This window comes from Rosa chinensis, chromosome 3 (genome assembly GCF_002994745.2).
Source record: "Rosa chinensis cultivar Old Blush chromosome 3, RchiOBHm-V2, whole genome shotgun sequence".
In the NCBI taxonomy this organism is placed as follows: domain Eukaryota; kingdom Viridiplantae; phylum Streptophyta; class Magnoliopsida; order Rosales; family Rosaceae; genus Rosa; species Rosa chinensis.
In genome coordinates, this window is record NC_037090.1 from 41,775,517 (window position 1) to 41,833,637 (window position 58,121).

At 36.9% G+C, this 58,121-nt stretch overlaps 1 protein-coding gene and 3 long non-coding RNA genes across 5 annotated transcripts; 2 read left to right on the forward strand and 2 right to left on the reverse strand.

Moving 5' to 3' along the window:
* Positions 1 to 6,952: 6,952 nt before the first annotated feature.
* On the reverse strand, positions 6,953 to 7,464 carry LOC121052177. Its single transcript, XR_005808260.1, has 3 exons — positions 7,352 to 7,464; positions 7,116 to 7,240; positions 6,953 to 7,036 (listed from the first exon to the last, which is right to left on the reverse strand). It is a non-coding gene; the product is annotated as an uncharacterized LOC121052177 (long non-coding RNA).
* Positions 7,465 to 7,700: 236 nt separating this feature from the next.
* On the reverse strand, positions 7,701 to 9,738 carry LOC121052170. The gene is made up of 3 exons (XR_005808247.1): positions 9,645 to 9,738; positions 7,925 to 7,984; positions 7,701 to 7,819 (listed from the first exon to the last, which is right to left on the reverse strand). It is a non-coding gene; the product is annotated as an uncharacterized LOC121052170 (long non-coding RNA).
* A 24,761-nt stretch (positions 9,739 to 34,499) lies between these two features.
* Positions 34,500 to 46,572, forward strand: LOC112191885 (RAB11-binding protein RELCH homolog). Its single transcript, XM_024331363.2, has 20 exons — positions 34,500 to 34,904; positions 34,983 to 35,135; positions 35,788 to 35,960; positions 38,138 to 38,245; positions 39,784 to 39,954; positions 40,019 to 40,573; positions 40,835 to 40,909; positions 41,071 to 41,199; positions 41,289 to 41,363; positions 41,446 to 41,655; positions 41,873 to 42,025; positions 42,132 to 42,346; positions 42,474 to 42,591; positions 42,678 to 42,810; positions 42,882 to 43,077; positions 43,156 to 43,261; positions 43,348 to 43,488; positions 43,577 to 43,700; positions 43,849 to 43,962; positions 45,900 to 46,572. Exons 1-20 carry the CDS (start codon positions 34,706 to 34,708, stop codon positions 46,271 to 46,273), a joined length of 3,522 nt encoding a protein of 1,173 aa, XP_024187131.1. The 5' UTR covers positions 34,500 to 34,705; the 3' UTR covers positions 46,274 to 46,572.
* Positions 46,573 to 48,238: 1,666 nt separating this feature from the next.
* LOC112195354 lies at positions 48,239 to 51,452 on the forward strand. Of its 2 annotated transcripts, none has more exons than XR_005808829.1 (3): positions 48,239 to 48,817; positions 50,597 to 50,712; positions 51,009 to 51,452. It is a non-coding gene; the product is annotated as an uncharacterized LOC112195354 (long non-coding RNA). The 2 variants fall into 2 exon arrangements; XR_002934482.2 differs by having other exon boundaries at positions 50,611 to 50,712.
* Positions 51,453 to 58,121: the final 6,669 nt, after the last annotated feature.

Consider the following 58,121-nt stretch of genomic DNA (forward strand, 5'->3'; position numbering starts at 1 on the left):
CTAAGCATGCTTGTGAATTCTCATAACTAGCTCGAAGTCAGAAAACAAGCTTAAGGGATCGAAAACTACCTCACAAGCCGTGAACAGTAATCCCAACTGAGTTGATCGAAGTTTCACGTGAATCGATCCAAACAACCACCAAGGATCGATCAGCGAGCTTGTTCTGAACTCAACCCAAGAAAATCGAAGCCGTGCCGACGTCGGAACTGTGTTTTCCGGTCGGGTCCGATTTCTCCAGTCTGCACCGCCTTGAACTGCCACCGAGACGGAGAATCGCCGTAAGAGAACACCAGAGGGACGACCAGACGAAGGAGACGACCCTGCTGACCAAGTTTCACGGCCAGAGACCGCCGCAGTTGGCCGGAAAAGCCGGGTCGGGTCGGCCGGGTTCGGGTCGGGTCAGGCGGTTTTCTTCGATACTGAGGGAGCGGACGAGAGAGAAGAGAGAGAGGGAATGCAGTTTCCGGAAAAGGAAATGAGGAATAATGAAAAAAAATCTGATTTTTCCATTATATACTAAAACGGAAACTTTTTCCAATAGCCATAACTTCCTCATACGAACTCCGATTCTCGCGTTCCACATATCCACGAACTCGTATCGACACGCTCTACAACTTTCGTGAAGGAAGTTTTCGGAGAATCCCTACGAATAAAAAGTCAACCTTTGGCAACCCCCTAAAACCATATTCTTCAATTAATTATTCGCCCGAAACACTTCCGCTCCATCCACGAGCCACGAAACTGTCCAATAGTTATAAAATTAATTCCGGAAAATCCTCGGAAAATAATTGTGAATTTCCGGGGCATCACAAATAAGGGCCATGGATTACACTTTTTGATCTTCAAGGAAGCTTGGAGAACGTCAAGAGAACATAAGGCTTGGCCTTCAAGAACACGAATAGCCTTGGAGAAGTCCTAAAACTCTTCACGACAAGAGGCTTTTTCTGAATATTTGGAGAGGATTTTGGAGAGAAAAGAGCTAAGCTAATGAACTGAATTTCGAAGTGATAATTTTGGAGTAGAGAATGGCTACTATTTATAGTGGAATTCTCATCTCTTGTGATGCAATCATGGCCAATCAGCCTGAGGTGATTTCTACCTCCAAATTTGCTTGATTTTCTCATGACAAAGTCTTGATTTTTCTGATCTCTTTTCCCCTTAATGACTGGTTGTATATTCCTTGAATAGTGACCAGATACATCCCTTATTCATCTCCTTTAAATTGTACTAATATCTTCTTCCAATTGTGCACATAATGAACTTCTACAATCAAGAAAAATCAGATTTTAATTGGTGTCTATAATCAATAGGAAATAAGATAATCAAGAATAAATATTGATTATAAACACTCCCTTTTATCTCCTTAAATTCTTCCTGATTTTTCCGTTAAGTTTTCCTTGAAGTCATCACTCAAGAGTTCTTAATTTGATAGACTCCTAATGTGAAGACCCAAAATTCTCAGTTAAATATTTCGTAATTCGATATATGTTCAATTATATGATATATGAATTGTGGGCATGATTCGTATGTTGTTGTATGAGAAATTTAGTTTCGAATGAGTTTATTTTCGAAACAAACGTTATTTAGGGTGGGGTAACTAAAATTGACTTTTTGTATATACGGAATATGGGACAACTTCCTTCACGAAAGTTGTAGAGCTCGTCGATACAAGTTCGTGCATATGCGGAACTCAAGAATCAGAGTTCGTACGAAGAAGTTATCGCGTTTGGAAAAATTTCGATTTTGGGTATATATATCTAGCTATTTTTGGAAAATTCCAAAAATAGCTAGGGTTGGTAGCCACACAGTTTTCTCTCTCTCTCCCCCTCCCAAGCCCTAGCCGAAAATAGAGCAAGGAGTCTCCGGCTCTGTTCTCCCTCCTCCGGCCACCAAACCACCTCCCACGGCTTCGTCTTGACCTTGCGCAGCTACCAGTGGCAATCTTGAACTGTGGCACGGCTTGTAGCGGCGGCAGGAAGCTTGTTTCCATTTCCGGCCGTTTTGAGTGTGAAGTGAATATCTCGAGCTACCGGCCACCAAAACTCGATATTCTTGGCTCATTAGACTCGCCTAAACTTTCTGAACAAGCACCAAGAAGGCCCGGACCTGGGGAGATCGATTTCACGCTCGTCGGAGGCTTCACTGTTTTCTGCAAATTTTCGAGCCAAACCGGACTGTTTGAGGTATTTTCGATCACTTGCGTTCATTTTCTGACTTCGATCTAGTTATGAAAGTTTCTCAAAATGATTAAACGAAGAGGAAAAGCTCGGCCCCGACACCTTTGGCGGTGGTCGGCGGAGGATCTGTCCCTAACTCCGGCGGCCTTTTCCGGCCACCTCCGGGGATCCCAAGGGCAGTTTCTGGCCATTTTTATGTTCTACGTGTTCATACAATCATTTCGATATATAGCATGTGAATTTTGGATATCGTATGATTTAGTTATGAATTTTACGATTTCGTTTGATATCTACCGTTCGATTTGTGATCTGTGAAGATTCGAACCGTCCGATAGACTTATAGTTTTGATATAATGATTGTGGGACTGTCCCAAAGACTTTTTTTATGTTCTACGTGTTCATACAATCATTTCGATATATAGCATGTGAATTTTGGATATCGTATGATTTAGTTATGAATTTTACGATTTCGTTCGATTTCTACCGTTCGATTTGTGATCGGTGAAGATTCGGACCGTCCGATAGACTTATAGTTTTGATATAATGATCGTAGGACTGTCCCGAAGACTTTGTGTGGTCACAGGTGAAGATCCAACGTTGGATCTTTAGATAAGTGCGTTTTTGAATTGTACGCTAAGTTAATTATCGTATTTGGTTAGGTGATTGACGGTTTGAGTTGGTGGACGATTGTGAACTGTATTTTTAAGCTGTTGAGAAGATGCAGCGAGATTGGAGGTGAGTAAATCTCACATGGTTCATTTACGAACCGAATTTCCTTATTGCACAATTACTTGCTATGCATGAAAAATGGTTTTAAGGAATGAGTTTTAAAGTATATAAAAAAATGAATTTCTTGGTTTTTACTCCATGTGAACTATAGTTGGTATTAGTGGTCATTTTTGAGTGGATGATTACGTATATATATATTTACGTGATTACGTGATTATATATGGAATAGCGTGACATTGAGGTGTGTGTGGAATTGTGATAGCTTGTTATGATATGATATTGTTTGTGCAATTGCCATGATTAATTGTGATAATGATGATTGATGAATGTTTGTGATAAGCATGTTGACCTTGTGAGTTGAATAGAAAGTAGAGAATATAGGGTTTCGAGGACCAAATGGTCTAAGGTTCTTCGGTTTAATGATAACCGGAGTGTATGTGTTATGAGGACAGGGGAAGGGTCCAAAGTTCGACGGTTAAATGTTAACCGAAGTATATTGTTCTGAGGACAAGGAGGTCCAAAGTTCGAGGGTTATTAAGTTAACCTGGGAATATGTTGTTACTTAAACCTAGGCCAAGGTGACAGGTACGACGTAGTTAGAGCTTTAACGTGTTGTGGGATGGGACCAAAGTGGTGATATTTATGGTTAGGAGATTGTGGGAATGTATTTCTTGTTGTTTTCCTGTGAGTTGGTTTGACATTTTCTCTGTGGATGTTGAGATTGTTGGTTGTTTACTTGAGTTAAAAGAATTGTGGTTTAATAAATCAATCGTTCATTTCTTATTAACTCACGAGCTTTGCAAAAAGCTTACCGGGTTTTGTGTTGTTGCAATCCTCGTACACTATTCAAACGGTGTAGCAGATAATCCTGTAGGTGAGGACAATCAGGGTGGAGAGTGAGCTGAGTAGGGCAGCGGGGTTGACGTCAGCACTTGGTCTATTTTGATGTGTTTTATAGACTCTTTTGAGCGTAACTTTTATTTATGGTGGTATTGTAATATTTGACTCGAGAGATAGTTTGCTACGAGGTTTGTTTTATGTTTTGTGAGACGTTGGTTAAGAAAAAAATTCAAGACGTTATTTGCATTGTTTATTATTCATGTTTCGGATTTGAATTTGTTATTCAAAATTCGGGGTGTGACACCTAAATTCTCTCTTTAATAGGAAAGTTCAAAGAAAGTTCCCTAAAACAAAATAGGAAATATTTCCTAAAATGAAAGAGGAAAGTTTCTAAAATGACTTGTCCTTATTTTACTCACATTTATGCTCTTTTTCGCCTCTTTTCTCCATTTCAGTCCTTGAAGTACCTAAAAACAGAAAATATATTATAATTATTAATTTTAAGCGAATAACTTAACCAAATGAGGGAAAATACATATTAAAAACGTCACACTTTGTGCTCCTATCAATGGGTCGGTAACTCGTCCTGTACACAATTATATTCCGTAAACAACAATTCGACAAATAAATACGATTCTAAAACGAAACCCGAAAACCCCACGTAAACCAACATCTCCATTTCTTTCCGGATTCAAGCCAAACTTGACCACTAATATCAATCCGTCGATTAAAGTATTCCATAGCGGAAACAAGGGAAATCTGAAGGTCGGATTCCCACAAATCGACATCCGAAACTCCAAATTTTGGAAATTCACAATCAATGCCAAACTTCTCCAAAATTCACCAAAATCACATATTCAACCTCTACAACAATTATAGGATTTTACTAGCTAAAAATCGAAGCCAAAAACTTGCTTTACGCGGCTCTACGCGCACCTCTACGGGCCACCCACATTGGCGGCACGTGGCCCCACAAGCCGCCTGTCACCACCTCCGATGGTCACCAAATTTTATGTACTACATCACTTCAACATTTCTAACAACTTTCTCAACTGTGACAAAGTCAGAAAATACCTCTAAGTGGCCGAACAATTAAGTAACCCGATTGTTAGTGAAATTTTCCAATTATGATTTCTTCCTCCACGCTGCAAATAGCTACAAGAGGTTTGAAGAGCATGAAGAGTGGATCAAGGCGCTTCTATGGACCTGGGTTTATGACCGAAGATGGCCGGATTTGAGAGAAACGCGCGTTGACCACTTCTGCTACAGTAATTAACCGTAAGCTTCTAGTTGTTGGTTCTTCATTTTCCGGCCATGATGCAGTGAAATACCACTGTGGGTGTGGCCTGGAGGTGGAGACGAGTCGAACGGTGCCGGTTGGGTGTCGTTTGGTGGCTGGAGTGGAGAGAGAGCCGAAGTTGCAGAGGAGAGAGAGAGAGAGAGAGAGAGAGAGAGAGAGAGAGTTACCCGGCTACAGTAAAAAAAATTAAATTTATATTACTTACCATCTACAGTAACTTCGCATTTTGCTTATAACTTTCGCATACGAACTCCAATTTTTATGTACCACATATGCACGCGCTCGGTTTAACGTCCTCTACGACTTACATGAAGAACATTTTCTCAAATTTTGACCCAAACAAAAAGTCAACTTTTAGGGCCATTGAAATTATCGAAACAAGGTAAAAAGTGAAAGTAGTTGTCATTTACCTTTTAAATGACTAGTAAACGAGTAAATTGAGATACGTGACGTTACATTCGCTTCCTGGTCAAATGAGAATTTGTTAAATGTGGCTAGCAAATTGACAATTATAAATATTAAAAGTTGACATATATCACAAATTGACACACATGAAAAATTTAATTTAAATTATAAATATAAATATTTCTAAAAGGCAAGAGATCAGCTAGGGATTGAAATTAAAATACCATTTTATTATGGACAGAACGGGATCATCCTGTTCACTCAAAAATAATAATGACTAGCAAATGTGCCCGCGCTATGTTGCGGGTGCGGGTTTCTTTTTGTTTTATTTATTTATGAATAAATAAACAAACAATATAATGAGTTGATTATATATAAGCAAATTGTGTAGCGCTTTATAACATTATAAGCAAAAATTTGAACAGCAATAGTTTTTGTCGGTTTTTCCGCAGCAACCTATAAGTTCAACATATGCAGCTGATGAAAAACCAGATTGAGACTTCTTGTAAGATCTTAGTGGCTTCATGTTGCACCTGTTTATTAGTAAATGTGAGCATCACAGTTGGTCCACCACCATTAACTTGCTCCCTAACTTCATCACTTCCTCACTAATGTGATCTACTTTTTTATTGTTCTCATAAACTGTAGCATCCTGTAGAGGTAAGGATTTTGTAATGACTTCTCATAAATTGTAGTATTTGGCAGTCAAAAATTGATCCATCCAGGGCAGCTAGCTAATCAGTAGTGTTAGTTAGATATTGCTCGTTGACTTTGATGGATAAGTCTTTTAACTCTAGGAGATAGTACTATGTATGAAGATAGTAGGACCTGTAAAGATGAAATAATAAGTGAGTTGTTAATTGATTTGAGTGAAGATCGTGAAACAAAAATAAGAATACAGCAAAGTATTATTTCAAGGCCTTTCAATTAAAAGAAAACATAAATCAATTGAAAAAAAGAAGTCATTTACTTTGAGTATTCATAAATGGATGAAAATACGATTCGAAATCAATTGAAAGATAATGAAAACGTTTACTTTGTCTATTCATAAATGGATGAGAATACAATGCAGTAATCCAGTTTTGAATAGCTGGATATTCTTTAAATTTCTGCATTTGAATAAATGTATAGTTGATCATACAGATATTCAAAGAGATATTCATGATTTGAATAATTTTGATCAGATAGGATTTAGTACATAATAAAATATAGATATTAACCAAATGTTGTAAGAACTGAGTAGTCAAGTATAAAATCATCATAGAAAAGATGAGAGGGAAGAAAATGAAGATGTACTTTTATTCTTGATTTGCATTTTGGTGTTAGTCGTCTAGCTGGTGAAGGAAGCAGTTTTATTTTATCTCATTGTTTGGAAAACCTAAGAGTTTGTGCAGTTTAAAAGATTATTACTCAGATAGTTGAAAATAATAGTTAAAAAAGATGGAGAAGAGATGTATAAATGATGCAATTACTTAAGAATTTGGTTTTAATAAAATAACTTACTCAGCTGTGTATTCTTCTGCTCCTGGAATCGCTGGATTTAAGAAAATGCAGGTGTGATTTGTACCAGATGCTGTCATTTGTTCTGCAGATTGGAAAAGTGGTTAGTTATTTATAATTCTTAAATATAATAATATGATTGGTTTTTTTCAGTTAATGTGCACCTTGGAATTTCGTGATTCTTAAACTTGTTAATACAGCAAGGACTGGTGGTGGTAATGCCTGAATGGTTTCTATATCAAAGTCTCTGGCAACATCACCCCAGAGGGTGATTCTTAGGTCTTCCCTCCTGCATATTATAGGAATAAGAAGTTGGTTGTTAAGTTATGTTTATTTATTTTTTTATTTTTATTTTTTTGGGTTGGAAGAAAATGTATACAGTGAATGGTTTTATATGTACCTCAGGTTCTCCATGATGACCTCACACTTTGATTCCAGCTTGTTTGCATCTTTGACATGGACTTGATACTCTGGTATAACAGCCTTTATACAACCATAGATATCTTGAATTAAAGAAAAGAAAATATTGTTAGTGTGGTGTAAATTCTGATGTAATATACTGATGTATGAATTGGTTGTATAAGAATTGGGAACTTGCCTATAAGCACTACTTGGTTTTCATGTCTTGACTTGAATTGACTGAAGTCAAGAAGATTAAAGGCATATTCTGGAATTGGAGGTGAGGTGTGCTCCACGTATTCAAACTTTGTGGATTCATTGAAATACAACTCGATCTCATGATCGACAACTTTGTCCCAAAGTGGTTTTTTGTGGCGAACAATGAAATGTCATAGATCTTTCCTTCTTGCATTTTTTTGTCAACATGAAGGTAGTCACACTCTTTAATCATAGCATGAATTGTAGTTCCCTGTGTTTAATGAAATAAAAAGATGTGTAATAGAATTGCTGAGGAAAATACATTTTAGTTTTGAAATGTTTCAAGTAATGCTGAAATTATTTACGAAGAAAGTACCTCCTCATCGACCAAGACATAGTGAAGGCCATCATATATCTCGCTCTGAAATTTTTTGGCCTCCTGATGCGGCTAAAATAGCCTCACAATTTAACCCTGCAAAATGTAGTTGTCAGTATAGGATAAGCAGGGATCGTTCAGTCCGGGGATTGTAGGGTACACCTACACAAAAATGTCAATTAACAAATAAAAGAATAAAATGGGGGGTTTTGAATCTTGGTTCCTAATCTACTTAAAATAAAAACAAAACAAATAAAACTATATACAATGATCGACTTCCCTAACCTAGACCAATACCACTCGGAAATTACTAAGTGTAAAAACAGAAAATTCATTTCAACATGCTACAAAAATGTGCCCATCTTAAATGCCTAGATAAGAGCTCAAATGAAAAGCCTCAGCGGATCAATCCATTTATCTGATTCGTTCTAATGTAGGCATGGATCGGAAAAGTCCTTACCAAGCCTAATACTACTAATTTTCGAAAACACTCAGCGTAATTCTCTTAACTAGTAGTATTATCTAACCCTCGAATCAACTCACACGTGCAAATTAACCATTACACATAGAATTTAACACGTAATTTCCAGAATCATTTAATCATTAAAGCATGATTTTTACCACCCGTTAGAACCAATTACTACTTGTTTAACTCAGCGTCTTAACAAATAACAATTGCTCTTGGCAAATAAAGCAAACACACAAGAACTCTCACCGTTATTCTAGCATGCAAACTTATGAACCTAACTCTGAAAATGACCTAAACACGAAAAAGGGCACAAGATTATAACATGCATCATAAAAGAATTCTCGAATTTAACTCAATAATAAACTGAAAATCTCAAAAATATTAATAAAAATATTCTGAAAATCTCATGTCTCCAATTACACAACTTGCAAATTGAAACACACAAAACCGAAACAAAAAATATAAGTAGAGTCATAGTTACACTTTGAAGCTTTCCTCAGCGGCTTAGCAACAAGGTGATGAACTCGTCTCTGCTATGGTGGTGGAGCGTCCTTGACTCAGCGCCTTAGAGCTTTGTAGATTGATGGATGGATGGTGTCACGGTCTTGTAGGAGATGAAGGTTTGAGGAGTGAATTGGGCAGTCTTGGAATGGTTTTTGGCCAGGAAGTGATAGGCAATGAATTATCTTGGTCAAGAAGTGATCTTGGCTGGGAAGTGATGCAAATTATGTTCTGGATGTTGCCTATTTATAGGGGAGCATTGGTTGGCTTTTCCAGCTGAAACGTCTCCTTTATGGCCTTAAATCCTCTCATAATGGGGCAATTCCTTTAAATTCCAAGCTGAAACGTTTTTCTCTTATTTATTTTTCAGCTGAAACATCTTTCTCTTTTATTCCTCAACTGAAACGTCTTTTCTGCTTTATTTCCCTTCTTCATTGCTTGGTCAACCTGATTTAATAAAGGGCAGAAAATTAAATTCTTTTAGAGAAAATAAAAAGAATTAAAACAATTTAATTTCAGAAAAATACTCCCATAAATTCTATCTTAAGGCCCACAGATTTGCATGACGGTGAGGAATCCTGATCCAGCTAGGATTCTTCATGAATTTTTCGTTTTCTGCCTATTTCACTCCAAACACTCTACAAGACTCTTAAAATGACTCGATGACTCAAAACACGAAACTTAAGGGAGAAACAAGGCTAAAATGGGGCACATATTCAATAATATCGTCACACTTTTTTGTCCTATCACCTCCAGATTCTCAAAACACGAACTCTGATTTTGAAATTCAGCTGATAAGGTCTTATGTGACGAAGTAATGTACGTGCCATATCTTTTTGAACCTGGAAAACAGAACAATTTCATGCGAATAAGAAGCTTATTATCGGCCTTACTAGTAAGGCCCTAAACCCTAAAGGTTATTTGATGATTTGATAAAAGCAATTCGTATAAATCAAGTCCAAGTCTTACCAAGCCTTTCGTGATGTTGATTTGGAAAGATGAGTTTGATGTTGGCTTCGGATAGATATTGATAGAGGCTTCTCGAATGAGAATAGGGGCGCAGATCGTTCTTATATATCCAACAGTTCAGGGCAAAATTGTAATCCCAAATTCGATCCCTTTGGGATACTGTTTGTCTGATTGTGGAGTCTAGAATTCTCGCCATTCTTCGTGTACTTTCAACAATTCAACTGTATGGCATTTGGGATACTGTTTGTCTGATTGTGGAGTCTAGAATTCTCGCCATTCTTCATGTACTTTCAACTGTATGGCGCTATTCTAGCTTGAACATCAATTGGGTTGCTGATCTCAGATCAATATTCATGGGCAGATCTTCATTGATATCAATTGTTGGATTATTTTATTTATGAATATCGGATTAGAGGGAAAAATATAATAGCAAAGGTAAAGGCTATTTATTATAGCAAACATATGTTCATACGTATAGAAATAGATGATGTCAAATTTTATTGTATTTATAAATTTTGTAAGGGGGATGTATTGTAGTTGGATTTTAGTGGATTTTTTTTAAGTGATAGATTTCAATAGATTTTATAAGTTGTAGAAACTTTTATTGATTTGTAAAAACTTTTTGATAGATTTGTAAAATTTTTAAAATTTGTCAGGATTTTATATAAATAGATTCGTATAGACTTTTTCTTAGAATTTATGGATTTTGATGGAGTGTTTTTGTTGGCCCAAAACCAAAAGAGTGAAGGGAAAAAAAAACAGAAAAGGCAATTGAGACAAGAGGAGGAGAGTGAAAGCAGAGAGTGTGTAGTGTACCCAGCACCGAGCTCCCAAGCATGTGAAGGACCTGGGTTTATGGAATGTAATACGTGTATGTGCCTCTGCATGTGGATGGTGTGTTTGTTTTGGTAGTAAGATTGTGAAATCTGCATCTTTTTTTATACGAATTGTATTTCTATCAATTGTAGAAATTGGACTTTGGATGCTTACTAGTTCTCACTAAACATTTGAACACAGAAGCTCAGGGTCTAAATTGAATAAGGTAAGGAGCAGGGAACAAAGATGAGCTCCTGAGCTCAAAGTCCAAAGCACCTATGATCATTTTTCTTCATCTTAAGACCATCATGTATTCATTACATTTTAATACACTAGCATTGGCTGCAAACTCATTTTCCAATCGTTCTCAAAGGAAAAATTTATGCTAGTCAATATGGACAAAATTAGATAACCAAGAATGGTTTATACTATGGCTGCATTATGTTCAAAAAATACAACTTAAAAACAAAAAAATGTACTAGTAGCATTGTAAATCAGTTTTATAAACTACAAAAATATTAAAAAAATTAAAAATCCTGCATCTTCAAACAATCATGATTGTTCTGTTGCATTGTGATTGCCTTCAACAACGGGCGGAAGATTGGGTTCAGGATCTGTTGCAGGTCTTGCATCTCTCCACATATGATTAGCTATCTCCATTCTCCAATCATTAGCTTCCTCTCTTTGTTGGTCTTGGGTTTGAAATTCATCTTCTGGATCTTCTTCATGTTCAGAATATTCTATTTCTATGTTTAGTTTTTTATGTTCTGGTGTGAGACCAATAACATGGTATTGATTTACGTTTGGATTAATGATGCAAGTTGACTACACTAAGGAACAAGATTGTTTTGCAATCTAATATGAATGTGGCAAAAACCAAAGCAGCAACTATCAAAAAGCAATGCAGCAATTATCAAGTAAAAATGTGATGTGTTCAAATAAAAAAAGACTACTGCAACAATTATGGTTTATCATCTGGTACGCACATATAGAAAATATAGATAAAAAAAGAATTAAAATTGATGTACCATTCATCACTGACAGAATCATGTTGGATTTATTAGTTTTATATATCATAGTTCATCCTCTTTGGTGTACCTCTGTACCGCTAGTCTTATAGGTGAATCTTTCTGTATAACTGTAGGTATTGTAATATAGAGAAGCACCAGAACCATCTGAATTTATATATTCGTTGCTCAACTTATTGCAGCCAACATCACAATGCAGTGGAAAAGATTAAACTGCAAGAACATCCCACCAACCAAATTTTCACTAAAACAAACAACAAGAACATCATACATGTTTTCATAGCAACAAAAATTGATTATTCTCACAACATATTTCAAACCATTTACAGATTATATCATAGTAGTAGGAATTGATCCTTTCACAGCAACAACAACCGATTACTTTCACACCAACAAAAATACTACTGAAGTCAACCTAGGGCTTATGGTAGAATTCATAGATGATCAAAACTTGGATACATACAATAGCAATATGTTCAAGAGCAAAGAAAAAGATTGAAACGAGAGAAAGGAGGTCCAAATTTGAAGAAAAAAGAGAAAGAAGAGAAACCCTAGAAAAGAGGTTTCACGTACATACCAGACATAGAGCTGCTTTGGAAAAAAGAATTTTGTGGAAATCTTTGGTGGAGACCTTGGATTTGTTTGGAGCCTTGGTATTTATACCTGAGGCTCTACAATCCACAAGAGTCCACTATTTTATAAATTCTATAGAATTTGTAGATTTTTTGAATACCTTCAGATTTTTATGGAATTAAAATCTCCCTTTACAAATTCAAATTGAATACCCTAATACTTACAACAACTCTTTGGAAGTCTTATTAAATCATAATTGAACACCCACAGATTTTTCAAGTCCAAAAAAGTCTTTAAAATACCTTAGAAATCTAAATACAATACACCCCCCTAATACATCTTTATAAACTATATTCTTAGTATATTTATTTGGTATGTCATTATTGTTATTTATCAAAATTTTCAAACCACTTTTTGATGTAACTCTTGAAAGCGCTACATATAATTGTCCATGTGTAAAAACAGGTTCTGGCAAATATATACCAACTTGATTTAATGACTGACCTTGACTTTTATTGATAGTCATAACATAACATGGTCTTAATGGAAATTGTCGTCGTTCAAAAATAAATGGCCATTTGTTTTCAGATGCAGTCAGAACAATTGTAGGTATAAAAAAATTTTGACCTATATTGTTTCCTGTTAATATTTGTGCTTCTATCAGTCGATCAAATAGATTTGTTATTATTAATCTTGTACCATTGCATAGGCCAGACATTTGATTTAAATTTCTTAACAGCATGACAGGCATTCCAATTTTCAAAATTAATTCATGTGATGGTAATCCATTAAATTCAAGCTTGTTTAAGAACTCTATTGGATATAAAAGATCTATATTTTCATTACTTCCAGAATTGAAGAAAATGCTATCAGCACTTAAATAAGTTGTTTTAACACCTGGTAACAAATTAATAGCGTGATTATTTATCTCTTGAACGGTAATATTTCGAGGTGTAACAATTGCACGTTCTTTAGATAATTCAAATTATTGTAATTAATATTAAAATTTGGATAAGTTGCAAGAAAAATTTCTTCTATTGGATTTATGTAAGTACAAATAAGTATATCATCCGGAATTTCAACCCAAGATGTATCTCTATCATTTTCATCATTTATAGAACATATACGACCATCTCCTATTTTCAGCAACCAATTTGCAAAAGTCGACATATTAATTCTTTCTTCATCAGTTAAATTTTTTTTCGATAATCTCATATTTTCTGTTAAATGAAATATTTTAAATGATGACCAAAGATATGAACTATTTAATGAAATTTCAATTATTTGTTCTTTAGTTCCTCCTGGAATAACAGGTAAAATTTGTCTAAAATCTCTACCTAATAATATAGGTTTACCACCAAATGGTTTATTAGCTTCTATATCATTTGGATTACAGAGAATGTCACGTAAAGATTTATCTAATGCTTCAAAACAATATTTGTTAGCCATTGGAGCTTCATCCCAAATTATTAAATCTGTTTTGCTAAGCAATTTTGCAAGATGTGTACCTTTTTTATTGGACAGATTGATAAATTATTAATTGCCAAAGGAATTTTAAATCGAGAATGAGCAGTTCGACCATTCGGAAGTAATAATGAAGCAATTCCTGATGAAGCAACCGCTAAAACAATTTTTCCTTCAGATCTTAATTTATTTATTATTGTGTGCCATAAAAATGTTTTACCAGTTTCTCCATGACCGTGAACAAAAAACATATTAGATGTTTTTTCTTCAATTGCTTTGATAACTTCATCATAGACAATTTTCTGACATGCATTTAGTTGGGCTACTAAATTTGTATGTTCACGTTTTAATGAAAGACAATCATATTCTAATTCTTCTCTTAATAACCTGTTATTTAAGTCTAGTATTTTATCTGCATTAGGCATTGGTAATCGGTGATCTTTTAATGAACTTGATGATTTGTGCTAATTCGTATAATAATTGATTTTTTAATTTTGATTCAGAGAAAATCAAATTTGGATTTTGAACTTCAATTCTAGCATTATGTTAAATATCGTCAGACATATTTAACCAATATAAATCTAATAATCATTCAGGATCTGCGACATCACAAAACAAAATTATAGTAACAAAAAGCTGTCGAATTTCAGACGCTGTTCCAGCATGTAAAGAGTTATTTAATGCTTCAATCCATTATTTGTCATCGCCTAATAAACCTAAAACTCTGCAAGCTTCTTGATATGTATCATATGTAACACCATTAACTGTTTTTATTGCATCATAATTACGACAACCTTTTTGAATATTTAATAACATTCTCATATAATATAGTTCACCTAATACAGTTGTACATGTGCAATTCAACCAATAGTTTGATATTGTTTTCGAGGTGTCCAACGTTTATTTTTATTATCCCAAACAAATTTAGTTGGAAATTCTGGAGAAGTTAGTTCAGTTGCTTCTAAATAAATTGAATTTGCTTTAAACCAATGATAGGAGCATTTTAATGCGACGTTTTAATTGTTATTTCCTCATATTTACTTAGTTATTTCCTTAAATAAATCCTTCTTGTTTAGGAAAGTTTCCATATTTAGAAAGTTTCTATTTTTAGTAATTTTAATAAAAGTTTCTATTTTCTAGGTACCTTGGAATAAATGGAGCTGAAATGAAGAAATGGAGTTTTCCTGGTCCGACTAGGAATCCCAGTCAACACAGGAATCCTGATGAGGCTAGGAAACCTGAAGGCATTAGGAGACCACATGATGACATGGGAGATATTTTGGGAGATTAAATCTGATTTTTGCATGGAAAATCAAGGAGATTACGTGGAGAATATCAAGGGAGAATTTTAAGGAAGAAAAGATCAAAACAAGTCCAGATTCGTTCCTCAATTCCCTCAAGATACGTTGGCTGAAATTAAAGAATAAAATCTGCAATTTTAATGTGAAAATCAAGAGAAAATCAAGGGGAGGTCATTAAGGATAAAGCCATGGAGAGATTTAAGGGAGAAAATGTCCAAAATGAGTCCGGATACATTGTCTAGGTTCATGCCTAGATATTTGCCCGAAAATGGTGAATAAAATCATATTAAATCTTAGGAAAATCAGCAATAATATATTTGGAAAGATTATGGATTTATTTTGGAGCTTTTTGATTGGTTGAGTGACATGGCAGAGCTGACGTGGCATTAATTCATCGGTTGGAGCTGTGTGGTGCAACCAGAAAATTCCTTAGAAATTAAATGGACAAAATACTATTTACTCCCTATACGTATAGGATTTTGACGTTTCAGTCCCTGACGTTTCAATTTCACCTAAAAACTCCCAGAACTCTTCAATTTCACCTAATTGGTCCTTGCCGTCAACTTTCCGTCAAAAACTCAGTTATCTTACTGACGTGGCAGTCCTTCTACAGTAAAATGACTATTTTACCCTCACTGACCAAAAAAAATAAAATTCTCTATTTTTTTAACTTTCTTTTTTATGTTTTTTTAACTCTCTTTTCTCTATTTTTTAATTTGTTCTCTCTTTTTTTTTTTAACTCTCATTTCTCTCTCTTTTTTTTTTAACTCTTTCTTCTCTATTTTTTAGTTTGTTCTTTTTTTTCCAACTCTTTATTTTTTAACTCTTTTTCTCTTTTTTTTTTTAACTCTTATTTCTCTCTCTCTTTTTTAACTCTCTTTTCTTTATTTTTTTAATTTGTTCTTTAATTTTTTTCCTACTCTTTTTTCAACTCTTTTTTCTCTATTTTTTAATTTTTTTTTCCACCTCCCTTTCTTTGGCGCCAAAACTCTTCAAACATTTCTCTCTCAAGTTACCATCAGAAACAGCCAAAATGACCAAATCACTGCCTTGCGCAGGAAAACTCAAACATCTTATCCTCTTGGATTCTCTCTTGGCTCATCATCTCAGCAAACCAATACCATAGAAATGTTATTGACGTCAAGAGAAAGCTTCTGATATAGCTCCAATATCATGAAGCGGCAGGGATCTGAAGGGAAGAGAACCAGACCATTCTGGCGTCCAGGCGTGGCCATAAACTAGAGCTATGATCAGAGAAGGGAAAGAGATGGCCGAAGAGAAGAGAGGAGGAAGAGGAAGAAAAGGTAAAAAGAAAAGAGAAAGAAATATAAAAAAAAGTGAGAGAGAGAGAGAGAGAGAACAAATAAATAAAAAAGAGAAAAAAGAGTTAAAAAAAGAGTAGCAAAAAAAAAAGAGAACAAACAAAAAAAGAGAAAAGAGAGTAAAAAAAAAAAAGAAGAAAAGAGAGTTAAAAAAAAAAAAAGAGAACAAATTAAAAAAAATAGAGAAAAAAGAGTTAAAAAAAAAAGTAGGAAAACAAAGAACAAATTAAAAAATAGAGAAAAGAAAGTTAAAAAAAAAAGAACAAATTAAAAAATAGAGAAAAGAGAGTTTAAAAAATAGAGAAAATAGAGTTAAAAAAAAATTTATTTTTTTTGGTCAGTGAGGGTAAAATAGTCATTTTACTGAAGAAGGACTGCCACGTCAGCATGATAACAGAGTTTTTGACAGAAAGTTGACGGCAAGGACCAATTAGGTGAAATTGAAGAGTTCAGGGAGTTTTTAGATGAAATTGAAATGTTAGGGACTGAAACGTCGAAATCCTATTAGTATAGAGAGTAAACAGTATTTTGTCCAAATTAAATTCATGAAGCCTTGCCTTCCCCTATATAAACCCCCCTATGCTACACCACAAGACACACCTCTTCATTCATAAAATTCTCTCCATAACATCAAGCTTTCTCTCCATCATCTAGTTTCAAGTCTCTGTGTCTTCAAGCAAAGAGAAGAAGAGAAGAAGAAGCCATGAAGCCTCCTAGCCGCCATCATCCACCTTGTGTCGTGAAGCTTTGGAGCCTTGCTTTCAAGACCCAAGACTAACGTCTCAAGCTTTCCACCATTCATCCTTCATGGTGTAATTCTATCTTATTCCTTGTAACCTTTTTGGTTTTCTTTATTTTGATTTCGTATGAACTTGATTTCTAGTTGACATAAACGTTAAGGGCAAAGTTTAAAGCCCGTTTATATGTTTTGAAATAAATTTGTGATTTCTTTTTGTTGATTGATATGTTGCTTATGTGAGATTGTTTGATTGATTTTGGATTACAGAAGACTTTTATATGTATGTGTTCTTTAGTGGCCAACTTAGGATATATGCATGTAATTGGAGCTAATTTAAGTAGTAAAGGCTTTGGACAAAAGTCGAAATCAATTAAGGAGGATTGCAAATATGTGAACTTATTCATAAAAAATGGGAAATCGTTTGCTTTCTAACATTTCACATGGTCAACTTCTTTCTCATGACATAGAAGATCAACTATAGGAATTGTGATTGGATTTCCTGCATATGATTGTGGATTTGATCTTTGTTCCTTGCGTTCCACCCTTGTATATGTGTTTTTACCTTTCTTTTATTTTATTTATTTTAATTTTCAATTTTATAATCCTAAAACCCCCTAATTGTGTTTACTTGTATATATTTCTTTCTTTGTTTTATTTTTGTAAATAATACTTTTTATTTTTATTAATTTGTTTTTACAATGACAGTTGTACCCTCAATCCCCGGAATAGAACGATCCCTATTTACCATATACTAACGATGACATTTTCAGGGTTAAATTATATGCTTGCTTTTGAGCGTATCAACCAAGCGGTAAGCATAGTATCTTCGACTGATTTTACTCTTATTATTGATTCAATCGATTGATATTCATTGAAAATAATATTTTGTTCTGAAGGCATATGAATATCTAAATGTTGAACAGCAAGATGTCGAGAATAGATTGGATACTCAAATGATCTCCACACTGATTCATGAGGAGCTAAATATCGACAATTAAGATAAGTTGCAATTTCATTATTTAAATTTTCATTCAGTAAAACTCGAGCTCGATTTGGACCTTTATTAATGTATTTAAACAGATACTTAATTAACATAGACTGAGAACATGATTCAACATTAATATGAGCATTGTATCTTAGTAATAGTTTTGAATTATAAGGAACAACAAAATTGTTGCCAATATGTGCATTACTTTTTATTACAAATTTTGTAGTTTCATTGCGACGTTGATATATTGAAGGCGTATTTCTTTCAAATATAGTATTCGTACTATATGCTTTTGGAAAAAATTTGGAACATTTTCCATTTCGCATTCAAGGAGACTTTGAATTTATTTGTCCGCAAGGTCCATGAATCATAAATTGACTAACTATGTTAAAAAGTTCTGGATCAGTATTTTTATCTGGTAATTCTGCTGAGATAATAGAATCTATATCAGCTGCTGTATAACATTTATAATTTTTTTTTAACCAAAATAACATATGAGCGTGAGGAAGTCCTCTTTTTTGAAATTTTATCGTATGAACATCTGCATCTATTTCTCCAAAAGGTTCTCCAAATTTGATATAATTAATCATATCTTGCAATTTTATTTTAAAGATGCGTGAAATTATGTCAGGTCTGTCTTCAGCTTTATATTTAGGTGGTTTTTTTAAGTATCTCTCTATTTCTATCCATTTGACATTACGTGTGAAAGTTATGAATAAATCTGGATTACCATATTGTCTACAAATTGTCATTGCATCTTGATAATTATTAATCATATCTCTAGGACTTCCTGTATGAGAACTGGGTAAAATAATTTTTTTTCCTAAATCACGACTTTTATTGATTCCAGCTAAACGTGCAGCATAAATATCTTTATATGTTTCACTTCGCAAATTTTTTTGATTTCTTCTTATCCAATCTAATCGGTCCTCTTCAACTGTTGCATAAGCATCAACTAAAAATTGTTAAAATAATCGTCCACCTTTTAATAAAGTGCTTATTTCATTATTTCTATCTTGAAGTTGATATTGTAGACACCAAAAATTTAATGAAAATAAATTCATTAAATAATTCGGTCAACACTCAAAATTATGACTGAACAAATTTAGTCGGCATGTGGGTCCCACAAAATGTCCACGTGGCTTGTGAGTCAGCAAAATCACACAGACTCAGAGAATGACACTTGGCGACACATGAAAGGCCCGACGGCAATAAATGAATTTGCTCCGGCTAAATCAATTGATATTAAAGCGGATCAATCAAATTAAATAAATTGATTCCAAGTCAAATCAAGTATTAAATCTCGTCTGCTGATTAGATATCAATTTATAATCAAGACGACAATCAGTCATCAAATTAATTTGCTGATTCCTTAAATAGCCGTGATTAAACCAGCTAATTAACGCTGATTGGTTTGATTATGTTATTAAGGAAAATGTGATTAAAATCAGTCATTAAATTGATTGGCTAATTCCTTAATGATCGTGATTAAATCAGTTAGTTGACGTTGATTAATTTGATTACGTAATTAAGGAAAATACAATTAATTACGTGTCATCATGTCATTCCAAATTGAGAGAGACGCCGACACTATAAATACCCCCTTCTCAAATCAAGAGAAGGACTCCAGCCAGAAAAGAGAAGAAAATACTCTCAAAATTCCTGAAGCCTCCCAAGCTCGTGTGAAGAACCCTCAAGCTGCCAAATAGCCGGTTCATCACCAACCTCAAGCCAAAGCACTAGTCACGTGTCGACTCTCGTGACCATATTCCAACTCAAGATCAAGCGTCAAGCCCTTGAGTGAAATTCATCGTCGGAGATCGAATCAGAGGATTACCAAAGATTGTAACCCGCACTTGAATTAATAAATATATTATTTTTTGTACACGTGTCTGTATCTTGTTTGCTTTCAGAAATTCGTGTTTACAAATTGGCACGCCCAGTGGGACCATCTCTGCCTCTCATCTCTTTCTTTGACAATCTCAAGTCGCTATCCTCAGCATATATATGGCTTCAAAGATGATTCAACTCAAATCAACAAACAAGACCAATAAGGTATCTACTCTGAAAATGAGTAGAAACCTTAACAATCATACCGTTCGGAGTGAGTCGTCTCAACTCGCGACATTCATAACTCATCCATCTCAGTCACATCAGCCGATCGTCACTTCGACAACAATGGGGGCAAACCTCACTAAGAAAAGATGGTCAACATGCTCAAGTGACTCAAGGGAACATTCTTCCTCGCACACTGCCAGTGTTGATCAGCGTACACACCTACACCCCAGTTCGTCTTTTGATAACCAAACGGAAGAGACATTGGAAGATTCCTCTTTTGCTATGCAAGTCATGGTAGTAGGGGTCACCACCGTGGAAGAACAGACGACTCAAATAGCCCAATTGGCTGAAGCAGTTGAGAAGCTACAGAAAACTATTGAAGAGAAGGATATGGAAATTGCTGCGCTCATGGAGAAGTTAGAAACTCAACGTGGCGATGACTCAGAAAAAGGTCTGCGTGGTCATAAGAAAGACTCATCTAGCAAATCATTTTCTGAACAAAAAGAAGAATCAAATTTCATTCTAGCTTCATGGTCAATTCAACAACTTCAAGACATGATTGCTAACACGATCAGAGCTCAATATGGTGGTCCATCTCAGGATACACTAACGTATTCCAAACCTTATACGAAGCGGCTCGACAATTTGAGGATGCCAACTGGATACCAGCCTCCCAAGTTTCAACAATTCGATGGCAAAGGTAACCCCAAGCAACACATTGCGCATTTCATCGAGACATGCAATAATGCTGGCACAGATGGCGACTATCTTGTGAAACAATTCGTTCGCTCACTCCGAGGGACAGCATTCGAATGGTTTACAGAATTGGAGTCTGAATCCATTGACAGCTGGGAGCAAATGGAAAAAGAGTTCTTGAATCGCTTCTTCAGTACACGTCGCATTGTGAGCATGTTAGAGCTCACCAACACCAAACAACAGAATGATGAGTCGGCTGTAGAATTCATCAACCGTTGGCGTGCACTAAGCCTCGACTGCAAGGATCGACTCTCAGAGTTGTCAGCGGTAGAAATGTGCATTCAAGGCATGCATTGGGACTTACTGTACATCCTTCAAGGGATAAAGCCTCGCACCTTTGAAGAACTTGCCACTCGAGCTCATGACATGGAATTTAGCATCGCTAGTCATAGTCGAAGAAAAGATGAAATCGTTGAATCACATAATCAGAAACATGTCATGGAGTCTTTGGCGATCACAACTCCTGTCAAGATCACAGCACGGGTCAAGTCAAATAACCAAAACAAGTTGGAGCTGACTCATGATCAAACAAGGCGGCGCACTCTTAAAGATCTAGAAGCTAAAAGTTACCCTTTTCCAGATTCCGATGTTGCTGACATGTTGAAAGATTTGCTTCAAAAGAAAGTAATTAAATTGCCATATTGCAAACGTCCAGAAGAGATGCATCGCATCAATGACCCAAAGTACTGCAAGTACCACCGTGTCATCGGTCACTCGACGGAGAAGTGCTTTGTGTTGAAAGACCTCATCATGAAGCTCGCACAACAAGGAAAAATCTGTTTAGACATTGAGGATGATGTGGCTCAATCAAATCATGCTGCCATCATCTTTGATCAACTCGAAGTAGTGTCGTCCACGCCTTTGCAGGGGGCATGCTACTTGCCTAAATTTTCTTAGAGCACACAAGAATTGCAACGCTCCTAGCCAGCACGAGCTTAAACTGCACATGGCGCAAAAAAGACGCTCCTAGCCAGCAAGAGCTTAAACTGCACATGGCACACACAAAAAAGTCTGTTAAGTTGAAAACCCGAAAGGGTGGCTCAAGCAAAAGAAAAAAAAAAAACCAACAAAAAAAGAAAAATTCACTTCATCCATAAATCCTTGAACTACGTGATGACTTGATCTCTTTCTTTGGAAGGAGTACGTAGGCAGCTCGGAAAATTACTTCGAGTCCAGTCATACCAAAGCAAGAAGATGGGTCTGCTCAGAGATGTGTCAAGATCACGATTGGATTCAATGACTCAAGCATTTGGAGCTGTCCACCAACTCAAAGAAGAGATGCACGTGAAGAACTCAAATATTAAATATCTACCGAGAGCATGACTCCGCACAATCTTTGGAAGTTCGCGCCTTCTTTGGTTATCGACGAATACGCAAAGCCTAACTGCTTGAAGCGGATTCTCCCATGTCCAAAAGATGGAGGAATCCAAGCATTTAGGGCGTTCACGTTCTTCCTTCGGTAGTTGATAAATATGCAAAGCCTAACTGCTTGAAGCGGATTCTCCCATGCCCAAAAGATGGAGGAATCCAAGCATTTAGGACGTTCACATTCTTCCTTCGGTAGTTGGCGAGGGGCCGCATGAGTCCACTGGAGGATGTGAGCTGAAGGGTCATAAGGAGGGATATCGATTGCTTGAGGCCCAGTCAATGATGGATACACCTGCAGAGTAGTACCATCACTTTGAGTGTCCTCCAGATTGTCGAGGATGGTGACTGTCCCTTTCTTGAAGCACTTGAAGAAAGCCATGGCCATAAAAGGACGGGAAGCGCGATCGCGAGTGCCTGACAACGTACGCAAAGCCTAATCACTTTTGGTGGACCCTACCACGCACAAAGGTGGAGGAATCCAAGCGTTTAGGACGTCCGCGTTCTTCTCTCCGTGAGCCGCCAAATACGCGAAGCCTAACCGCTTTTGGTGGACCCTACCACGCACAAATGTGGAGGAATCCAAGCGTTTAGGACGTCCGCGTTCTTCTCTCTGTGAGTCACCAAATACGCGAAGCCTAACCGCTTTTAGTGGACCCTACCACGCACAAAGGTGGAGGAATCCAAGCGTTTAGGAGGACCCTACCACGCACAAAGGTGGAGCAGCCGAGCAATTACCTGGATCGCTGGAAACAGAAATCTCGTTCAAACCCTGATAGATGCTGGCCAGCACTGGTACCGCTAGGCAAAACTGTACACCCTGTGACATTTTGCTGGCGACTTTGAATACTCCTGGACGAATCAAGCCAGTGTTGTCTCCAGGTAAAACAAACAGGCACAACCAACAAGCAAGAAAAGCGGCCAAGTAGGTGGACTCTATATCTTCACCTTCTACGCCTAAGTCCTCAAAGACTGCGAGGTCTGCAGAAGTACGTTGTCGGATCTCATGGATCCTGCCAGATGGATTAAATACATTCGGGGGCGGATCTCTTTTGTTCCTGGTGCTTTTGTTTGGAGGCCTCTTGTAGCGCAAAGCTCCTCTATACCAATATCGTATCCAGGAAGTTATTTTCACCTTCTGCCCTTGGCTTTCTTTGCAGAGCTTATGGTAGGCGAGAAACAAATAACGGCAGCTCTGTTGACTCCCTTTGCTCGTTGCAGAAAGCTCTTCAGCAGCTGGGACAACCTCATCATAGAATCGTCCGGCAATGGGTAAACCTCCAAGTTGGTCCAAATCCCAGAGGGAGATAGACATTTCCCCGCTAGAAGTGTGGAGGGTATTCGTCACGGGACACCAGTACTCGCAGAAGGCTCGTATGACAGCTGCAACACGGTCATAGCTGAATAGTGAGGCGAATATAGCTCGATAGAGGCCAGTCTCCCGGGTAAGCTTGCCATTCCTGCTTAAGATATCTTCTACCCATTCCCAGTAGAACTCTGTGTAAGAGAAGCCTCCATTTGCGCGAAATGCATTGCTCCACTTCACTGAACCGTTGCGTACACGATCGCTGAGAAGCTTGAATGGGGTCTGAGGAGTGTTCTGATCATGATGCGAAGACTTCAGCAACAGTACATGCGAGTTTTGTTGGTCTCTTCCAGATCTCGGTTGTCGGAACATAGCCAGCTGGCGAGGCACTACATGAGTCCACTGGATGATGTGAGCTGAAGGGTCATAAGGAGGGACATCGATCGCTTGAGGCCCAGTCAACGATGGGTGCACTTGCAGAGTAGTTCCATCATTTTGAGCATCCTCCGGATCCTTGAGGATGGTGATTGTCCCTTTCTTGAAGCACTTGAAGAAAGCCATGGCCACGAAAGGACAGAAATCGCGATCGCAAGTGTCTGACGATGTACGCGAAGCCTAACCGCTTTTGGTGGACCCTACCAACAAATGTGGAGGAATCCAAGCGTTTAGGACGTCCGCGTTCTTCTCTCTGTGAGCCGCCAAATACGCGAAGCCTAACCGCTTTTAGTGGACCCTACCACGCACAAAGGTGGAGGAATCCAAGCGTTTAGGACGTCCGCGTCCTTCTCTCTGTGAGCCGCCAAATACGCGAAGCCTAACCGCTTTTGGTGGACCCTACCACGCACAAAGGTGGAGGAATCCAAGCGTTTAGGACGTCCACGTTCTTCTCCTTGATGTCGATAAACACGCAAAGCCTAATTGCTTTTGGCGGACCCTGCCACGCACAAGAGTGGAGGAATCCAAGCGCTTAGGTCGTCTGCGTTCTTCAATGATCGCCAAAACCCTACAAAAAAGAAGCAATATATATATTGACATACATATGAAGCTTTGCGACATTAAAAGGGGTGATGCCATGAAAAAGGAAAAATATATATATACATATATATATATATAATCATGCAAGAAGAAGAAAAGAATATGTCATGGAATTATGTTTTGATTAGGTCAAGGCAGGTTATGACAATAATAAAAAAGGGACATAAGGCCAGACCTCAGCTTGATGACTTGCGGAACTGAAGGCAAGAAATTAGCAACAAGAAGCAGCAAATAAAGAAGCAAGTTGGCGTTCTACAATTGTCACCACAATTCTGAAAAAAAAAAAAAATTTAAGTAATTGTTAGAGTACACATATACTGTGCGAGGTAAAAAAAAAATTCCTTCTGTGAACATGAATGAGCAATTAATCATGCCACTGCAAGTTTACATGTGTGATGTGAAGAGAAATTCCAGGGGCTGCAGTGTTGCACATGCATAAATATGAGTGTGTGATCAAGTGCATAAATATGAGTCTGCACGTGCAAGCTTCCAATTATATATGTTCATGTCAGAAAGAAGGAAACATGGAATCATGATATTATGAATCTGGCAATATATATGCATGTACGGTGCCGAAAAAAAAAAAAGATAAAAAAAGGGTTGATATCATGAGAAAATATGTGGGGGCAGGTGATAAAGAATGATTAAGAGTAGGAATGAGTCATGGCATCATGGTTTGCACATATCTTGTTTGTATGTTCAGACCATACAAGGAGGAACATGGATAATTGAATGACGTCAGGGCATGTATGACAAGACGATAATCAAAATATTGATTAAAAGAGGCGAGCAATGGACGTACAACTAGTTACCTTTCCCACTACCAATAAGTCGCGCAAACTCAAGGTTCGAGGTTGAGAAGCAGCACGTCAGTAGCAGCAAGTTCCTGTCAGGAAAAAAAAAACAGAGAAAAGAAAAAAAGTTAGCACAGACTGTATCGATTAACTCGGTTATTAACAAAAAAAATTGAGTGAAGGCAAATCACCTTAATTGCTCGATGATCTTCTGCAACACTAAAGACAAAAAGCAAGAAAGCAAGGAACGTGAGAATTGATAGTCGATTCCAAGAGTTGCTGTTGCTGAAGAAGACGGGTTAGAAAAGTAGGTGTGAGGAGGCCGTCCTTTTATGTTGAAAGTCTAGGGTTTTTCACTTCATTAATTTCCTAGTTGAGACTAGGAAAATATGGCAGAAATCCTAAATTTTCTGTTATATATGGCAATAATGTTTTGAGTGCAGAAATTTTGTGAGTAAATATTTTATTCTGAAAAAATCAAAAATTTATTCAGTAAATATTCTTATATTATGGGCTTTGTCACATGCCCATTTGAAGTCCTTGCCATATTTACAAAATTAAATCCTGATTGCGAGAGAATCCCTACAAAAAAAAATTTCGAGAGAATCTCTAAGAAATTAAATCGAGATTCCAAAGGAATCTCTACAACTTTGGAGTTCTACAAGCCAGCTCCATTAAAGCAAAGCATTGCGACAAGCTAAAATGGAAAAGCCGTCAAAGTCAAGGTGACAAAAAAAAAAAAAAAAAAAAAAAAAGTCAAAATTCAAACTTCAAGTCACACTTCCAACACGTGACAACCACATGTTTACAGCGCACCTTGAAGTGGGGGCATTTGTAGACACCAAAAATTTAATGAAAATAAATTCATTAAATAATTCGGTCAACACTCAAAATTATGACTGAACAAATTTAGTCGGCATGTGGGTCCCACAAAATGTCCACGTGGCTTGTGAGTCAGCAAAATCACACAGACTCAGAGAATGACACTTGGCGACACATGAAAGGCCCGACGGCAATAAATGAATTTGCTCCGGCTAAATCAATTGATATTAAAGCGGATCAATCAAATTAAATAAATTGATTCCAAGTCAAATCAAGTATTAAATCTCGTCTGCTGATTAGATATCAATTTATAATCAAGACGACAATCAGTCATCAAATTAATTTGCTGATTCCTTAAATAGCCGTGATTAAACCAGCTAATTAACGCTGATTGGTTTGATTATGTTATTAAGGAAAATGTGATTAAAATCAGTCATTAAATTGATTGGCTAATTCCTTAATGATCGTGATTAAATCAGTTAGTTGACGTTGATTAATTTGATTACGTAATTAAGGAAAATACAATTAATTACGTGTCATCATGTCATTCCAAATTGAGAGAGACGCCGACACTATAAATACCCCCTTCTCAAATCAAGAGAAGGACTCCAGCCAGAAAAGAGAAGAAAATACTCTCAAAATTCCTGAAGCCTCCCAAGCTCGTGTGAAGAACCCTCAAGCTGCCAAATAGCCGGTTCATCACCAACCTCAAGCCAAAGCACTAGTCACGTGTCGACTCTCGTGACCATATTCCAACTCAAGATCAAGCGTCAAGCCCTTGAGTGAAATTCATCGTCGGAGATCGAATCAGAGGATTACCAAAGATTGTAACCCGCACTTGAATTAATAAATATATTATTTTTTGTACACGTGTCTGTATCTTGTTTGCTTTCAGATTTTCGTGTTTACAGATATGTAATATAATCTCGCATTGATATATTTTGTTTTTTTTTTTTTGTAGAATTTCCACCAATTTGCTGCATTGGTAAGTTTGTTCTATATCCATCTTCACCATAAGGAAAAAGTACTGGATATTGTAATGACATGTATTTTGGATGTATTTTAGAAATACGCTGTAAACTGCCGCTATTTGATTGAATAATTATATCTTTATTTGAATTATATTCTTCAATATCACCAACTATTAAACCACCGATTTCATTAGTTGTTGGTTCTTCATATTGCTTATTATCAGTGGGTTGACGACCTAATATACTCATATTTAAAGAACGTAAAGAATGATTTTCAAACTTATCTCTTATCATTCGAAATTCTTTGACTAATACATTAATTTCATCAAACATTTTAATAAGTCCTTCTACAATATCTAACTTAATACTTGCATTAACATGTGTAGGATCAATAGCATTAACACGATTTGAGATCTCGTTTCTTGTATCATATACATATAATTGAGCATATTTAGGACATTCTCCATCAGTAGGTAATATAGAACCCATTAAATGATGCACTTGACCACTAATTTTAAAAACATAAGGTCCTGATCCAGTATTTATTTTATGTTCAATAGCTGCTCCCATCAAAGTGAAACAGAACATTGAATTATATACTCTAATATTATCTCTAAAAAGTCTACTTTCTGGACCATTATCTGGATTCAATAATCTTTCAAGAAAAGTAGGAGTAGGTTTTGATTGTTCAAGTTTGATTTGGCCTTTCTTACAACAATTTGTATAAATATTGACATACGTCAATAGTTTGTGCATTGCAATATTGACATACATGAATATTATCGCCTGAATATTGATACGTCACAACAGACCCTGTAATCAGAATATGATCGTTTGTTAATATTTATATAACTGTTATTCTATCAACACAACAACTGATATTCAACATAAATAACCTTGTCTACTTCGCTGATATATTGCCTGTCCAAATGAGACTGAAGATTCACCTGCATATCATGTTTTGTAAAATTCACTTACACTCGAGATGAAAATGTGCTACATTCTAAACATTCCAAGTGATCACTAATTACAAAAGTTAAACCTCTTATTTCAGGCGTTTGCAGAAGCTCAGAACTGCTACTTTCTCCTAATTGCTGGGCTGTGCCTGCATATATAATAATCGACACACGTCAATAGTTTGTGCTTCATTTTGTCGTATAATGTTCATAACTTTAAATCATTTATAAAGAATATGGATTATACCTGTACCGAAAATATCTGGGTTTGAATTGCTATACAAACTCTGATTCAGAGTAGCAATGAGATTTTGTCCATGATTTCTAAGTCGTTTGTTCTGATGGTGAAATACATTAGCATTGATAAATTCAGAAGTATATGCATTCTCTAACCCAGACCCCGCAAATCAAATTTGGAAACGGTTTGTTAATTATTCTATATGTCAAAAATGATAACATCTTCGTATCCTTCATTTGATCCAATGTACTTTATTGACATCAGACACAGTACCTTCATTTTTAGCTATAGTGGCAACAAAAATCTCATCACTGGCGGTCTCTTCCAGTCTCTCTTAATCATTATAATTTAGATCAGGATCTTGTTGTAAGAGTCTTTTCATTTTGCTGTATCTCATTTTCGGCGCCATAACTGCATTTAAAATTACTGGTCAGCCAAGAACTCCAAACTGTTATGATACCAGCGAAACTCTTCTCCTTCGATCATATCACATTATCACAGTACGTAAAATGATGACACAAAAAAGTAGATCAAACCGAAGTATATAAAAGTAAAGTATCTGCAGAAAGTCTGTTGTCTGCGTGGATCAAAGCATAACCTAAAAACTGGATATTTGCTTACAATATACAAAAATAACTCAAGCAAGAAACCATTAAATCACTGAAATTTGCTCATAGTATGTAAAAGTAAGTCACAATCTGCTGTCACTAAATGATTAATTGCAGCAATATTTATCTTTCATTGTTCTACAATAATTCCCGCAGCAGAGCGCAGGCTACATTAAGATTGTTGCTACGTTATAAGTAACTCATAATTCACAATTTCAATTTAATATTTAAAATAACACACATTTTATTCAAAGTATTTCTCCCAATTTAGGCAGGTTTATCAGTCACCGAGTAGAACCCCATGTTCAAACCAATCTTTACTAGAGTTTATATGCAGAACAGATATTTAATAGAGTTTAGAACAAAAAAGAGAAATGAAAAACAAAATACAAAATTATGATTTAGTACAAATGCACCTACAAAATGAAAATAAAAACTTTAGCACAAAAAATTTCAATGATCAATAATCTCAAAATTGATACCTGAATTTGAAATAGCCAAAGGACTTGATAGCACACTGTCCCAAAGAGCTGCACAATAAAAGAGAAGTACTTAAAAGATATGTTTCATACCAAACCAGCCATAAATCCAAGAACGATAAAAAAATTAAAAAAAAAGGAGGTAAAAACTCAACATTTTGCATCTTCCTGTATACATCAATAGTTAACTTTATAGTTTTCCATACTTATAATAATAAAAGAAATAACCTTCTGATTTCATAAATATAGACAAATAAATAAATAAATAAATGAATGAATAAAGACAAAAAATCAGAAAATATGTATTAATGCTAATAGCAAATATTAATCAACAAAAGAAAATAAAAATCACATACCTAAAGAAGTATTGTCACGCCCCGAATTTCGAATAAAAATATTCGAATCCGAAATGCAATAATTAAACCAACTCTTAAAATTACAAGAAACTTTTTCAAATACTTCAAAGTAAAAACTACAAGTTAATAAAGACTTGGTCACTTAAGTCGAATATCACATCAACAAGTGTATACAAAACTCGAGAGATCTAATATACAAATGTACACACTCACAAGGAGCATACCAAAAACAGTAGTACGCTAACAAAAATAGGTTATGAACCTAACACTGCTGCACTCCTCGCCCTCATACTCAGCCCTGGTGGTCCTCACCTGCAGGGATAACCGCTATACCATAGAATAGTGCACCGGGAATGAACAAAACAAACTCGGTAAGCTTTTTAAGCTCGTATGAGTAAACTCAATTAAAATGACTCACGTCACTCATGCTTATAATTTCTCAACTCGTGAGATAATTAAAGCAACAACATTTAATTCCACAAACATAACCAAACATCCAATCACACTAGATAAAAATTAGTAATCCCTGCATAGAGAATTAGTTCAGGAGATCACCTAAAATCAACAATTAGAAGGAAAAGGAAAATCAATGAAGAAGTCCGACATCTCACACTAAAGTCAATGATCACTCATCAACTCCAAACTAAAGTCGATAGTCGATGTTCACCCATCGACTCCAAATAAATCATCTCACAACAACCCATTGTATCGTAACCTACCCCCTTAACCAAGGTACAAGCATCCGATAACTGAACTGTAACCTGCCCCCTTGACCAAGGTGCAAGCATCCGATAACTTACACCCTAACTGTATCGTAACCTGCCCCCTTGACCAAGGTACAAGCATTCGATACCTGTATCGTAACCTGCTCCCTTGACCAAAGTGCAAGCATCCGATAACCTAACAACAGGTTAACACTGTAACCATCGGACTTCGGACCACCTGGCCCTCAGAACAAAACCCCTCCCCTAACAAGTTACCACTGTAACCGTCGGACCTCGGACCACTTGGCCCTCATAACAAAACCTTTTTATCCCACACGACTCACAAATGTCACATCACATTTTCAATTCACTCTTTCAACAATATAATCATCAAACATATACATATCACAACGCCACACCAACCATATATATATATTCCACGTAAATATATATATACGTAGTCATTCACGCAGGAATGACCAATAATACCAACTATAGTTTTATAAATTATATTTCTCGAAAATCATTTTATATCAAAACCATGTTTTAACCTACCCATGAACCGTTGTCGATCAAGTTCATATATTTTAAAACAAATAATTTATTTTGATAAATATGATTTTGCATATTAAGAATTAAATCTACTAAATTAAACATAACTAAATTATCGATCGAAACACCGTGAGATTTACTCACCTCAATTCCAGCTGCGTCTTCAATACAGCCCAAAATCACAATCACAACCGTCCACCCAACCAAAACCGTCAATCACCTAATCAAAATACGATTCTAACTTAGCAATTGATTCAATAAACACATTTAAACGATGATCCAACGGTTGGATCCTCATCCCTGACCACACAAAGTCATCGGAACAGCTCTACGGTCAACAAATCAAAACTACAAGCCGATCGGACGGCCAAATCCTCACGGATCGAAAACCGAAACGAATCGAAAACCCTAACATGCATCAACTTTCTCCAAAATAACCTTATAATATATCAAAACGATCGTATCGATGCGTAGATGCATAAATTGAAAACAGAATACAAAAATATGGTCTGACGCACCGCCACGTGCCTCCACAAGCGACGGGCCAGCAGGCGGTCAACGGCGACAATCAACGCCGAGTCAACCACCTCCAATGCAAAAGTCGTCAACTACAAACTTGTTCAAAATGAAGAGATGAGCCACTTTCATACCTGGAGCTAAGTGAGATTAGGTCTAGATCGTCCTAGATCAAGCCTGGAAGTTGGATCACTCTCGTGCGTCCGATCAGATCCTAGATCGAATCAGGGACGTCGAAAACTTCAAACCATGATCTACCACTCTACACTCAAAATCGTCCCACAAGGTAGGTATGAGGATGATCAGGAGGAAGAGGAGATCACGAAAATGGAAAGGATCGGCCCAACCGCTGCAGGAATCGGAAAGTTCCGACCGAGTCGGAAAACGCTGCTCCGATCCGCCGCTTATGGTGGTTGTCGTCGCCGTGGAGCACCAGAGGGAAGACGAGGAGGTAGCGGCGAAGAAGTCTGCCTTGGTGGCTTGGTCAGAGGACGCCGGAGCTGGGAAAAAAAGCCCGGTCGGATCAAGCTATTTTTAGCGGGTCTGAGGAGAGAGAACGGAGAGAAACTGAGGGAAGGAAAATAAGAAAATGGGAAATTTTGGGATTTAATGAAAAATCCCGAAATTTCTCATATTTATAGAAATTTCCCAAATTTTCAATCAGTCATAACTTTCTCATACGAACTCCGATTTCCGCTTTCCACATGTCCACGAACTCGTATCGACGCGCTCTACAACTTTCATGAAGGAAGTTGTCGGAGAAACCCAATATATAAAAAGTCAACCTTTGCGTCCCCCTAAAGTCATACTTTCCGAATAAAAATTCGTCCGAAACACTTCCACTCCACAAATCACGAACTCGTACAAACGAACACTTTATTAATTCCAGGAAACATTTAAGAATTAATAACAAATTTCCGGGGTCTTACAAGTATACAACGTTGAAATAATACCAAACAATGTGCAAAGGAACAGCGGCAATAGAACCACACGAACACCTTTTTGCATGAAATCTAGAAAACAAAACTCAAATTATAAGGCAACAATGTGTCAGATAAATATATAATTTTTATTTTTGATCTGGTAATTAAATAGATAGAAAGGGAAAGGGAAAGGCATATCATTGAGGAAAATAGCAACTGAAAAGAACTAAATTTTAAATGGCTTCTCTTTCAATTAGAATCTGTTTCTTAACCTTTACCATCAGATATAAATTACCAAGATGCTCTGATTGAAGAAAGGATTGAATCAGACCACCCCAAATACTAAACAATCTATTCATGAACATCTCAAATACCTATTATAGTTACATTATCATTTTCTTCATTTTTCTTCAGCAACAGCATTGAAAAAACAGAAACCCCAGCAAGATACTAAAACAAAAAAAGAGTTAAATTAGTGTCTTATTTCCAATCAAACCTATAAAGCAATACAAAACAAGACCACAAAACCTTTAACCAACTAATTACACTGTAACTTCAAAGCTTTGTTGAAATTCCACAACAAACAATTCAGTGCAAAACAAATATCCTATTCACTATCACCCTCATCTTCTTACCAACTGTAATACAAAACAGCACAATCTAATTGACTCTTGTTTAACAAACCCAATATCCAACTATTTATGGTATGAGAGGAGAAGAAGAAGAAGAACCAAAAATAAAAAAATTAAATTAAATTAAAAATTAAAAAATTAAAAAAAAAATCACAAAAAAGGGATTCTGCCATACAAATGTAACCCGAAGCACAAACCACTTTAATTGACAAAAAAATATCAAACAAATTTGAACTGGCTAAATTTGAACCCGAAGCATGATCTAGCACGATTATCTTCAAAACCTAAGCACAATTGGTTTAGTTACAGCAGATCACCTACCCGAACACAATTATCTTGAAACCAAAGATAAACCAAACGGTTAAAGGCAGAAAGAACTAACAGCCCAGTCTCTATCCATCCCTCTTTGTACAAAGCAAAAAACACACACCCGATCTCTATCTCTCCCTGTGGATCGATCTTGATATTCTCTGTCGATCGCTCTCTATCGCACCCGATCTCTCTAGATACTTCCTCTCTATCTGTAGATGTCTCTATCTCTATCGATTGCTCTCTCTCTCTCTCTGGATACTTTCTCTATAGCTGTAGAAGAAAGCAGAAACCGACCCAAGCGAATTCCTTTTTTTTTTTTTGGTTAACCACCTACCCAAGTGGATAAAGACACATATACCCAGCCAGCAGTACAAACCTGAAATTATAACAACAACCCAAGGGCAAACGCGTCAATTCCTGTAAAAAGACCCATATGCCCAGATGACATCATCTCAAACAGCACTCCCTCTTGCAATATAACAGAAAAGCAGGGATGAAAACGTCTTCTCCACCCCTTGATGAATAGTAGTAACAGTGAACTGACCTTTCAATCTGTCGATCGCTCTCTATCGCACCCGATCTCTCTAGATACTTCCTCTCTATCTATAGATGTCTCTATCTCTATCGATTGCTCTCTCTCTATCTGTAGAGCTCTGGATACTTTCTCTATAGTTGTAGAAGAAAGTAGAAACCGACCCAAGCGAATTCCTTTTTTTTTTTTTTGGTTAACCACCTACCCAAGTGGATAAAGACACATATACCCAGCCAGCATGCTGTCAGCCAGCAGTACAAACCTGAAATTATAACAGCAACCCAAGGGCAAACGTGTCAATTCTTGTAAAAAGACCCATATACCCAGATGACATAATCTCAAACAGCACTCACTCCTGCAATATAACAGAAAAGCAGGGACGAAAACGTCTCCTCCACCCCTTGATGAACAGTAGTAACAGTGAACTTACCTTTCAATATATGTATAATAATGTATAATAATTCCCGTTCCATATCACCCAGGGATTTTTTCTCAATAGACTTGAATTTCTTATTTGGGCCTCCTTTCGTCTTGTTTACTTGGGCCACAGATCGACGGTTGAGATGACGAGAGACCATCGACAACAGTAGGATCTCCAGACTCATATTTCTGAGAAATGAGATTCGTCTAGAGCGAGAGAGAGAGAGAGATCTGTTTAATGGCGTTGTTGTGTTAAATTTGTTTGTGTAGACAAGGATGGACGTGGAAAAGTCGTCTTTGTGCAATTGCGTGGTGAACTTTCTGCTGGAGGAGAACTACTTACTGACGGCATTCGAGCTCCTCCACGAGCTTCTCGACGATGGCAGAGACGATCAGGCCATTCGTCTCAAAAACTTCTTCTCCGACTCCTCCCAATTCCCTCCCGATCAGATCTCTCGCTTCAACTCTCTCCGAGGTACTCTTCATTTTCTCGCCACAATGTTCGATCATTCCTAAGTGACTCTACTAATGCTATTCTTCTTTTCACATGCAGTTGCAGATCCTCAAAGTTTGCTTCAGGAGAAAGAAGCAGTAGAAGAAAAATTAGCAATTAGTGAATATGAGCTTCGTTTAGCCCAAGAGGACATTTTGAAATTCAAGACTGAATTGCAGAAGAAAGCAGAATCACCAGTAACTGAATTGAGGGGTAATTTTGAATTCTGTGCACAAGTTTTAGGGTTTTGTATGACACGGTTATATGCATTTTTTGTTTTTGTTTTTGAATGGTGGTCCATGTTATATTGTTTGCTGAACGATTTGATGATGAGTAACTGCGCATTTATAAAAAATTGATGCTTGTGGTTCTTGAATGTAAGTTGTCATGGTGAGCGACTATATCACCATATGCTTAACTAAAACAGACTTTTCAAGTATTTAAGTATTATTTAATGGATGAAAACGGGAGAATTTCGAATTCCGATCCGTGCAGTAGCATGCTTTTGGATCCATTTAACTTGAATTGGCATTTTCTCGACCATAATTATTGTGAGGAAACATCCACAATAATTAGTCTCGGGCAGTTTATTTGTGAAAATCTATGACAGTGAGGTTTTAGGGTCTGTTACTCTTCTGAATTAGTTTTCTAGAAAACCATGCCAGCCAAAAAGTGCATGTTGTTGCTGGAGACCGACACCAAACTTTTGCTTGTTATGATTTTTTGAAATTCTATTGTCTGGAAAATGTATTGCGCCTGTAAACAGTAGCAAGATCTGAGACATGCGTTGTACATGATAATCTTTTTGACTGGTAAAACAAGCCTTCATGTTGTTTATGTCACTTTCTCCCCGTGTTGGATTCAGAGTCAAATACCAGTGTAAATAACGGACCCCAATATCAGCGGCAAAAGACAGATGTCTCCTTCTCGGATTTGGGTCCCTTGAAAGATAATGAACGTCGAGATCTTAACTGTGCTGTAAAGGAATATTTGCTAATAGCAGGTTACCGGCTTACTGCAATGACGTTTTTCGAAGAGGTATTTATTTTCATTTTTCTCGTCCTTCTTTTGTTTCGTTTTCCCTTTCATCTTTGCTCTCTTGTATTTGTATGTGAAAAGAGATGACTCCTTTCTTATTTATGCCAAACATGTATTTGTAGACAGAAACGATCAAATTTGCAGTGGTGGCTGTAAATACAGATTGTATTGCCATTGTAACTGGACCAAACATGACATAGGACAGAGCAAGGGTGGGCTGGAGTACGGTTCATGGGCTAGGAAAGATAGAAATTATAGTTTTAGGAAAACAAGTTTTGTAGCTGTTGTAGTTTTAAGACTTACAGAATAGAAAATAAAGGGAGATTAGGAGAGAGCTAAGGCACCAAGGCTTTCAAGAAAACTCAACTTTTACTGTTCCAATTTGATTTTGCTTACAAGAGGTAGTCATATATGTAAACTTCAGATAGATCACCCTTAGACTCCTAGAAAACTAAAGGACTATAAATTCTCTGTAAAGACTCATTAAACAAGAGACCCTCAAAGTACTTAAAAGACAGTGTACTTATCCTAGAATTACATAGACTCTTAAGTAGCACTAGACTCAAATTAATACTCTTAATGAAACTGAACATTAACTCCTAGCGTGACTCTTGGTTTATTTATTTATTTATTTATATATGTACTGTGGACTCTTAGACTATCACTGGGGACTTGCACTTTCAACCAAATAGGTCTTGGCTTTATCTTGGCCTTCCAAATAGGGTATTTCTTTTCTAGTTGTGGCTACTGCATCAAGACATCTTTACATATTACACTGGATTTAAAATCCCTGTTAGAGAGGTCAAGTATTTTAGTTACAAGAGTAAATTTAGTTAGAATATTTTGTTTCTAAGCTGTTTATTTTGTTGAGTTTAGTGTTCAATTTTGCTTAGTTATTGATATTCTGGCCAGATATTTGAATATATTTTGTTTAGAGGTCGCTCATTTTGCGAGACACGTGGCATGTCTTAATTCTTTATGAAAATGTGATGCTCATTCGTGAAGGCACATAATTCATCTAGTTTGTACATGTTATGTCTATGTTTTCAACTATGCAATAAGGTTCTAGTGATTCCTTTGGGGAGGAAGAGCACCAAAAATTTATAAGTTTTTGGTTAAATATTTGTGTGAAATTCATTATCTATCAGTTTATGATGGGGAGTTTTGAGAGTATTGTAGATTACTAGCAAGTTATACTAACACCACCCCACAGCCCGCCCTGCCCCCCTCCCCAAACAAAAAAAAATGTATTTATTTAATTATCTCTAGCAGTATCTTTTCCTAGCATAGGTCAATAAGATTTGGGATTTTTTTTTGGGAGGCTTTTCATGCAATTTTTTGTCTTTATGATATCTGAATTGGTAATGTCATCAGATATTTTCAGTCATCATTGGATTGATATTGTCTGTGATTGTTACTTTCTGACTGAAACAATCTTGTTTTTCTTGGACAACTCTAGCTCATTCACATGGGAAACCTACCTCTATTCACTGTGGACCCAAATCCAACCTACCGAATATCTCCCATCCCTTCACAAACAAAAGCAGAAGCAAAACCAGACCTAAATAGCCTTCACTAACAATCTTACTGCAGGTCAGTAGCAATATCACTGTGTTTTTTCTTAACGCATTCATACCAACGTGAATACTCTCTCCAAGTTTGAATAAACACCAGACCCATCCAAACGAAACCCCAAGAGTAGCCATCAAGAGTAGCCATCATCACAGACATGTCGTCCACAATCCACGCTCCTGTTTTCGCTTTTTCATTGCTTTGTTATTTTCTTTACTTTGGTTAAACTTTATATTAGTTTTGCAAGTGAATAACTCAAAGTCCATTGGTTGAAACTGCCTTTTCAGTTTCAGTTGTTTGATAATAGATTATGCTCTTGTTGTTAACATTATTAAAACAGCAGTCCTATTTTATCTGACCATTAGAATAAAGCAAATAGCTTTAGCAGAAATTCAAAAGAAATTGCTTTTCGAGATACAATTTGGCTTTGATATGTTTAAGGCAGTAATGAATTGCATTGGAAGCCCATTACATTTCTTAAACCTTTGCATCAGGTGACAATGGTGCTATTGCAATTCGTTTGTGTGACTGAACTTAGCATGTTATTTTACCGTGTTTAACTATTCTTAATAGTCTACCGTAAACTGTCATTACTTTCTGCCCAGGTCACAGACCAGAATCTAGATGTTTGGCAGAATTCACCCGCATGTGTACCAGATGCCCTGCGCCATTATTATTATCAGTATCTTTCATCCACTACAGAGGCTGCTGAGGTATTTCTCGAAATATGTTATGTAGCATTTAGGGAAGTTGATAAAATTTCAGAATCACTGTTTTACATTTCAAGTGTTTTACATTGCTTCTTTCTTGCACCTGGCATGTGGTGTATAATTTGTATGCTTTCGACCTAGGGAGCTGAAAAGCCTTATTTATTGGAATATGTATGTGGTTGTTATTTTTGGTAAAAGATCATCAGTCACTTATATTCTAGATATTTACTGCCTTTCCAATACTTGTTCGAGAAAGACTTAAAAGCTTTTCAAATTGCTTTTGCATCCGGCCTGTGGCATGTGACATGTTTTGTATGCTTTATCACCAAGAGAGCACAAATGTGGTTAATATGTTGATTTCATATTATTGGTTTGGTGTGTTGGTAAATATGAATGATTCCGACTCATTCCTGCCTATTTGATTACATTATAAGTGTGCAGGCATGCATCATTCAGAAATTAACATCCTTTAATGTTGGTTGGTTTTTATTCCTCAACTTTTTATTACCCTGATCAATAAAATATACAATACAGTGGACTAGAAAAGAACACTACTTCATCAAAACTAACTGAAAAATTAATTGCATCGAAACAGCCCCAAGATTTTAATCTAACAGCTCTAAGATTTTAATCTAGGCATTAACCTACAGATGTAGCAAGTTTCATTATTCCATAGAGGAAGATCACAACTGGCTTTGTCTCATAGTTCCTCGACCCCTTTCCTGCTATAATCTTTGAAGTTCTTTCTGTTTCCATCCATCAGGAGTCACTTCTAATTCCATCCATCAGGGCCACCAGTACAGAGATAAATCCATGCATCTTTGCATGAAGAACAACTAATTATTTGAAAATGAAAATTTATATCCTGCAACCTTTGGCTATGAGCATATTGATCTATAGATCTTTGGGCTGTGAGTTTGTCACTCCGTTTGCACATGTAAATTATTTCTCAATATGACCAGCATTAAATTGTTTATGCTTTGTGATTGCTGTGTGTGTGTGCGTGTGCGCGCATGTGGGTGGGACCTTTCCACCAAGGGATCCCTTTTTTGGTCATTTTAAGGGATCCCTTGTGGGACCCATTTTTTAATCATATTTTGGCATCTGGACCGTTCAGTGTGTGTGTGTGTGTGTGTTTGTGTGTGCCTATATATATAGAGGACCTTTCCACTAAGGGATCCCTTGTGGGACCCATTTTTCGATCACATTTTGGCATCTCGACTGTTCAGTTTTTAGGTCCCAATGTGTAGATCACTTTTGCAAATTTTCAGCCAAATTGATAATTGTTAAAGTACCGAACTGGATCAAATCAATTGATGCATGTGTCCAACATGAGCCACTCATGTTTATAATGGTAAACCACGATTATGAACACTTTTACGATTATAAATTTGGCTGAAAATTTGCAGTAGTGATCTACTCATCTACACCTAAAAATCCAACGGTTGAATTGCCATTATACAATTGATAAGTGGGTTTTTTTTATTTGTTTTTGTATCTTGTGTTTTTGTGACTTTGTTCTAAAGTTATTATCCATGCAGGAGAAAATTTCCATGCTTCGGAAAAATGAGTCGTTATTGGAAAAAAATGAGAAGCTAAATCATGAAAAGCTGTGCTTGGTTAAAAACAAAGACATGGCTGAAGGTCAAATAAGTGCACTGAACAAATCATTGGAATCTCTTCAGAAGGACCTTAAAGACAAAGAGCACCTTGTAAGTACTAATATGCTGTTTAAACAAGACATCTAGGACGATAATAATTCACCCTTTAATTCAGGTACAAGATTTGAAGCAGTCCTTGGAGCACCAAAGAAAGGAGCTCAATGATTGTAGAGCTGAAGTCACTGCTTTGAAAATGCACATTGAAGGATCTCGTTTGGGACGAAATATGGTAGCCACTGATGTTGATCATGTGCAATCCCTGTCATTGGAAAAATACAAAGAAGAGGTGAAATCACTGCAGATGGAACTAGAAATTTTAACATCCAATATCGCAAATGCTCCCGATTATATAGTTTCTGTCCAAGCTGGGAAAGAGTCCGTGCAGATGGAAGAAAAGGTCGTGATCATGGATGAAGAGAAAAGTATAATCCAGCATCCAGTTGATGCAATAACAAGAGTTGTGGAAGAAGCTGATCAATCACTAGCTGCTGATGACAACCTAATTACACCTAAGGAAGTCTCAGAAGAATATTCAGTCAATCCTTCAAATGGTAGTACTGCCTTGACAAATGGTGAAAGTGTCTCCAAACAAAATGTTGAACCATCTGCATCTACCATGTTACATCTAACAAGAGAGGATCATACTGCTGAAACTGCTTCAGAGAAAAGGGCAAGTTGCTTGTACTTATTCTCTTTTTATGTATCAAAGCTCCTCCTCCTCCTCCTCTTTTTTTTTTTTATTTGTTTTATTTTTTATTTTTGGCAAGATTGGCTGGAGGCACATACGGGTTGATTCTTTTCAAGTCAACCCCCCATTTTCTCTTATTTTTGGATGGGCCCATCTTAGTGACATTTCTTAGATAGAATGAATTTAAAGCTTTGGGTACCTTGACATTTCCTACCTGTAATGCATATTGTTATACTTTGACAGGGTCTACAGACCATTCAGATCCTTGCTGATGCCTTACCCAAGATTGTTCCTTATGTTCTAATCAACCACCGCGAGGTTCGTATTTAATTTATGTGACATATATAATATATATTTGTAGCTATATGTGACATATATAATATATATTTGTAGCTATGTATAGTTCTCTAGATATCACTCTTTAAATGGAATTTATCATGAGAGTTTGTTTTTGACTGGTTGGTGTTATCTACTTGCAGGAGCTACTTCCTCTGATCATGTGTGCTATTGAGCGCCATCCAGAGAGCAGTACTCGAGATTCCTTGACCCACACATTGTTTAATCTAATCAAACGTCCAGATCACCAGCAAAGAAGAATTATAATGGATGTAGGCCGTTGTTCTAAGTGCTGCATTTATGTTGTACTATGACTGCATGATTTTTTGATTAGTTGCTTGATTTACCCACTGCATTTCAGGCATGCGTCAGCCTTGCTCAGAATGTAGGAGAGATGAGAACAGAAACAGAGTTGCTTCCCCAGTGTTGGGAGCAAGTAAGTTTGGGCCTCAATTTGCAGGGGATCTTGAACCATTCTGTCTATTTTAATGAATATGTCTATTGTTGATTGGTTACAGATAAATCATACCTATGAGGAACGCAGGTTGCTAGTTGCTCAATCATGTGGAGAGCTTGCAGAATTTGTTCGGCCTGAGATCCGTGATTCTCTTATCTTATCTATTGTTCAACAACTCATAGAAGATTCTGCAACTGTTGTCCGGGAGGCTGCTGTACATAATCTTGCATTGCTGCTTCCACTCTTTCCAAATATGGACAAATATTTCAAGGTCAGCCTCACTAATATGCTTCAGAGGCTCTCATGGAGAGGAATTCTGACTTGACAGAAATGGCTACAATGTAAGCTCTAGAACAGGTTGATAACACATGGTCTAGGGAATGGAGACTTATCTCCTTATCATAATATGATGACTGACAAGAAAGAAAATGTATGAAGTGAAACACAGAAAGTGTCTCCAATTTTATGTTACTTCACTGTATTTGTAGGTTGAGGAATTGATGTTCCAATTGGTCTGTGATCCCTCTGGAGTGGTGGTGGAATCTACACTCAAAGAATTAGTCCCTGCAGTAATCAAGTGGGGACACAAATTAGACCATGTTTTAAGAGTTCTACTATCTCATATATTGAGCTCCGCTGAGGTATGCTAGTGTTTAACCCTACTTAAATGATTTGTAGTCATTTTGGCTGAGCGGGTCATTAACGTTAATAATACTCTGTTTAATTTACATCATTGTGATATTGCAGCGCTGCCCTCCACTTTCGGGGGTTGAAGGGTCTGTGGAGTCGCATCTTCGTGTGTTAGGAGAACGAGAACGCTGGAATGTCGATGTTTTATTACGGATGCTACTGGAAATGCTTCCATCTGTGCACCAGAAGGCGATTGAGATGTCCCCATTTTCTTCTGATCCTGAAACAACTGGAACAATATTTTCTACACCTTTCCTTGAATTATATGCAGGGTAAGCTCCATTTTTTTATTTTTTATTTTATTTTTTATGCAGGCTTCTGGTTTCAGACAGCATGTAACCTAACTAGCAAAGGTTGATTTATTATAACTGCTGATGCGAAACTTTATCATCTGGTTAGGGGACATGTTCAATTGCCTGCTTTTGAGTGGTTGCATGTCGACTGCATACCCGATTTGATAGAGCTTGCCTGCTTGCTACCTCCAAAAGAAGATACTTTGCGAAATCGAATCACCAGGGTATTTTTTCCATCTTTGCTGGCTTCTAATATTGCTTTTTTAAAGTGGTTTCTTAATTATGTCTGATCTATATGTTCCTGATGCAGTTTTTGTTGGCTGTATCTGAACACTACGGGGATTCTTATTTGACACATATATTGCTCCCTATATTCCTTATAGCCATTGGGGAAGATGCTCTTTTGACATATTTCCCGTCTGAAAGCCATTCCAAAATTGAAGGTAGTGAGAAACAAAATTTTCTGAAATGCATTCACATTTGTGTTGGCTTTAATTGTTGCTGTATATAACAGGTTTGATGCCAAGGACTGCTGTGGCTAAGAGACTGGCTACTATGTGCATCTTACCTCTTCTCTTGGCTGGAGTTTTGGGTGCCCCTAGCAAGCATGAACAATTAGTGGAGTATTTGAGAAAGCTATTAGTTGAAGGTGTGGGAAATCAGTCTACAAAGTGCAATGCTGAGATTATTGATGCTGTCCGCTTCCTGTGGTTAGTAAAGTAACAACCTATTTAAAACTAACTTGTTGCAAGTTATTGTGTTGTTGATGGGCCGTTCTTTTAATGCAGCACATGTGAAGTTCATCATGGCATGATATTTAATATACTCTGGGAAATGGTTGTCAGCTCCAACATAGATATGAAAATCAATGCGGCCAATCTGTTGAAAGTTATTGTAAGTTTAGCCATTCTTTCGGCATTCTCATTATTTATTTGTCTGACTTTAAACCTAACAATTAATTGACTGCTTTGGTTTAATAGGTTCCATATATCGATGCAAAAGTTGCATCTACTCATATTTTGCCCGCCCTAGTAACTCTGGGCTCTGACCAAAACCTTAGTGTGAAGTATGCAAGCATAGTTTCCTTTGGAGCTGTCGCCCAACATTTTAAAAATGATATGGTTTGCATTTTGTTCCCTCTGCAGTAATTTTGTTATCGTAATGGAATAATATCTGTTCATTCGGCTGATCAGATTTAGTTTTTACTAGATTGTCGATAAGATACGGGTTCAGATGGATGCTTTTCTTGAAGATGGATCCCATGAAGCTACCATTGCTGTGGTTCATGCATTGGTAGTTGCTGTACCTCATACAACGGATAGACTTAAAGATTATATCCTCAACATATTTCCTGGAGGAATTGTTTTATTTCCTTTTTAGGCAACATGCTCTGGATATTGACACAAAGTATTTACTTGATCGTACTGCTATTTTAGATTACTGCCAAGTTGAGCAATTCTGTTTTCTTTGACACTATCTACATCTTTTATCCAAGATTTTTCACCTTACTGCCAGTCTGCCTGCGAGTGACATGATGCGTCGTCGTGAGAGAGCAAATGCATTCTGTGAAGCAATCCGTGCTTTAGATGCAACAGGTTTGCATTTTCTAAATGCTAAGATGTTTTTTAGCCAAACCACATAAAAAGGAATGCTAAGATGGGTTTGATTTCTCTATGACTGTTCTTGTCTGTTTTTTTTTTTTTTTTTTTTTTTAATTTCTCTCTAATTTCCCTCCCCTTGAGCTCCATTTACTTCAGTTTATTTCAATAAAATGTTTTACAGGTGTTAGTGCTTGATTAATTAATTTCAAAATAAGAAAATGTTATGCATATTAAGACACCAAGTTATGTGTTTCGTTTCATTTTCTTTTTATTTTACTGTAAAGATGTTCTGCTTTTGCATACAAATAAACCGCACATGTATGAAAAACATCAGGGCTTTCTTTTAAAAAAATGTGGACACCCTCGCTTAAACATTAAGGCTTGACAATCAAGAACACCCATAGATGTGACACTCTGCCCTAACCCACTTCAAATATGATTCCTCCAAAATTTGAGTCAAATTGGGAACCATAGTTGATACTCATTTTTATCATTTCAGTTCTATCTGATGTTCTGTATTTGTCTGTAATGTTTCTCCATTTTGGATGACCAAACAGTTATCAACTGAAGTGCTGCTTTCTCTGAAGTGTTGTCACAAATTTTGCAGAGTTACCTATCAAAGAGTAATCTACAAGATCAACAGTTCCAATTGTTAAAATTCAGTGTGTGATTATCAAATTGATGAAATCCGCACTTATAAGTATACACTTGGTAAAAGTTGATCCCTTATACAGATGAGAAGATGCATCTTGTCATGTTCAACTTAGCTTTTAGGAGGTCACATGCTGAAAGCATATCAAAGTGAATGTGAAAAGATGGGCACCTTAGTGAATTACCAGAAATCATAGATACTGGCAATGATGCAGGACAAGTAGCAAAAGAACTGCAATACTAGGGTTTATTTGCAGCAGTCTCGATTGTTAGAAAGAAAAGGGTTTTAGAATAAGAAACTTAAGAAGAAAAGGAATAAAACTACTAGCATCACACCAGTAGGGTTTCTAGGCATCACACCCAGAGAACTTAGGCATCACACCTAAGGTTAGGTTGCATCACACAAACCTGGAGAGAAGCAACAGCTTTCAATTTTTATTAACTCAAATCTGCCAATAAAAGACTACAAAGGCCTCTATATATAGGGAGGCTAAGATAACTCTAGAATAACTAGGGATATCCTTGAAGAATCCTAAAGAAATAATCCTAATAATTATAAGAATCCTAATAATAAAAACCTAGATATATTTGAACTACTTTCCAAATCTTGACTTGAAATATTCTGCTTGTATTCTTCATCAGGCAAGAGTTTTAATGATTCCATGGACAGAGTTGGAACTTAATAGTTTTTGGTTTGTAGTGCATTTTCTTGACCTCTACCTGAGATTATGTGCCTGAAATATTTTCTTATCAACAAGTTACTCAAGCCTCATGACTGTTTTGTTCATTGTTCCAGATGGTTGACCAAAACCCCATTTTCTTGTAGAAGATAGTATGTCACAAATGAATTTCCTCAATGAACTTTAGAGTATATCGACATTTACCATATATTTTGTATGTAGTCAACACCTAAATTTGTTACCCTTATGGTTTATTGTAACATTTTGTTTGTTCATGTGATCGTCCTATAATTATGATTGACTTGAAATACTATCTCTCAAAGAACCTGTGAAGCAAGCAAATTCATGTTTAGGGTCCTAGGCTTTCATTTTTGAGATGGCAATGACCCCAAAAATCATTGAAACAGATCTACTTTTCTCAGTTTTAAGTCTATTATTGTCAACAAAGTGTTGTGACATACTATTATGGTCACTGCAGTTTGTATTGCTTTCTCTTTTACTTTCAAAAAGGAAAAAAAGAAAAAAAAAGAAAAGAAACAAGAAACAAATATGCTTTTGCCTTTTTCAGTGTCTTAATGATTTTAATTTTTTAATGTACAGATATTTCAGCAACCAGTGTACGAGAATTCCTCCTACCTACCATCCAGAACCTATTGAAGGACTCAGATGCACTGGATCCAGTACACAAGGAAGCCCTTGAAATTATAATGAAGGAGAGATCTGGTGGTACCTTTGAGACCATCAGTAAGGTGATGGGTGCTGGACTTGCATCCTCTGTGAGTAGTTTCTTTGGTGAAGGTGGGCTACTGGGCAAGAAGGATAGTGTTGAGCCACTGCCAGAGCCAGCTGAGTCCCCGAAGTCTGCACCACTGCCACCAGTAGAGGACACTAGATTAAGGCGCATTATGAGGGGAAATTTCACTGACATGCTCAGAGGCAAAGTAAAGGGCCAAGACGAAACTCAGAACCAATAAAGCTTAAGAGTTTTTCCTGACCAGTGGCCAAGAGAATATTTTGCATCTCCTTCTCAGGTGGGATATGGTTTTGTTCTCATTGTCAAACTTGTGATCTGATGAGTGCAAGGGAATTCTTATAATCTTTTGCTTTCTGTTTCCTCAGATAAAGTAAAAAGGATTAAGAAAGGAAGAGAAGTATGCATTATTGTTCTGATCGTTTAGTGTTAAATTTGTTGGACTGGTGAACAACCCATTCCACATTAAACTAATAAATAGTGTTTTGTTGCACAATAATTATATCAATAACCATACTTGAATTGTCAGAATAACAAAAGTCAGAATCCTCAACTCTCCTGAGTACATGAGTGCAGCACCGTGAACCTCGAAGGTCGGTTTTTCTTCTTTTGAACCACCATGTTATCGGTCCATTGTTGAACACCAGATGTCCATGGCTGAAAAGCTTTCGGGGCTGAAATTCGGGTCGACGGTCACGGATGTGGAATAGCTTCAGCAACACCTAGAATCCCAACATTGGGTTCATGCCCCAACACCTAGAATCCCAACATTGGGTTGAGCCCTAAGAGCATTATTTATCCGATTAATTATACGATTATTTTTCCTTGTACAATTCTGATTCTATGTCTTGTAATCTTCTATATAAATAGACCCCTATTATCAATGAAAGTACAACTCAATTATCTCCCAATTCAGTTTTCCTTAAAAAAAAAAACACGTTATCAGCACGAGACCCTAACCCTGAAACAAATAGCTAAAACTCTAAATCCAAATCCAAATATAAAACCTTGAAACCTTTTCTGCCTTCACCACACAACTTGAAGCCCTTGACCCCAGGAATCCAGAACCGGCGGCAGAACCACCAGAGCCGGCCATTGGAAGTTTCAAACCACCCGCAGCAAATATTCCACCGGTTCACCATCTTCCAGACCTTCAATTGCCACCAAACTTTGCCAGCAGTAGCACCTCAATCTCAGGATCAGGGAACCGGAAAAATTGTTTCCTGAACCGACCTAAAAGCTGCTAAACCGACCTCCAATAGTAGCTGCACCTTGAACAGGCAGAGAGAAGAAAAGAAGGAAAAAAAAAAAAAAGGAGAAGAAGCTTGGCCCATAAAGAAAGAAGAAGCAGCCCAGCCTAAAGAAGAAAAAGCCCATAAGCCCACAGGCCTGAATCGACCCACTGCCACGTCAGCATAGGGACCCACTGCCACGTCATCACCAGACCCCACTGCCACGTCATCACCTGCGACCTGTGATTTTTCCGGTGAGATTTTTCCAGCAACTTTTTTCGGCCAAATTTTCCGGCGACGTATTTCAAAGTAATTTTTACTAAAAGTTCCCGTTTTTGAAGTTTTAATTCTTTTTCTCTTCTTTTTTCTTGGGGACTTGCAAACTCCCTTCTTCTACCCCCCTTTCTTCATCATAGGGGAGACCTAATTACGCTGAACTGTGGGGGTTCGTGCTCATTTCAAGCTTAGAGCTTGTTGAGATCTCCAAACTTAGAGTTTGTAGAGATATGATCGACCACTTACGTCATTGTTTCGATCTAATCCAATACCTCTTGGAATTGAATTTCTTGGAAGCGATTACGCTAAGAAATTCCTAATTTCTTGGAAGCAATTACTGTAGTGACCTCGATTTTCAATTTAATTTCATATATTTTGTGTGAAATTAATAATGTTCAATTTCACGAATTTTAATCTCAAAGACTTGCTCTTTCGGGATTATTCGAGAATCGAAGTATAAAGAAATAACAAAAGCTCGAAACGTACGATTTTAGAAGTTGACTTTTTATACGTTCGGATTTTGTGAAAACTTCCTTCACGAAAGTCGTAGGGCGCGTCGATACGAGTTCGCACATATGTGGATCGTGAGAATCGGAGTTCGTATGATGGAGTTATCGCATTTTGAAAAAGTTTCCAAAACGGGTATATATAGAAAAAACCCTAATTTTTTTGGAAAGTTTCCATTTTCGTCCGGCCTCCTTTTTTTGGAAATACTGTTTCTCTTCTCTCTCTCTCGTTTCCGCCCGAACTCAGAAACAGAGCACAAGCTCTTCGTGCATTCTCTCCTCCCTCAGGCCACCAAACGGCGTCGGACCACCTCCATTGTCTTCGTCTCGACCTTGCGCAGCTGCCAGGGGCAGCCATGAGCCGCGACACAGCCGGCAGCGGCGGTGGGAAGCTCCGAACGGTTTAAGCCCGATTTCGTTCCAATCGTGATATCTCGAGCTACAAGCCACCAAAGCTCATCAAACTTCACCCACAAGCTCGCCTCAACCTCCTAAAGCTTCCAAAAGCAACCTTGCACGGCGGCGTGGCCTGTGGCGGCGACTGGAAGCTCACCCCGATCTAGATCGAAACCGGACTGTGGAGCTTGATATCTCGAGTTGTAGAGGTTCGTTTTGAGTGATTATTGAACTGGGGAGCTCGGCATGAGTTTCTGAACAAATCTCCAGAAGGGATCGAAGCCATTGGAGGACGTTTTTACGTCGAACTGGAGCTCGCCGGTTTCTGCAGATTTTCCGGCCAACTCGACTGTTTTGGTATTTTTCAACCTCTTCCTGTTATTTTCTGATCTTGTGCTAGTTATGAATATTGACCAGCATGTTAAAATGAAGAAGAGAAAATTGGCCCCGACACCATTGGTGGTGGTCGGCGGCGGCTCTGCCATTAACTCCGGCGGCCCTTTCCGGCCACCTCCGGGAGTCTAAAATGTAGTTTCTGTACATTTTATGATTCTACATTTCAATACGATCATTTCGGCATATTGTACGCATTTTTCGGATATCGTATGGTTTAGTTATGAATTTTTAGATTTTGATCGATTTCGATCGTTTGATTTTTGATCTGAAAAATTTGGACCGTCCGATGGACTTAAAGTTTTGATATGATGATTGTATGACTGTCCCAATGACTTTGTGTGGTCACGGGCGAAGATCCGACCGTTGGATTTTCGTATAATTGTAAAACAGTGATTAGGGAGGCGATTCGTGAGAATCTATCCGTCAGATTTTCATTTAATTTTGTTTGGATGTTTCCAAGGGTGATCCGTGAGGATCAGGCCGTTGGATCATCGTTTAAATTCGATCCGTCCGTTGGATCATCCTTGTTTTAGAAGCCGACCTTTGGATCATCGCTTAAGTTTATTTCGTATTTCGTTTGCTAAGCAAAGACCGTACTTGATTAGGTACTTGACGATTGAGTTGACGAGTGTGTGGATTATTTTGATTTTGATTTATAGAAGACGCAGCTGGATTAGAGGTGAGTAAATCTCACATGGTTCGTTTATGAACCGAGTCGTTATTATTCGGAATGGATTGATAATTGTTTATCGCTTTCAAAAATAAGTTTTGTTTGAAATAATATGAGCTCGATCGACTACGGTTCATAGGGCTACGGCTCACAGGTAATGAAAATGAATTTAAAATGAATTTCTTGATTATATCATAATGTGTTGATTATTGTGTAAAAGTGTGTTTTGCTTGAGGAAAGTGTTTGAGTCATGTTGCGATTCGTTTTAAATGTATTGTTCTGAGGACGGGGGCGTCCAAAGTTCGACGGTTTAATGATAACCGAAGTAGGATTGTTCTGAGGACGGGGGAGTCCAAAGTTCGACGGTTTAATAGTAACCGAAGTAGGATTGTTCTGAGGACGGGGGCGTCCAAAGTCCGACGGTTTAATAGTAACCGAAGTGCATGATATCGGGATACCAAGCCTTTAGCCGGGTGATTGGTTACGATTCAGTTAGAGCTCTAGTCTGTCTGCAGTTGTACTTCTTGGGGGATAACTTTGTGTTATGGCACTAAAGGGTACATGTTTTTAAAAGAGAGTTTTGAGTGTATGATTTCTTTTGTTGTCCGAGGAGGGACTTGATTTTATACTAGGGTATGAGTTGAGATAATATGATTTATTGGGTGTTGATGGGTGATCATCGACTTTAGTTTGGAGTTGATGGGTGATCATCGATTTTAGTGTGAGTTGTTTGACTTCCTTATTGATTTTCCGTTTCATTCTAATGGTCGATTTTAATTGTAATCTCCTGAACTAAACTTTCGACGCAAGGATTACTATAATTTGAATTGGGTGACTTTAGTGATCTCCTGAACTAAACTTTCGATGCAGGGATTACTAATTGTTACCTAATGTGATTGTATGTTTGATTGTGTTTTGCGGAGTTAAATGTTGATGTTTTAATTTATCTCACGAGCTGAGAAATTATAAGCATGCGTGACGTGAGTCACTTTAATTTAGATTACTCATACGGGCTGAAAGGCTTACCGGGTTTGTTTTGTTCAATCCCGGTGCACTATTTTATGGTGTAGGGTTTATTGTGCAGGTTAGAATATCGGGTGATCGTTATCGAAGCTGAGGTGGACTTTCCGTCACGTGGGTGTAGAAGGGCGCTTATACTTGTAGTCTTCCGCTGTGTAGTGAATTGGTGAGAGTGGTTACGCGTTGAATTGATATTCAGTTTAATTTGTAAACTATTGTAATGTAATATGTGACTCTAAAGAACGAGTCGGTATTGACATTGTGAGTTTAGTTTGTCTGTTACTTAGTTTAAATGAAAAAAATTTTCTATATGTGTTTTCTTGTGCTTATTATTTTTCGCGTTTCGGATTCGAATATCTTTATTCGAAATTCGGGGCGTGACAATTACGCTCAGAAATTTTATATGTTTTCGTGGTAGCTTTTTCCGCTCCGAAACTAACCTTTTTTCTTATTCTCTTTCAGGATGAGTAACCTGAACAAATTGGACTTTGCTCCATTGGGAACAGCTGGCTCTGGATATCACAGGTGGGTTCGTGATGTCTGTCAGCATCTCAAGGCCTATGGAATTCTGGATATGATTCTCGAGCCTAGCCAGGACGTGCTAACTGTTGAGGAAGCTCAAGCTTTGGAAGCAAATAGAGCAGCTTTAGAGGCAAATAAGGCGAAAGCCATCATCCTAATGACTCGTCATATGGATGATTCGCTCCAGTACGAGTATATGAATAAAAAAGACCCCAGAAGGCTGTGGGTCTCACTCAAAGAAAGATTTGCCAACGTCCGTAACTCCTTGCTTCTTGACCTAGAAGTGAGATGGCATAGCCTCAGCTTCTGTGATTTCAAGTCAGTTCTTGACTATAACTCGAAAGCACTTCATATTAAATCCTTAATGGAATTATGTGGTAAAGAGATCATAGATGCGATGTTGATTGAGAAGACTCTCTCTACATTCCCCGTCTCTGCATTGATGGTTACTAAGAACTATCGAATCGATGTTACTGCATGACGGATCACAAGGTTTCATGAGCTTATTGGAGCTATGAATGTCGCTGAAAAGCATGACAACATCCTTGTGAAGAACTATAATTTGAGATCCATGGAAACAGAGCATATTCCAGAATCCAATTATAGTCGCGCCCCTAAGAGAGGGCACCAAGAGCGAAATCCTAATCTTAGGGATACTTCTGGACGTTCTGGTCTATATAATCACTCTACTTGGGAAGGTAATCGCCAAAATAAGCGAACACGGAACCGAAGAGGTCAACGTGGAAAGAGAGAGGGAGGCAACGCCTCTGGCCATGTTGGTGCCGCCACCAACATTAAGAGCCATCTAAATGACGCTGATACACTCAAAGTGAGTGCCAATTTAAAACCCTGCATCAGATTGTAGTATAGAGTAAGTAGGATATCGTTCTAACCGGGGATTGAGGGTGCTCCTGTCATTTAAACGTCAAAGAAAGAAGAATTAATTACAAGTATACAATATGTACGAAAAATTACAAAATATTAAGGAGATTTCGAAAGTATTTGTATTTCTAATCTAAATTAACTACTTTACAATGATCAATCAATCTATGAATCAAAATAGATAAGGGGTGATAAAGAATATGTACGATGAAGTTAACAATCATTAACACAAAAAAGAGTTTTCTAATCATAAATCACGGATCAAAAAATGTGAATGAAGAAATCAATCAAGAACAAAGATGAACGCCTACAAAGTTCTTTTTACTTTCCTTAATTAATTAACTAAATGAACGCACCATAGTTAACCCTATTAAACATGCAATGCTAGTCATAGAACGCTACTCACTAACAAAACATATTTAACACATAAAGATCAATGAAAGTTTGATTGATTTAAGCCAAGAACACAAGTTGGAACGTCATACAAGTATGCAAGACTCTTCATTGATTTACCTAAGGAATTATAGGTTTTCCACTTGACAATTAAGACCTAGAACGCTAGCAATCTTAATTTGGATTCAATTACATGCTCAATATTCTAAGTTTGCAACCAAAGAACACAAAACACATAAAAGGTGGGATTGAAGCACAAAATCAATGAACTTAAATCACACTACAAGAAAAAACAAAAAATGTGACAAATGAAATTCCTCACAAAAAGTCTAAATTCCTCACTGATAATCATCAGTGAGGAAATTCAGTCATCGCAAATTTTCCTCGCTTAAACCCCCTCACGGATTACTATATGTGAGGACTTTTGATTTCCTCACAAATGAAAAATTGCGAGGAATGCATATTTCTCGTAAATTAAAAATGGTGAGGAATGCATATTCCTTGCAAATTGAAAATTACGAGGAATGTATATTCCTCTCAAACTAATATTTATGAGGCTCTTGTATCCTCACATTTAAGAATATGCAAGGCCATTGTTGCTCATTTCACAAATATTTTGTTTTTTCTTTTAAATTTCACTTGTTTGAAGATAAACCACTGATATAAGACAACTAAACAATTGATCAATAACACTTTCAGACTTATATTAAATAAAGAGTAGTTATTACATACATGGTTCCTCAATTGCAAAAACAAAATATCTTAGAAGATATTTAGTTGCTTAATTACATGTGCAAAAGATACCTCCTAAGTGGTGGTGCATGAAAATCAAGGTATCAATGTCTTCAATATCATTAATCCTACTACAAAGCATACCATTATTGTTGCTACTTGCTAGTAAAATACGCCCATGTAATTTGTTAGAGATCACCTTTAACTTTGCATACTACTTGGCTATTATTGGAAGCTTGTCATCCAAAGTCACTTGTATGCCTCTTGAGCTTTGCCCTAACATATCTCCTCTTCTTCATTTTCTCCTACAGCAAAATGAAAGGAGATGACTATATAGCCAACAAACATCCAAAAAATTTATATCACTAGTCAGTTTAACAATAATCTGACATTGATCAACCCACAACACTTGTTGTATACCAGCAAAGACGTATCAAAAAATAGTACTGTAAGGATGATATTAATTTGAAAACTGAAGGAACAATCACAGTGCATGACCATAGCTAGGAAAAAGTAGGATAACAATACTAGATCACATATATGATCTAGTATATGGTTTCTGAGAACAGAGGAAGTGAACAACCTTTTGTCCTTTCCACTTGTGACTTGGACCCAGAAAAGAAACAAGCGTCTTTCCATAACATTTGAGACAGGGCCACTTGCAAAGCTACTGATTGATATGAAATTTAAAATATTTGTACCTGAACTCTTAATGTGTGTTGCCAAGGTGCTAGCCTTTGATGGGATTAGGGGCTCGTGCATGAGAAGCTCGAGATGGCTGAGGAACTATGTGTGCGGGTCAAGATGCTGGTGTTGGTTGAGGAGCTAGAATTGTATCTGAGTGTGGAGACAATATGAACTTAAGTCTTTTTCCCACTGAGGTTTCATCTGCACTGTAAAATCACAAAATGTAAGAATACAATTAAACATCATGACCAACCAAAATGTTTTTGTGTGTGTGTGTTACTTAACAGACAGAAAAATAAAAATAAATAAAGTTAGTTTTACAGAGAGTTTAGGAGCTAGAATTGTATCCGAGTGTGGAGACAATCTGAACCTAGTCTTTTTCCCATTGAGATTTCATTTGCTCTGTAAAATCACGAAAAGTAAGAATACAATTAAACATCATTACCAACCAAAATGTTTTTGTGTGTGTGTATTACTTAAGATACCAAAAAAAAAATTAAGTTAGTTTTACAGAGAAACACCTAAGCATAGAACATTAGCATAACTAACTCACTCAAGCTTAATGACTCAATGACTATCAAGCAGAAGATTGCAGAGCAACTTTAAATGTTGATTGTATATAAGTTAAAAATAATCCAAGTAGCTACAAATCTACAACAACTAAACCCATACCTTGTTCATCAATTCAGAAACATAATCATTTTTTTTTCTCTTGTCTCTGTATTCATCTACTTAACTCCAATTTCCTTTGCAAGAGAACTTATCAAACTGCTTCAACTTGCAAAGAAATCACAAAACTCCTTGCAATGGAAGTCAATGGAACCAATTCCAATTAAAAGCTTGTGAAGTTTACCTTGACAGGATTTTTAGATTGGCATTGATGTCCTCTGGCTTTTCCTTTGCACAAGAAAGAAAAAAGGTATAAAGTTTAAAAAGCAAAGGCAGCAACGCCAATAAAAGAAGAGCAAGAGAATTATACATATATGGTGTATCATACATATATTTCGAGAGGAACAAGGGGATGAATTCAATCAAACCAGTTTTATATACACAAAGATACACAATATAGTTTCACACAGGAACGGAACTAGAGGGGGCTGGGTTGTGCTGCAGCCCACCCCAGTTTTTTGGAAAAGAATTTCAAGCTAGGCAAGAAATGATGAGATCAGAAATTTTCAGCATTGACCATTCCCTCTTCAAATGCTCACAGCCAGAGATAAAAAAGTCCGAATGGAGTGATTCCGCTTAAACTAGAAAGTGCACTCATAAAGCTTTCCATCCATATAAAGTAGGTCACCCAATTTCCACTCAAGTGAAAATGGTAGCTTGTCAAAGTTGATAAACTGTTCTGCAAACTGCTGCAGACCTATAGTCACTTAAACTGCTATTTCTCGAAATCCAGAAGATTGAAAAGGATGAAACCATCTGGAACAGAAACTAGACACATTTCCCCTTCTTCCCATAAAAATTCACACTCCAATTAAATTTGAATAGAAAAATATAGGCTTGCAAGTTCACCGTTCTATTATGCAGATTCTGCTGTAAGCTGATTCTAATATTGGTGTACTTGGTTGGCTATTGTGCAGCTAAAGGGCACAAAATTAAAAACTGTTTCTCAGGCATATGTGAGACATGCAGGTCTAACTTCCTGCAAATTTTAAACTCCTTATTCCCGCTAGTTTAGGAACTATAGCCTTCCAAAGTCAATCTACAATAACTTTTTATGTTCTGACTCTCCAGTATTCCAATCAATATTCCATCAGTTTTACGATTCCAAATGAAAATCCTTTTACAGAAAAATACTAGACATAGAGAAATACAAACCCACAAAATTTCAGAGCTTATGCTCTCCTAAGGTGAGAAATATAAGCCTCCAAAGTTGATTGATATTTCTGACATAAAACTGCTTAACGTGAAATAAATAAATAAAACTTGAGGAAGAATTTGGCAACCTAAGATTTATACCCCTCAATTTAATTTTCTGGTTCCGTCCCTAGTTTCACATAATCAATCAACCATTGCCCAAACAGAATTATCATATTCAGACTCGTAACAGCCAAAATCCAATTCAATCATAACCAAAACTATAAAAGACGAAGATGATATTCAAAATTATACCTGGATATGAGGGAGTATTTCAATTGGTAGCACAAACAAACCACCTATAAACACCCAAAGACAAAAATGTAATTAGCAACTGCACCATACCAAACCAGTAACTTCATCCATACATAAAAGTTTGCTTACAGTGAAACGACCCGACTCACCATAATATGCACCTTCTTTACACGTGCTCTTCAACTACAGAAACAGTATTCTAGATTAGCAATATCGAAAATTCATATTGTATAAAACCAAATGAGATACTGAAACCATAATTTAAAGTATCCACTAGAAACTAGTTTCAATAAAATCATAAAATTCGAAAAACAATAAAATTCTGAATCCATTGAATCAAACACTGAAATGCTGAAATTCTGTTCTGGTTTACTCAGTGTACTCAAAGTCCTGACTTGAAACGCTCCCTGCAAGAGTATCATTTGGCATTGGTAACCTAGTCAACAATTTTCGGTGTCAAATTTTTCTGGGTATTTCTAAAATCAAAAGTAATGAGAATACCCCTTTTGACGGCATAGTAAGAATCCTCTGCAGCAACTTTGATAGCTCCGATCTGAACCAAACAACACAAATGAAAACCCAGAAAAACAAAAAGAGACATTTACATTGGGTGGAAAAGAAGAAAGAGAAAACATATGGTTGCGCTCTTCAAGAAAGCATCGGCGATGTCATTCAGCAATGGACTACCTAGTCATTCAGAAAAGTGCGAATGAAATTTCAGATGAGTGGAAGAAAAAATTAAACCAAAGCATGTAGTTTATGCGGGGGTTTGGGGAGGAGGAGAAGATCGAATTAGGAGGGATAGCTAGTCGCACGAGGTTGGCCAGCCGTCCGCCGTAGTTATCTGTGACGAGAGATACCCTAAGTCGGGAGATGGAGGGATGAGCCAAGAGAGATGGAGGAGGCTTTTTCTTTCCATGTCAGATGAAAGAAGGAGAGCTTGGCTAGCTAATCTCTAGAATTATTGTATACATTGTGGTTGTTTTGTTATCTTGCTTGATGTTTGTCTTCATTGCATAAATTGTCATTTTATTTTGTATTTCATGTTTTTACCTTGGTGAACGTTTGATTCTTGTTAATGTTCATATTCAAATAAATAATCGATGCTATTCATTGATTTGATACCTTACGTGTTATTTGGATGTGAATTAATTCACTATTTGTTTGAATGTTTTTTGGTAGGTACTATAGATGATAATAGACATGGAAGATAGTGACTCGGATAGTTCTTCAGAACTAGATGAAATGGCACAACACATGATCATTTGTATGAACATTTATGATTATTGGTCTTCATACATAGACAAGGTTCCTTGCCATACATTGATTCTATCTGGAGCTGAATATGTGCAAGAGTTGCTGAATGGACATCCAGATAGAATGTATAACTCATTTCGTATGGATAAACATGTATTTCAAAGGTTGTGTTGCACGCTTAAGAGTTTAAAGTTATTAGAAGATGATCGACATGTAGGTGTCCAAGAAGCTGTGGCGATTTTCTTATATATAATATCTCATAGTGAGCGTATGAGCGTATGAGAATGGCTGCTGAGCGCTTTCAACGGTCAAAGGATACTATTCACCGACAGTTTAAGCATGTATTAACAGCTTTGTGTATGTTATCACCAAATATTATACGTCCTCAAAGTTAAGGAGAAACACCTCCTGAAATTTTGAACAATCCAAAGTTTTATCCATATTTTGAGGTAAAGAATTATTATGAATGAAGTTATTTGTGTTTTATTTTGTTTTATTTGCTCCCTAATATTTATTTATTTTATGACAGAAATGTATTGGGGCAATTGATGGAACACATGTCGCTGCATGGGCTCCAGCTCAGAAACAAACTTCATATCGTGGTATGAAGGTTCTTGTTACCCAAAATGCCATGTGTGCATGCTCTTTTGACATGATGTTCACCTTTGTTTACACTGGATGGGAAGGGACTGCAAATGATTCTAGGATCTTTGCAGATGTAGTGACCAGGCCAGAAAATAAATTCCCGTTTCCAAATGAAGGTACTAAACCACGTAACTTTTTTCTATGGCTGTCTAAACTAAAAATACATATCCTTTCCTTTGATTTTGACATGCACAAAATAATTTTGAAAAAAAGAAAACAAGATATTATTATGTTGTGGATGTTGGATACACAAACATGCCAGGATTCTTAGCTCCTTATCGAGGTGAGCGGTATCATTTGCGTGATTATAGAGGACCTCGTCATACACCGAGAGGCCCT

Coding starts and splice junctions, on each gene's coding strand:
- LOC112191885 (XM_024331363.2), top strand. CDS start 34,706: ATGGACGTGGAAAAGTCGTCTTTGTGCAATTGCGTGGTGAACTTTCTG. Junction 40,574..40,834: donor AAACTGCTTCAGAGAAAAGG/GCAAGTTGCTTG, acceptor ATACTTTGACAG/GGTCTACAGACCATTCAGAT. Junction 43,489..43,576: donor AACATTTTAAAAATGATATG/GTTTGCATTTTG, acceptor AGTTTTTACTAG/ATTGTCGATAAGATACGGGT.